The sequence below is a fragment of the Schistocerca piceifrons genome, chromosome 1 (assembly GCF_021461385.2).
Source record: "Schistocerca piceifrons isolate TAMUIC-IGC-003096 chromosome 1, iqSchPice1.1, whole genome shotgun sequence".
Lineage (NCBI taxonomy): Eukaryota > Metazoa > Arthropoda > Insecta > Orthoptera > Acrididae > Schistocerca > Schistocerca piceifrons.
Window position 1 is genome coordinate 335497140 of NC_060138.1, and position 72089 is coordinate 335569228.

The 72089-nt window shown below is 42.8% G+C and overlaps 1 pseudogene; it reads right to left on the bottom strand.

Moving 5' to 3' along the window:
- Positions 1 to 33810: 33810 nt before the first annotated feature.
- LOC124725380 lies at positions 33811 to 33928 on the bottom strand (annotated as a pseudogene).
- Positions 33929 to 72089: the final 38161 nt, after the last annotated feature.

A 72089-nucleotide genomic window follows, 5' to 3' on the forward strand; every position in this document is an offset into this window, starting at 1 on the left:
GCCATGTTAGCGGTCTAATGTTAAGAATGTAATACAGTAAAAGCTGGAAACTAGAGCGAAAATGCTTCAATCGTAGCACAAAGAACGGCGAATACGTCCTGGGCAGAGGTAGGGAACTACCTTTTCGACTGTTCTGGCAGCTTCAAAGACTTTTGAACCAAAACATCTTGACATGTTGGCGCTTTTTTACGAGTTAGCCCTGTTTTCTCAGAGCAATGACGTCTCTTAGACCTATACCATGTTAAATATGTAGTGAGGGGTGTAAGAACAAATAGATACAAATTTATGTGCTTCTGGAGAGTGGGATGAATTTCCAATAGGATGTATCCGAGACGGTGCATCTGTATCTGGAAATATCCCAGACTGGAGATGCATGCATCCTAAGCTTTAATGATACGCTACGCCATACTGCACGACATGATGAATTCCATGCTTGATGACGTAATGGCATGTATCAGGGTATGCTACATGACATCATTTATTATGTTATTTTATTTTACTTTTATTTGACACGGCTACTAATATTAAAAAATACAAAAGCGTTAATATGTCAAGATGTTTTCATTTAAATGTCTATGAAACTGACAGGTAAGTCGAATAGCTAGTTCCCTTCTTTTACATTCCTGACTCTGCCCAGGACATATTTGACCTTCTACGATTTCTTTTCCTCCTGAAAATGGGTTGCGGTAAATTTATGCGATTAATAATGTAAGAGTCGTTTATACCAAGAGTGTCATGGTTTGCAAAGTCCAGTAAAACTAACAGTGGCCGGCCAGTGTGGCCGTGCGGTTAAAGGCGTTTCAGTCTGGAACCGCGTGACCGCTACGGTCGCAGGTTCGAATCCTGCCTCGGGCATGGATGTGTGTGATGTCCTTAGGTTAGTTAGGTTTAATTAGTTCTAAGTTCTAGGCGACTGATGACCTCAGAAGTTAAGTCGCATAGTGCTCAGAGCCATTTGAACCATTTTTGAACTAACAGTGCCACGAAATACGAAGAAAATTTGGTCGTACGTAAGGACTGTTAGTGGCACCAGCGTGTGTTCAGTCACTCGCGGATGAGTGAGACGGGAACTGAAATTGAGAGTAGCAAAGCAAAAGCAGGACTGCTTGTCTGTTTTTTCAGTCGTCCTTTTACTAAGGAAACCCAGGAGCGTTGCCTCAATTTAATTTCTGTACCTCTGAGAAGATGAGCGAATAGATATGAGTGTCAGTGGCACTGAGAAACAGCTGAATCGTTGAAACTGAGTAAAGCTCCAGCGTACGATGCAATCCTTAACAGATTCTATACTGAATAATAAATAAGTTAGCACCTCTTTTGCCTATAATCTACCGTAGATCTCTCAAAAAACTGTGTCCAGCATCTGGAAGAAAGCGCACGTCACACCCGCCTACAAGTAGGGTAGCAGATGTGAGCCATCGTCTAATATCCGTTACATCCATTTACTGTAGAATTTTATAACATATTCTGAGTTCAAACTTAATGAGGTATCTCGGAAAGATTTACCTTCTACATGACAACAAATATGGACTCCAAAAACATCTGCCGCCCGCCGTGGCTGAGCGGTTCTAGGCGCTTCAGTCTGGAACCACGCGGCTTCTTCGGTCGCAAGTTCGAATCCTGCCTCGGGCATGGTTAGTTAGGTTTAAGTAGTTCTAAATCTAGGGGACTGATGACTTCAGATGTTAAGTCCCATAGTGCTTAGAGTCATTTGAATTATTTGAACTGAAAACATCGGTCACGTGAAATACAACTTCAGTTTTCTCAAAGCACATCTTCTTCTTCTCCTTCTTCTTCTTCTTTTTCTTAGCTTGCCTGTCCGCTTCGGACGTTGGCGATCATCATGGCTGTTCTGTCTTTATCAGTTGCAATGCGAAACAGTTTTTCAGAGCGAATATTAAACCAAGATGTAAGGTCGTCGAGCCAGGAAATTCTTCTTCGTCCCGGAGGTCTCTGTCCCTTGCAGGATACATTGAAGCAGCTCATATCTTTTTTGATTCCTTTTACTGGGAGTAATTACTTTTGAAAACATTATTGGAGATATCAACGATAAAAATATAATGTTTGAAAATAATTATAGCAGTTTAGTCGCAAGGCATACTTATTGAAAGGTGACCGGTTTCGATCATCAAATGGTCTTCGTCAGACCTACAGCTGTAATATAATATAGGATATAATTGAGAGAGAAATCGATGATGCGATGATCGAAATCGGTCACATTTCAACAAATGTGCCTTGCGATATAGGCTGTTCTAATTATTTTCAAACATACTGGGAGCTATGGATCACGGCAGTCAGATAGATTCAGCATTCCTTGACTTCCTAAAAGCATTAGTCTCCGTACCAGTCTACTCTCATTATCAGAAGTACCGGATGGTTATAATTAAAGTGTAGGTACTCACTGTGGTCCTATATGGGCTGTAATTATCATATGGCAGTGGAACCAGGTAGACATACTATTGCGTTAGTGCGGAACCGATTTACGCTGTCAGATACAAATTCGGTACATCTCGTCCACGTCTCCGGTGCTACTATAGAAACAAAATGAATAAGCGGTGATTAATAATAACATCAGCATTGCGTATTTTTCACTTGCTGACCTTTCATGTCCACGTCCCGTTCCTAATCCATCGTAAACAGAAACATTTTGTACGTCTTTCTTGTAGTCACAGCATCAGATTTGCATCCCGTGCAAACGTTGGAACTAATTTTTTTCCAGCGTAAATCGGTTCCTCGTTATGTAGAATTAGAATATCCACCAAGATTCACTGCCATACGGTAATTACAACCTATTGTGGACCTCCGTGAGTAACTGCACTTTAATTATAATCACCTTCGTGTTGGATATCAGGCGAAGTTATCTTTGATGGAGAGTAATCGACAGGTGTAGAGGTAATTGCCGGTGTGCAACAGGGAAGTGTGTGAGACCGTTTCTTTCCATGTTGTTTATTAATGCATTGTGGACGGTATTGACAGTAGCCTCATCCTTCTAGCAGGTGATGCAGTAAGCTATAATGAACTAGTGTATGAAAGAAGCTGCACAAATATTCAGTCAGGTCTCGATAAGATTTCATAGTAGTGTACAGTTGACAAGTTGCTTCAACTGTTAAGCAACATAAAAATGTACACCTTACAAAACCGAAAAACGTAGTATCTTATGACTACAGCAGCAATGAGTCACAGCTGGAATCGGCGAACTCATACAAATTGTAGGGATATGAAACGAAATGATTACATAGTCTCAGTTGTAGGAAAAACGGGTGACAGACTGCGGTTCATTGGTATAATACTAAGGAAAAGCAGTCAGTGTATAAAAGAGACCGCACAAAAAACACTCGAGCGATCTGTCCAAGAATAACTCTCAACACTGTGGGTCCCGTACCAAATGGGGCTAACAGGGGACTTGAACATATATAACGAAGGACACCAGGAGCAAGCATACCTTTGTTTGGCCCATGAGAGACTCTCACAAGTTCTTTGAAGAACTGAACTGGCAGACGCTTGAAGATAAATACCACATACTATCCCGTGAAAACCTACTTACAAAGCTTCAGAAACCACATTTAAAAGAATAAATTACAATTCCGTACATATAAAATCAGGCGTTCTTGCGACGCCATAGCTGGGATTTGAAATTCTACACACATGAAAAATGTTTCGCATCACCCAGTTTCCGAAAATTCCTGAAGATAGACGTTGACTGTGGATACTGTATTACAGACACAGTCCCTTTCAGTGTCCAGAGCTGTCACTAAACCCGCCCAAAGATGTTAACAACCACGCATGAGCAGCGCCTATTAGACGGAGGGGGTCCGACAGCCGATCAGTTTCAGTCATTCCGCCAGGAAGGAGGTATACGGCTCGTGTTGTCTGCAGTTAAACCATGCCTAAACGGTCAACACCGCGATTCGATCGCGGCCCCATTCCTACTTTGTGCCAGGAAGGGCTCTCAACAAGGGAAGTGTCCAGGTGTCTCGGAGTGAACCAAAGCGATGTTGTTCGGACATGGAGGAGACATAGAGAGACAGGAACTGTCGATGACAGGCCTCGCCCAGGCCGTCCAAGGGCTACTACTGCAGTAGATAACCGCTACCTACGGATTATGGCTCGGAGGAACCCTGACAGCAAGGCCACCATGTTGACTTGCACTTTTCACTAGATGTGCACTTTTCGTGCACCCACAGGACGTCGTGTTACGACTCAAACTCTGCGCAATAGGCTGCATGATACGCAACTTCACTCCAGACGTCCATGGCGAGGTCCATCTTTGTAACCACAACACCATGCAGCGCGGTACACGTGGGCCCAACAACATGCCGAATGGACCGCTTAGGATTGGCATCACGTTCTCTTCACCGATGAGTGTCGTATATGCCTTCAACCAGACAATCGTCGAAGACGTGTTTGAAGGCATCCCAGTCAGGCTGAACGCCTTAGACACACTGTCCAGTGAGTGCAGCAAGGTGGAGGTTCCCTGCTGTTTTGGGGTGGCATTATGTGGGGCCGATGTACGTAACGGCTGTACGATACGTGAATGCCATCGTCCGACCGATAGTGCAACCATATCGGCAGCATATTGGCGAGGCATTCGTCTTCATGGACGACAATTCGCGCCCCCATCGTGCACATCTTGTGAATGACTTCCTTCAGTAAACCATGAACTTTAGATTCTGGAATGCAGACTGAAAGCTGACGAGTATTGTCCAACAGTTCGTGTAACAGAGGCCTGGATTAATTTTCAAATCTCGTCGAACCGTCTTACAGAATTAGAAGATAGTATAGCGTATACGCAGTGTATGAGAAAGGAATATTAATCCTGGAGGCTTCCTTTGTGCTACTTACGAGGATTTGATGTTCAATCGTCTCGACGGTCACTGCAAACGATACATGCGCTCTAAACTCAAATACCACGCATGCTTTGGAATGAGAACACCTGGTGCGTAAGTGGCCTCTCAGTTTGGCAGAACTTTCATACTAAAACAGTTCTCTGCGCTCCAGATCCATTAGCAGCATCGAAATATGGAGTGCTCCGACTACGAAAGGGCTCTAACCGGCGCACTCCCAACGACGTCAAGCGCCGCATTTCCTCTTCACGAAGTGGAAGCCATGGAATGACTCACTTGTCGGCGGTTATTGTCGAATTCATTGAAACAAGCAGCATCTCGTAGCAAGTGAAGCAAGTAGAAACCATTGTAACTGTGACGTACTGCAATCGCAAAGAATAATGCTGGGGGACATAAGCTGCAATTTCACGTAAGGATACTCGAACAGAGAAAAATTCGTTCGAATATGCGGAGTCCTACTGAAAGTTGAGCAGTCAGAAATACTTCTTGTAGGCTCCCGCCATTCCAGTGACCTGGATGCTGAAGCGGAGAGTATGGCGATATTATTTGTAGGTCGCGTAGTTTCCTCTTCAGCAGCCGCAACACGAGGGGTCACAGCAAATACGCCACAGGAAATAAACAACAGGTACGGTTGGCGGAACGGCAGTTCGCTTTTTGTCACTGAAGTCGTCGTTAGGTCTGTTTTAGATTCGTGTTAGGTAGGGTGAAGGTAAAACTTTGTTTTCTGTGGTTTTAGGGCGCAAAACATCTAAGGTCATAAGCGCCCAGTATAGGACCATAGAATGCTGGGACCACGAGGGTAAAAAACCGTTGCAAGCTCCAATACAAAAAGGAAGGAAAAAATCTAAAACATCAAGACGTTACTGAAGAGTAACTAAAAGACGTCGACAAGACACCGGAGTCACCAGGAAGAAATCAAATATCTTTTGTCAAATTACTGCATTAAAAAAAAAACTTAAAACGCGAGCCACAGCTACGGAATCGTAACATTACAAATGTTATTAAATTATGTATGGCTCAGCTGTTGTCTAGGTGAATTCATTTTAGTCTTAGATTTCATTCGTAGTACCGGATTAATCACGAATTGTGGGAGGAATATTTTACATTTGAATTTTGTAAACATCGCGTTTAGGTCGTTTTGCAGACATATGGATTATTTGTCAGCTACTGTCCAAGCACAGAGGGGGGGGGGGGGGGTGTTGATAGTAGCGTTCAGTCTGATCATTTGCGGTAGGATCAGAAGAAACTGTATTACGCAGAAAATTCGCGGATGTGTTGGCTGATAAGGCAGGGTTAAGGAATTTCAGAATAAGATTGAGTTTACGGATACGGTTCAAGTGAGAAAGCAATCTTAGCGTTTATCCCATCCCTGTATAAAAAAAATTGAGGAGTCTCATGTTAGACCATGATGTGATCCACCTCTCCAAAACACCCTATTCAGTACCTGTCTTCGTAGTGCTGAAGGCTTCTAGCAAGTCTAGGCCAGTGGTGGACTATTGTGAGCTAAATAAAGAAGTGGTCCTTAGATCTGTTCCGTTGCCTGATCTCCACCCCTGTTTTGGTTGGTTTGCAGCTGCACAAGTTTTTTACGATCTTAGGTCTCAACGAGCTTACTACCAGATTTCTTTCTATGAGGGTATCAAACGAATTACAGCGTACGGTACTGATTGGAATCTTTTCGAATTCAATTAAGTACCCTCCGATTGCGACTGGAGCTGCCGTCCTGTCCCAATTGCTATACATGAAATTTTTGGATATCACATTTAAATATGTGTCTGAGCGAAGTGTTTGCTCGATTAAGGAGAGTAGGCTTATCAGTGATGTTTACATTTCCAGAGATGGCGTTTTGAGGCAGGTGGTGTCCGCTAGGTGGAGTTCGGGTTGACCAAAGTCAAATTCGGGCAATAAGGCAATGTCGACTGTTGTGGTATCCAAACGAAGTGCCAAGGTTTATTCGCATAATCAACTTTTTAGTAAATTCATGTCTAATTTTGCTCAGCAAGTTATTTTTCTGAACGAATTGCTAAAAAAGGGATGCAAGTTTGAATGGAGAGAGACTCAGCAGGCTGCTTTCGAAGGGATTAGGGAAGCTTTGGTATGTGTTCCAGTGTTCAAGATCCTACAACATGATTAGAAATATTTTCTAACAGTTGTCGTACTACAAGAAGTCAGGATGGTAGGTGACCTGAATCCTATGCCTCTCATGCGTTGTCACCACTCGGAAAAGGTATTCTGTGTATGATTTACAGGCACTATCTGTATTATTTGCCTTTGACCAGTTACGCTCCTTGAGTAGGATTTTAGCCAGCCTTAAAATATTGGTACGACAGCAAGATGGGCTTTTCGGATCTCAGCATTCTATTCTTTTAAGGAGCATGAACAGTAAACTTGCAGGTAGACTAAGTAAGATATTTCAGAGTGAGTCTAAAGGAGATAGAATCGAGAGAATGGGGGAGCAGCTACCCAGACCTGTTGTAGTTAATCAGATTGTAGGGGAGTTTCTGGCACTGTTTAAGAGTATGAATGGACATCCGGATGTGGATTAAACCCTGAGACAAACTGGCCAGAGGTCAAGAGGCTAAGCCATATTTGTAGAAAGGATGGGTTTTTGTATCGTAACGCCAGGAATGATCGTCTCCCTAAGATCGTATTTCTCATCAAGTTTATTCTGGTGCTTTTTGCTTACTGTCACGAGTTACGTACGGGCGGACACTTAGAAGACTATAGAACTCATGATAATATACGTGAGGAAATTATTTGGATGGATATTGATTCCGACATGAGGACCATGGTGCAAGATTGTAGAACTTGTTCTGTTAATAAACCCATCAGAATACCAAGCAGCGTATTATGGGTTTGTAGTCTGTGGAGAGACAATTATTAAAGTACTTGTACGCGTGGGTTTTATAGGACCATTTCTTAGGTCACGTCTGGGAAACAAGCACGCATTTGTTAGCGTGGATACGTTTTCGACATTTTCTTCGCTGTTTAAAACCCATGCAGCTACGGCACAGGTAGATATTAGTTGTTTGAGACGTTTGTTTGATACATACTAGATTTGGGTATCAAATAACGTTACTGCTTTCACTTCCAGAGCGTTCAAGCAGTTTCTTTTTGTGGTAGGGTTGGGGCACTCTACCGCCAGTCCGTACCATACAGAACCTTCCTTTACTGAGAAAGTCAGTCGGGTCCTTCATGCTATGTGAATTTTGCGCCACCACTAAGACCATATTTGTTGGGATGAGGCATTGGAGTGGGTAATGAATGTCTTCAACACTGCCAAATATGAGGCTTGCAAGGACATTTCGCCAAGCTTATGTGCACTTTCCGACCGAACACATTCCTATCTAATTTTGGTCCAATGACATTCAAGGACCCCATAGACAGGAAGCTAAGCTCTATAAAAAGGGAAGACATTCTAATAGACTCGGGATAGGGGGTCATGTTCACCTAAGGAAATTGGCAGGATTATTAACGGTGGCGAAAATCCGATGGGGAAGCTCTTATGACAACTTTGAGGGCGTTACGAAATAATTAAATTTGTAACTTAACTGACAGTTGTTCTAAAAGAAATTGCAACAGAAAAAGACTATCGGAGTCATATTTCCGAATTCATATCCAACATGTATTTTGGATGATGTATAGAATAGGTTCTACATTGGTAAGTGAACATTTGTCAGAGGAATTGCTGGAATCTTCCATGTTCTCCAATACAAAGATCTGACATAAGTTTGTGTTAGAGAAAAGGAAGGGATGGGAACGGAACTAGTTTCGAGGGGAAGGGGGGGAGGGGAGATTGTGCTGTGATTATCGGGATACAGCCAAGGTCCTGCCCCTCTCAACAAGTGACACCAAAGCAGTTGGTAGTTTTGTCGCTGTATGCGAACTGATTTTAGAATGTAACATGCGCCAGTCCATGTAGAAAGTTGTGTATCTTAATCCACGTACTGCAGTGCGTTCGTAGTATAGTGCTGGTTTCCTATTGACGTTATTGAAAACTTTACTTCTATTTGAAACTTCCTGGCAGATTAAAACTGTGTGCCGGACCGAGACTCGAACTCGGGACCTTTGCCTTTCGCGGGCAAGTGCTCTACCAACTGAGCTACCCAAGCACGCCTCACGCCCCGTCCTCACAGCTTTACTTCTGCCAGTACCTCGTCTCCTACCTTCCAAACTTTACAGAAGCTCTCCTGCGAACCTTGCAGAACTAGCACTCCTGAAAGAAAGGATATAGCGGAGACATGTCTTAGCCACAGTCTGGGGGATGTTTCTAGAATGAAATTTTCACTCTTAATCTGCCAGGAAGTTTCATATCAGCGCACACTCCGCTGTAGAGTGAAAATTTCACTCTAGAAACATCCCCCAGGCTGTGGCTAAGCCATGTCTCCGCTATATCCTTTCTTTCAGGAGTACTAGTTCTGCAAGGTTAGCAGGAGAGCTTCTGTAAAGTTTGGAAGGTAGGAGACGAGGTACTGACAGAAATAAGGCTGTGAGGACGGGGCGTGAGTCGTGCTTTGCTTCCATTTGTTTTTCTTTTTGAAAAAATATTTATTTTTCTGAAATTTTGCGTTAGCTTATTCTCATTATGTTTCTGTTGTTTCTGCCTCTGTAGACGAATGGTTATCATTCGTTCTCAAGGAGACGGGATCGATTCCCGGTATCACCTAAGGTGGTAAGTACTTCTGGTACATGGTGTACTCTTCCCTCGTGAGGCCAAACGAGGAGCTGTATGAATAAAGGAGGAGCCACGTGGTCAGGATTGTTCTATTGGCAATAACGGGTGAAGGGATTGGCAGCATGCTTATTACATATCCCACGATCGTAAATCGCTCTTCGTATTGCCTTGCAGGCAGCAATAGGCCAGTCGGAACAGGCCTAAGGTGTTTACTTTACTGCTGTTTCCTTATAGCATTTCCTGTGCATACCTCTCTTAGCGTATTCCATTTTTACAAAACATCACAAAATAGACACGTTTCTCGCTTTCGAACGTACATACTAAGACAATAAAAAGATACACCATAGAGAAAACATCTGAATGGAACGAAAATCGCTAGATGTGATGTGCATGTACAGACAAACAAATGATTACAGCTTCAGAAACACAGGGTGATTTATTTAAGAGAAAGATCTTCACAAATTGAGAAAGTCAATAACGCATTGGCCCATTTCTGTATTTTTAATTTTTAATAATTTTTCGTCTGTACGTGTACGTCACGACAACCAATTTCCGCCCTTTTCGGATAATTCTGTTGTGGACTGGCAAGACAGCCAATCCACTAGGAGGAAGCCGAAAGGCACGCGTTTAAGCTCACGCAGGCTGGCGTGAGGTCTGGAACAGTTAAAGGAGTTGAGTCTAGTAAAAAAAGTACGGAGCTTCTGGAATACTTAACTTTAATCCATAATTGGTGAACATCGCTCTTGACGGTACATGTTTTATAGCATCAATAGTAACTGGTAATGGCGCCTTGCTAGGTCGTAGCAAATGACGTAGCTGAAGGCTATGCTAACTATCGTCTCGGCAAATGAGAGCGTAATTTGTCAGTGAACCATCGCTAGCAAAGTCGGCTGAACAACTGGGGCGAGTGCTAGGAAGTCTCTCTAGACCTGCCGTGTGGCGGCGCTCGGTCTGCAATCACTGACAGTGGCGACACGCGGGTCCGACGTATACTAACGGACCGCGGCCGATTTAAAGGCTACCACCTAGCAAGTGTGGTGTCTGGCGGTGACACCACAAATTCATTCGTGGTGCGTAGTTTTTTCTGTCTTAGAGTGTATTTATATGAACGCGGCGCAGTTCTTAACACAAAAACGACTTTTGTTTTCTTGACTGCACGTACAATTAGTTTATGACTCAACTCGCTTACTGTGCTAGTTGTTTATGCTGTGCAGACACATCATTAGCGCAAGGCTCTCCATACTGCTGGTTCATTTACGGCAGTGTTCGGGTTGTTCCGTGCAGAGACAAGACGGATGTTGCTTTGGCTTCTCTGAGCTACGCCGTTACTCGGGAGGACATGACCATGGCTGTATGACTGATTACTCGGCCGAATAAAACGACCTGGCACCGCAGCTGCCGTCCAGAATAACGAATCACCTGTCCTAGCGCCACGTCACAATATCCATCACCAGCCGGTATGGAAGCCGGTCACTACACATTTATATGCGCATATTTCTTTTGCGTCGATTGTGGGGATTTTGGAAACGAGGTTTTAACGTAACAACCCGTTATTTTTCTTTCCCTTCATATTTTGTAATTCGGTTATGACCTATGTAAAGACATTCTGTAAGTCAAATACATAGCTTGTACTGTATATGTCATTATGTGTAATATTCGTTAGTTGTCAAACCAACATTTTTATCATTATAAAAAGGATTTTTTGAGTTTGTCGAAAGCTTGAGCATGTAAATATCAATGGTTGATTTTTACCTATGGGATTAGGATACCATTTCTGGACACATCTTCTAGCACTAAAGTAAAGGAAAGTACGAGTCTTATTTTACTCCTTTTCTTTCCTGGGAGGGAAACGTTACTGGAGAGCTCGTAGTCGGTCGTAGCCAAACGCTAATGGAAGAGAGTCGCAGGCAGATACGATTGAGGAGGAGCTGCGGCGTGCGCTGAGGAGAAAAACACGGCAAGTGCCATAACTCGATTTCCCGGAAAATTCGCTCAGCGAAGGAAGCGTCAAAATAAGCGAACACAAATATCGACTTATCTGTAGCTACGCTAGCATTTCTGACAATGCTCAAGTTTTTCTGGGTATCTTATGTACCTTTTGGTGAGCGTTTAATTCCACTGAAATGGTGGCGCAATGGCTAGCGTCGAGGCTCCACGCTATTGCACCCCGTGTTCGAACCCCGACTATTACTTTTATTTTACATTTATCTATCCATGTCGGTACAAGGTTACTACACGAATGTTTTGAAGTGTATAATGGGTTGGCGTTATACTTATTCGTCCACTAATTTAGTGGAAAAATTCTTTGAAATTGTTTTCAGTGAAATTCATGTAGTGTATCTTGATTCATAATCAACTGCAAGTGCCAGTTTGCAGAACAGTTATGCGTGAAGCATGATTTTTCACTGAATTATTGCCAATGCGTGAAGTCTCCAACAGTGTTAACGACATTTCTTTCCCGAGTGAGGTTCTTAAGAAGAAATGTAAATCTGCCTTCTCACGATGCTCGCGCTGCTAAGAATTTCTGTGTTTAGAATGTTTCGACGATCGGTATCATCCAAGGGAATGCGCAAAAGCTCCATAACGAATAAACATTAGAAATGATATAAGAATGAAGCATGAGATTATGTGAATTTAATAACATTATTATCCCTGAAAATACTGTACACATATATATTATGTAATGAAAGTATATCAGTTAGTGTGAAACCGGTCCGCAGCTCGTGGTCTAATGGCTAGTGTTGCTGCCTCTGGATCACGGGGTCCCGGGTTCGATTCTCGGCAGGGTTGGGGGTTGTTCTCTGCCCGGTGACTGGGTGCTTGTGTTGTCCCTGTGTTGTCCTCACCATTTCTTCATCCTCATCATCATTCGCGTGCCGGGATGGTGACAGGAAGTGCAACCGCCCACCCCTTAAATTAACCCTGCCAAATCTGCCACTAACCATGCCCACCAGGCGAAACTGTTGGACAAAGGCACAAGGAAAAGAAGAAGAGTTAGTGTGAAACCCAGTTGTAGCTTTACGGTTAATAAAACTTCCTTTTAACCCCTAAGTTGATAAGGAACATTCGTGTGGTAGCCTTCTACGGACGTAGTAGATAAATGAAAAAAAGAAGTTAAAATTTAAAAAATCTAGTTTCGAATACAGGACGCAAAAGTGAGAGAACGTGACGCTAGCCGCTGTGCCACCAACTGAACAGAGCTGGTCGCGCACTGAAAGGGTCTCAGTTACGTCGAAAACATTGACAGTCGTTTTCTGAGAAACGGTCGAGTATCTACCGATAATCATAGACACGTTTTCGCTTGCTTTGACCCCTCTTCCGCTGAGCGAAGTTTCTGGGAAATCCGGTTATGGCACCTGCCGTGTTCTCCTACTGAGCAGTGCTGTACAGTGTTGAGCGAAGGCTCCAAGTATCTTAAATTATAGTAATAAGTCTCCTCTCTCATATTGGCACCTCGAATGCTGGATTTTTGAGCCAATAAAAAGTTAATGTAGTTCATTCCACAATTTTCAACAAGTGCAGCAAACGTGTTGGTTACGGAAAAGCAGCATAGCGAGCTTGTTTTAAGTGACGAGGAGACAGCACTATGTGTTGGCCGATTACTTCTCGTTCAGTTATTAGAACTGCTGCAGAGGGATTACTTAAAATTGATATTTTTCCCAACTGTTTGGAGTCATGTAAAGCATTGCGTACAGATTTCTTTAACCTTTCACAGTTTCCTATGGCAATCTGTCGCTTGGAAAGTACTTTATATGTTTCCAAAGTATTTATGTTGTACAGCAATTTGCGTACGTCATTGATACTAAGAGGCTGCTCACTGCTCAACGTAGATGTGGCTCTACGAATTTTTATTCCGTATACTCAATCTCCGTCCAAACAGGCCTTGAAAACCCAACATTACCGACCGATCGCCGTGTCATCCTCAGCCCATAGGCACCACTGAATGTGGCTGTGGAGGAGCATGTGGTCAGCACACCACTCTCCCGGCCATTGTCAGTTTTCGTGACCGGAACCTCTACTTCTCAGTCAGGCAACTCCCCAATTGGCTTTCCAACGGCTGAGTCCACCACGCTTGCCCACAGCGCTCGGTAGACGGGACGGTGACTCATCCCAATGCATGCCAAGCCAGAAAGCGCTTAACTTCGGTGATCTGACAGAAACCGGTCTCACCATTGCGGCAAGGCCACTGGCTCTATTCCAGGTTGCTATTCTAATATTCCAGCAAAATAAACGTAAGAACCGCAGCTTATAACACAGTCAATACATTTACTTGATTGTGAAGAATGGTTGCTGTGGCAGTAGTTTCGTGGTCGATTAACTACGAGGGTTCAATGAAGGGTAATGCCTCGACCTTTGTTAATTAGGTTTGGATGGGAATATTTTAATAAATCAAACGCAGAAATAATCCTTAAAATGTGATCTTTAATTACCAATATTCATTTTTCGACATTATCACCAGCCAATTGTATACATTTCTGGCAACGATGAACAAGTTTTCTGAACACGTCACGGAAAATGTCTACACTCTGCTTCCGCAACCACAGTATCACGGATCTCTCGACGTCTTCATTCGAAGCATAATGATGTCTTTTCACTATCGGGAACAGATGTAAGTCAGACAGTGCTAAATCTGGACTGTATGGAGGATGCCGTATGGTGGTGAGCTTCAGTCTCTGAAGTTCTGCTGTGGTAGCACGTGAAGTGTCTAGTTTGGCATTGACATGCTGCAGGAAAACATTTCCCTTTTCCTTTCGGACCCTTGTTAGCCGTCGTTTCAGAATACACAGCGTTGTGATGTAACGCTCTGAATTTATTGTTGTTCCACGATCAAGGAAATCAACATGGATAACACCATCTGCGTTCCAGAACACTGTGGCCATGATTTTTCCAGTTGAGGGCTGCGTCATTAATTTTTTTTTCTGCAGCAAGTCTTCGTGTCGATATTCCATAGACTGACGTTTCGTCTCCAGGTCGTAAAAATGTACTCACGTTTCGTCTCCTGTCACAATTGAACGCAGAAAGGCGTCATCTTCATTCTCGTAACGCGAGAAGAGTTCCTGGCAAATTTCAAGTCTGTGCGCAATCATTTCAGGAGTCAGCATCAGCGGTACCCATCGTTCACAGATCTTCCGATAGCCAAGCAAAGCAATAATGGGACCCACACCTTCTTGTGAAATGCCAATTGTGCTTGCAATTTCTCTCCGGTGGTTGCTGCCACAGGACATCCAACTCTTTGTTTGTCACGCAGGTTAGATGTTCCCGTCTCAGCATCTTTAAACATACTCGTCCAACTACGCACAGTACTCACATCAACACAATCACCATAAACTGCTTTCATTCTCTGATCAATGTCCTTCGGGGTGACACCTTCTGCTGTCAAGAATTCTATGACTGCACGTTGCTTAAATCGCATTGACCGACCGTCTGAGCAGTGTTCCATACTTACGCTGCAACAATACAATCGTTCAATACTAAAGCTTCCCGTCAACTGGAGCTGTAGAGAAGATGCTACGGAACAAGCCAGTACCTGCCGCATACCAATGCTGTCAACTGTTGAAGAGTTACGAAGGTGGAGGCATTACTTTTCAGTCAACCCTCGTATTAACTAGCATCGCCTGCGGTCGAAATTCGACCAGTTGCATTTATAAATTAAAAATAAATTATGTGTTATACCAGCAAAGTAACTTTTCCATTATGACCTCACAATGTGAATATCATTCTATTTTGTACATTAACCACTGATGCGGAATGTTTTCCATTACAAAATCTGTAATGTAAATCGACGAATTACAATTGTAACTGTCAAAATTATGCGGATTACCTTCAGTGCACATATAAATGTGACGTTAAATAAAACAGTTGCATTGCCTTTAGGAATGTCTTCATTCCTATTATTTTCTCATCGCAAAAATTTTGCCCGTCTAGCTCTGCACCTTTCACTCCGACCCGTTAGCGTTCTCCTTTTAGGCACAGCAAAAAAAAAAAAAAAAAAAAAAAAAAAAAAAAAAAAAAAAAAAAAGTGTTCGTAGTGGAATAAAGGAAATCGGAAGTCGTAGTTATTCAAAATCAAGAAATTAAAGATTAAAGGTTTCGTTACTACGGTATTTTGATTTGCGTGGCTGACAACATTATCGGCCTAGCAGTTGTTGCATTGTAGCAGCATTGTAGCAACTTTGTCCATTTCGTGTGTCATTTCTACTATAGCATCTGATCGGTATGCAGGACAGAAGTTGGTAGTGCTTCAGTTTTCGATGTTCGTTACAGGAGGTGTTATCACAGCTATGAATGTGAAAGCATCTATTTATTTTTACTACTCTAATTATGTACGTACACTCATGGTCTTTTCTTTATGCACATCTATGGCAACGTATCTTTCCAATTACGTAAGTTTCATTGCCCTCCTCAAGTAATCAAACTTGAAAATTCGTACTTCAGTTTTCGTGTTAACGTATTAATTATTACGATACCTTGGAATGGCAACTAGAACTAGATAAATTTTCACAAATCATTATGTCAAGACTAAGTAATCTGTGTGTTGAAATTGCGCGTGCTTCCATCATCTCGGTTCTCAGTAAAGTAAACGGTGAAGTCTCATGCTAGATTCAGCCAGTGACCTTTTAGTCAAGACATGAAGACTGTTTATTTGTCTCTTCAGGACTGGCGACCATTTTCCTTATTATTTAATGTAAGGTAAGATTGTTTTGCTTCTCATAACAGTTGTGAAAACTGGAACTGATGTGTAATAGATAACGTAAAACTAACTGAACGATAAAGTAGGTAACCTGTGAAGTAATAGCGAAAAGTGCTTCGACAACGGGAACATCATTATCTGCTAGGCACTTCTAAAAATTTGATAGCCTTTTCAGTACTTTGATCGAGTTTTAGATCACGGCTACCGTTTGAAAAAAGTAAGATCGTCAATAATAGTTCTACTGAACGTGATCGTCAACTGACTTAAAGTGTCGCATTTCTGAGATATCCGTTTGCGTAGTTCACGCCTCTGTACAAGTTCGAAGGTATAATAAGGTCACGAATGTTAGCAAATGCGAACCGATCTTTTCGAAAGCTAAAGAGTAATTAAAGGTTTGAGATAGAGCTAATGAAGCCAGAAGGGGCTTTACAAGATCTGCACTATTGTTAGTGCTAAATATATTACTGATACTGATTTGTGCATTGTATCGATGTATTGGCATATATTGCTACGTAGAAAGCAAAACTAAAGATACAGTTATTAAACGTGAAAAAATTTATTATACACGTAATAATGATTCATAGTTTCGTCGGTCTCACTGTTTAATTCTAGCCTGTCCAGTTGACAACATTTCAGTGACTTGTGTGTCAAAGGCTTTAAGAATAACAGTTTACTGTAGGTGATTATGCCAAGAGAGCGCAGGCATCAAATATCATAAAGCCACACTTCATGGGACACGGTGAAGACTTTTGGAGCATATTCATCTACATTGGTGCCTAGTCTGGGGATCAAGAACTTCACGACACTAATTCTCTTCCCCTTTTCGTCCAAACACAGGAGATAAAAACTTCATCCCTCTTCAGTATTCAAACCAGTTATCTCTAGCTCGAGCGCCGATCTGTAAATGTTATTAGTAACTGAATAGATTACTGGACAAGGACGACACCGACCATAGTAACACATGCCGATAGACATCCACTGGACAAGGACAACACCGACCATAGTAACACATGCCGATAGACATCCAAACACGGCCTGTGGGGCTCACATCGGATAGTCGATATGACTTTTCCATGCGCTCGCTCCTTAACTGTTGTATGAATTCGCCTTCTATTAACAGGATGAACTCATTACATATCGCACAGGTACAGAAAGGTATGCTTCAAGTACGTCACCTCTAAAGATACGCTCTCACAGACACACTTGAAAAATTATGGGGAGCTGTGGTATCGTGTAGACTGCATTGTTTACTCCAGAGTTAGTGTCAGGCTCCCTAATCTATGATCATCAGTGCATACATGATTGTCTTAACTGCAGCGAATAGACAATATTGTCTTGTGCAGCCTGAGCCTCTATGGGCTCAGTGGCGTACTAGAATGTCTTAATAAATTGCAGGTAACAAAAACATGACAGGCAGTCTCCCGTAGAATTATAAATTCGCTGCTAGTACCAGCTTCGTTACTGATTGCGTACTTAAGAAAAGAAAAACTGTATGTTATGAAGTCAGGAATCTTGCTAACAAGCGTAAAAGCATGCGTACAAGAAATCATAACAAGGATAAATGACGGCAATAATTAGTAATGGCAGAATAACATAAACTTAGAGGCTCTTTCAACTGTTGCTCATTAGCAAGAACACTGTAAGATGTTAGTGGGATAAACAACAACTTTTCAACTTGGAGCTATGTTAAGAACTGTAAAAGTTTCACAGTCATAAAAATTATACTTCAACAGCTGTTTCTTTATCTTAAAAAGTAAAAAAAAAAAACATGATTTGTTAGTATCTCAGAAACTAAGAGGAGAAGTAGCATATTATTCTTAATACGTCGAAGGGAAGTGTCACTCCTCCAACATCTTGACCGATCAATACAAAATTCGGGTACTGAAAACCATAAGGGCCCAAAGCACAAAAACAAAATTTCGAGAAAAACAAATGTTTGTGAAAATCAATTTTTTAGACAAATCGCCATATCATAGGTCTGACTGTTTTGAACAAAATCTAAACATCCAATATTTCCCATGAAAAAATAATATACCCACTTTTTGTTATTAAATATTAATCAATATTTATTATTATATTTGTTATTAATGTTGATTCACAAAGTTTCCGTACTTTTGCTAGTGATATAGCGTCTCTAGAGAGTTGTAAAGATTGTAATTAACGTGACACTAGAATCAGAACACGAAGAATAGATACTAAATTCACCACACACAGGATTACGACCTATTCCAATACTTCATGATCCTCGCTATCATCATTTTCATTAAAAATATTCCGTGGTTTGACGTCCAGAGAAAACCGCCGATATACACCTGATTACGAAGTACTACTACTGCGTGGATGATGTAAACAATAAATTATGTTGGCAATCCCAGATAAGAATTCTGAGAAGTGCAGAGCAGCTTTGTGCTTTGGGCCCACATGGAAATAAATATCCGAGAAATCGGTGAGACAGCTTTTCATGAATGTTCATGTATATACTGTTCGCCTACGGATATAGGTAAAGCTGGTTCAGCACAAGGTCGACAGATGTCAGGAGCATGCAAACACGCTAAACTCTCAAAATCGACTTGGCCAACTCCAGGCCCTTATGGGTCTCAGCGTCTCATTTACACGGAAGAGCCAAAGAAATTGGTACACCTGCATAACACTGTGTTGGACCCCCGCGAGCACGACGTGGCATGAACTCGACTAATATCTGAGGTAGAGAAATCTGCAACAATTTGCGAAAAAGTTGCACTTCTGTGACGTTGAACTATTCTCTTCAGTCGTCGTTGGTCCCGTTCTTGCAGGATCTTTTTCCGGCAGCAGTGATGTCGGAAATTTGATGTTTTATCGTATTCCTAATATTCACGGTACACTCATGTAATGGTCGTACGGGAAACTCCCCACTTCATCTGTGTCTCGGGGATGCTGTGCCCCATCACTCGTCCGCCGACTATAACACCACGTTCAAACTCAGTTCAATCTTGATAACGTGCCATTGTAGCAGCAGTAACCGATCTAATAACTGCGCCAGACACTTCTCTTACGTAGGTGTTGCAGACCGCAGCGCCGTATTCAGCCTGTTTATATATCTCTGTATTTGAACGCCCATGCCTATACCATTTTCTTTGGCGCTTCAGTGTGCATTCCAGTGCCCATACCTGTGGGATATGTTGATCTAGATTGTATTATTGTTGTTGTTGTGATCCTCTGTCCAAAGACTGGTTTGATGCAGCTGTCCACGCTACGCTAAACTGTTCAAGCCTCTTCATTCCCGAGTGACTACTTCAACCTACAGTCTTCTGAATCTGCTTACTTTATTCATCTCTTAGTCTCTCTGTACGTTTTTTACCCCTCCCCCCATGCTTTCCTCTAGTACAAAATTGGTGATCACTTGATGCCTCAGAATGTGTCTTACCAACCTATTCCTCTTCTCCCCCAAATTCTTTTCTGTACCTCCTCATTAGTTACATGAAATAACCATCCAAACGTCAGCATTCTTCTGTAGCACCACATTTCAAGAGCTTCTATTCTCTTCTAGCCTAAACTTTTTCCGTCTATGTTTCCCTTCCAAACATGGCTACATTCCATACAAATAACATCACAAAGGACATACTAACGCTTAAATCTATACTCGATGTTAACAAATTTCTCTTCCTCAGAAACGTTTTTCTTGCCATTGGCATCTACCTTCGATATCCTTTCTACTTAGACCATCATCAGTTATTTTGCTGCCCAGATAGCAAAACCCATCTACTACTTTAAGTGTGTCATTTCCGAATCTAATTCCCTCACCATCCTCTGATTTTCATTCGACTACATTCCATTATACTCGTTTTGCTTTTGTTTACGTTCATCTTCTATCCTCCTTTCAACACACTGTCCATTCAATTCAACCGCTCTTCGAAGTACTTTGCTATGTCTAACAGAAATTCAGTGTGATCGGCAAACGTCAAAATTTTTATTTGTTGTTCCTGGACTTCAATTCTTACTCCACATTTTTCTTTTGTTTCCTTTACTGCTTGATCAGCATATAGATTGAATAACATCGATGATAGCCTACAACCGTGTCTCACTCCATTTTCAACCACTGTTTCCCTTCTGTGCGCCTCGACCCGTAACTGCCAGGTGGTTTCCGTACAAACTGGTAAGAGTCTTTCGTTCCCTGTATGTTACCCCTGCCACCTTTAGAATTTGAAAGAGGGTATTCCAGTCAACATTGTCAAAAGCTTTCTCTAAGTCAACAAATGCTACAAACATATGTTTGTCTTTCCTTAATCTGTCTACTAAGAGAAGTCGTAGGGTCAATATTGCCACGCGTGTTCATACATTTCTCTGGAATTCAAATTAATCTTCCCCGAGGTCGACTTCTACCAGTTTTTCCATTCTTCTGTAACGAATTCGTGTGAGTATTTTGCAACCGTGATTTATTAAACTGTAGTGTAAATGTCGGTAATATTCACGCCTGACAACTCCTGCTTTCTTTGGAATTGGAGTTATTATAGTCTCCTTGAAGTATGAGGGTATTTTGTCTGTCTCATATATCTTGCTCACCAGATGGAAGAGTTTTGTCGTGACTGGCTCTCCCAAGGTTATGAGTAGTTCTAACTGATTGTTGTCTACTCCCAGAGCCTTGTTTCGACTTAGGTCTTCAACTGTCAAATTATTCACGCAGTATCATATCTCGCAACTCATCTTCATCTAAGTCCTCTTCCATTTCCATAATATTGCCCTCAAGTACATTCCATTGTATAGATCCTCTATATAATCCTTCCACTTGTTTGCTTTCTCTGCTTTGCTCAGGGCTGGTTTTCATCTGAGCTCTTAATATTCATACATTTGATTCTCTTTTCTTCAAAGGTCTCTTACCCCTAAACATACTGTATATGTTTCTACTTCCTTACATTTGTCCTCTAGCCATTCCTGCTTACCTATTTTGCGCTTACTGTCGACCTCATTTTTCAGAAGTTTGTATTCCTTTTCGCCTAATTTATTTACTGCACGTTTATATTTTCTCCTTTCATCAATTAAATTCAATATCTCTTGTGTTCCCTAAGAGTTTTTACTAGCCATCGTCTTTTTAGCTACTTGATCCTCTGCCGTCTTCACTGTTTCATGTCTGAAAGCTACCCATTCTTCTACTATATTCCTTTCCCCTGTTCATTCCACAATGTTCCTTCTGAAGCTCTCTACAACCTCTGGTTCTTTCAGTGTATCCAGGTCCCATCTCCTTAAATTTCTACCTTTTTGCAGTTTCTTCAGTTTTAATCTAAATTTCATAACCAATAAACTGTGGTCGGAGTCCACATCTGCCCCTGGGAATGTCTTATAACTTAAAACTTCGTTCCGGAATCTCTGTCTTAATTCCAGTGCAAAAGAAAACCAGTCTTACAGATAAAGAATAGTGCGAGTACATGATGCCTAACGTTACCGGAAAGGTTCAGCTGGAGATAACAAGACAGCATGCACAGACAACATGCAGGAGAAACTTACCGCAATCCTTAGGAGTCTGAAAAAGATCGAATCATTGGCGTGACGGACGTGAAGCATCATGTCGACATATCGCATACACAGCTGACTACAGTGTAGTGACTTCAGAGTGAGGCGTGACGAAATGGGCTCGGGACGACAGGATGGCAGGTATGGTAGGCAACGGCTCTTCCCGAAGAACGACACTGCGAGAAGATAGTAGGATTTTTCGACCGGCTCTGACGAATAGGAAATACGTGAAAACGTTTCCGGCAGGATGTACCCACGAAACGTCGAAAAAACATTACTAGAAACTGGGTTGAAATCTCGAGTTACCATGCGTCCTTTACAGCTGAAACCATAGCATACATAACAGAGACTTGCATATGCAGAGTATACTAGAAAAGGGTCTAACGGAACCCTTTCCCGAATAGGTGAAGTTTACGATACCATTCAAATTCCAGCAAGATTTGAACTTGATTCTCTTGTTTAATTATATAAACTGTTTCTACGGATTCTTATGAAAGTACCTAGCTCCTGCACACCAAATTTTCCATAATTATCAATTTATTTTACTTTTTCATAGTTTCTACCACACTGAGACACACTCTAAAAATTAGTTTTCAGAAATTCATCTGAAAATCTAGATCAGAACAAACTTCGATTTTCAATGTTACATTTAACACCCATTCATAATATCAGTCAAAATATACGTTACGAATTATATATACAGGGTGGTCCATTGACCGTGACCGATCCAAATATCTCACGAAATAAGCCTCAAGCGAAGAAACTACAAACAACGAAACTTGTCTAGCTTGAAGGTGGAAGCCAGATGGCGCTATGGTTGGCCCGCTAGATGGCACTGCCATAGGTCAAACAGATATCAAAGGCGTTTTTTAAAATAGGAACCCAAATTTTTTATTATATATTCGTGTAGTGCGTAAAGAAATATGAATGTTTTAGCTGTACCATTTTTTTCGTTTTGCGATAGATGGCGCTGTAATAGTCCCAAACATATGGCTCACAATTTTAGACGAACAGTTGGTAACAGGTAGGTTTTTTAAATTAAAATTCAGAACGTTGGTGCGTTTGAACATTTTATTTCGGTTGTTCCAATGTGACACATGTACCTTTGTGAACTTATCATTTCTGAGAACGCATGCTGTTGCAGCGTGATTTCCATGTAAATACCACATTAATGCACTAAATGCTCAAAATGATGTCCGTCAATCTCAGTGCATTTGGCAATACGTGTAACGACATTCCTGTCAACAGCTAGTAGTTTGGCTTCCGTAATGTTCGCACATGCATTGACAATGCGCTGACGCATGTTGTCAGGCGTTGTCGGTGGATCACGATAGCAAATATCCTTCAACTTTCCCCACAAAAAGAAATCCGGGGACGTCAGATCCGGTGAACGTGTGGGCCATGGTATGGCGCTTCGACGACCAATCCACCTGTCATGAAATATGCTCAATACCGCTTCAACCGCACGCGAGCTGTGTGCCGGACATCCATCATGTTGGAAATACATCGCCATTCTGTCATGCAGTGAAACATCTTGCAGTAACATTGGTAGAACATTACGTAGGAAATCAGCATACATTGCACCATTTAGATTTCCATCGATTAAATGGGGGTCAATTATCCTTCCTCCCATAGTGCCACACCATACATTAACCCGCCAAGGTCGCTGATATTCCACACGTCGCAGCCATCGTGGATCTTCCGATGCCCAATAGTGCATATTATGCCGGTTTACGTTACCGCTGTTGGTAAATGACGCTTCGTCGCTAAATAGAACGCGTGCAAAAAATCTGTCATCGTCCCGTAATTTATCTTGGGCCCAGTGGCAGAACTGTACACGACGTTCAAAGTCATCGCGATGCAATTCCTGTTGCATAGAAATATGGTACGGGTGCATTCGATGTTTATGTAGCATTCTCAACACCGACGTTTTTGAGATTCCAGATTCTCGCGCAGTCTGTCTGCTACTGATGTGCGGATTAGCAGCGACAGCAGCTAAAACACCTACTTGGGTTCCATCATTTGTTGCAGGTCGTGGTTGACGTCTCACATGTGGCTGAACACCTCCTGTTTCCTTAAATAACGTAACTATCCGGCGAACGGTCTGGACACTTGGATGATGTCGTCCAGGATACCGAGCTGCATACATAGCACACGCCCGTTGGGCATTTTGACTACAATTACCATACATCAACACGATATCGACCTTTTCCACAATTGGTAAACGGTCCATTTTAACACGGGTAATGTATCACGAAGCAAATACCTTCCGCACTGGTGGAATGTCACGTGATACCACGTTATTATACGTTTGTGACTATTACAGCGCCATCTATCACAAAGCGAAAAAAGTATATATATATACATTTTTATTTTGCAGATCGATAGCATAATCGACACTAAATTAAATCTGAAATTTATTATCAAACAGGAAATCAGGCTAGCGTTATTTTGATAACAAAATGTTCTAGAAAGATCGATAAGTTCTATCGATCTATATTATCGTTTGGAGGACTCCAGTTGTAGCATTTGTAACATAATTTTGTGGCAACATTTGTTGCATTCTTTGGGGACCTGTAGTAACATATAATAATGATGCATAAAAAAGCCTTGAGGTTATCCGGCATTTGAAATGTACAAAAGCAAATTTACCCTAGAGATCGCCTCATAGCATGTGCTGTTGCTTCGTAGAAATGTATACAAGTCATAATCTTTGGTCATAGATGATTACCTGTTTTGGGAAAAAAGACTGGGAGATATTCTTTTTCCTAAAATCGTATGGGAGAAGAAGTTTGTCTAATTGTTTAAATGTCACGCTATCGTAATTAAAATCTACTTCGAGAACGAAAACAAAAAATCACATTGTTGTATATACAGTTTTATATTTATTTGGGAAAAACAATTTGTCTCATGGTTTAAATGCCCAGCTGTAGTAGTTAAAACCTACTGCGAGAAAGAAACATAAACCGCACATTTTCACAGTAGAGGATAGTATAGCACAGCACAGCATTTTCTTTCTCACACTCTGTTTTATCAGAAAACCTGTCCACTGTGTTTAAAAATAAAATACAAAGCCTATGTCCGTCAGTATGTTTAGTAGAACGTCGTGCATATATCTGAAGTACATCTGTCAAGAATCGACCCTTATCCAGTGAAGAAATACGGGCGCATACTGCACTTGCTGAGTCGCCAAGTACAATTGGGAAAAGTCTGCTTGCAGTACGATTAAAATCACGTGTGCCTCTTGCCAGGCTACCACTGATACCACGGCACCACCAAGAACGGCCACCCTAGTGTCGTGAAATTCTCCTGTGGAATGGAACGGCACTGTTGTTTCCAGCGATGAGGGTAGGTCCTGTCTACCTGCAAGTAATGGTCGTACACACGTGTGGCGTAGAGCTGGTGAGCGGCCTATTCCGGAGGGCATCCGCACAAGACACACAGGTTGCAGGACAGGCTTCGTGGTGTGTGCGACCTTTAGTTACAACTTCCGGTCACCTTTGGTGTTTCTGCAGGATAAAGTAACCAGTAGCCGCTACATTGCACAAACTGTTATCCTCGTGCCACTATCCTTTTTCAGCAGGGCAATGCTGCCGTTTGTGGTGTTCAACGACTCCCCTGGCTACGAGAGTACCAGATCTCTTGCCAGTTGAATACGTACGTGACATCAAGAAACGGAAACTTTCTTGTTTCCCACAGCCTGCAAGAACCATTGCCGAATTGCAACAAAAGGTACAAGACTCTTGGGACGAACCATCTTAGGATGCCGTTCGGCACCTTTATGTTTGATTGTATGCCAGAAAACATCAATGCGTTGCTGGCAGAAGGGGTATATTGTATATTGACGAGACTGTTTGTGGAACCTTTACTGTGACATGTGTGATTCATTTGCCCTGAATTTGTTGCCGTATACTCCTACAATGATAACTTATTTGTCACACCACCTGTCAATAAACTACTCTTGTCCTTGAGGGCGCTGCATTTTTATTTGCCCGCAGTTTATGTTATTTTCCTATCTTTTAGGCCAAAATAAATACTGTAGATCGACATAACGGAGTTATTAAATCTGCTGTGGGTGGACTATAGGCTATGCGTTGGATAATGGTCTGAATATGTGAAAGTGGTATAAGAGCGAAAACGCGAGAGACAACCGTGAGTGCCGCTCAGAAAAGCAATAGCCGGTGATTTTAATGGGCACCTGAAGCGCGAATGAAAGCAATGGGAGGAAATTAAGAAATATTTACATCACCATTATTGGGTTGGGCTTGGGTGCTAACGCGGCCAAATACGAGTTCCTAGTCTTAATTAATGTATTGTTTCATTCATTTCACTGGGAGCCAACAGTATAATGCTTTCTCTCTATGGTGTCATATCACACAGTGATCTATCGATGTGTGCTAAATGTCTACACATGTTACCAGTGAAACAGGACTTACGGCTGTTTTGTGGACGACAAAAAAAATGTGTTCAAATGTGTGTGAAATCTTATGGGACTTAACTGCTAAGGTCAGCAGTCCCTAAGCTTACACACTACTTAACCTAAATTATCCTAAGGACAGACACACATACCCACGTCCGAGGGAGGACTCGAACTCCGCCGGGACCAGCCGTACAGTGTAGACTACAAGAAAGATTTCGAGAAAACCAGACGTCATATTTTATTGAGTATTTCCGAAACACGAGAGTACTCCGAAAATTTAATGTAAGTTATTAAAATTCTGTATGAAGAAATTAGAATCGTAATAATACGTAAGAGCGTGCGGCAAGGTTGTAACGTACGCGCACGGTTCATAATACCTGCGCTGACGACGTTGCTAGACAGTGGAAAACTAAGGCCAACCAAGGAAGCAAAATAGGAACAGATAAGGAATAAAAACCGTGATTTTCGTTGATAACTAAATAAGTGAGCGATAACGATCTTCATACGGCAATTTATTGCGTAGATCAGATATTTAAGGACTATAGTTCCTCAGAGTAAGACTAAGGCTATAGCTTCGGAATTAAAAGAGGCTGTAAGTACAAAATAGTTTTAAATGATTATGTTCTATAACTAGTTTCTCATTTTGAGTTATAGGTTCGTGATGTAAGCTGCCACCTTGCAAATGGCATAAGAACAAATTCAATAAATGTCAGATGAGACGTGGCACAATTCACGGTATTAGGCAACAAAGTGTGGGCAGAAATAAAAATAGAAATTTTTATATTGATGGCTCAAAGTTGTGGAGTATACGAAAGCTAGACGAAATGCCTATACGGACCACTAATATGAAACTTGTGAGGCGCGTGAAACTTTGCAGTCTGAGCGATCACATAACGAGTGAAGACATCAGAGACGATTTGGGAATTTATTCAGTTGACGAACTAACAAAACTAGATAAAGGTTGCTAGAACATATCAATAGGACGACAGAGGGAAGGCTAACGAAACGAGTACTGCACTACAAATTACAAGGAAAACGTGATGCCGGGATACCATGGAAGAGATGGGCTGAACTGACATCGGAACAGGCGAGGAAGAAGAGGAATAACAAGGAGGAAAAAAGAAGAAAAGCCTTATAATAGTAAAGAGGTTTAACTATCGCATATTTTACTTGGAACCACCTACATCACAGCGCATTGCCGGATGTGGAGAGTACTTGAGAGAATCGCCTGTATCGGCACAGCCAGCAGCCTAATATCATCAAGCAGTAAGTGCTGTATCACGTTGGATCAAACGTAGCATGTGATGAAGGAAACAATATAATCCTTACAAAGGACATGAAACAATGTTTGCAAAAACACATTGACTATGGAGGCTACTTAGTGGTGAACTTGCAGACGAACCTCGGATGCGGAAGCGAATTTTGCGTTTCCAATGAAGCGCCCATGCTAGATTTGAGGGCAGCGCGCCGTGTTTTAATTTGGGCGAGATTCCAGCACACGAGCCCTGCGGGAGAAAGAGCGAGAGCCAAATTGCTACCACTCCCCAATTCGTGCGACAGGAAAGTGTGGGCCTGTTAACTTTCCCCGACGACTGCTTTCACGGATGAAACAGAGTTTCAGAAGTTTTGTGGCGACTTTCAGTGGTGGTGCTGGTCCAGTGGCAGACTTTACAAGAGAGACGTCGCGTATGACGCTGCGGTTTAGTGTTGCAATACCTGGAAGAGCCAACCACTGTATTGCTTCCTCCTATGCATACGTCGAGAAAAATCTATGAGGGTAAAATGGAAGAGTGTAAGGATAGAAGGAGGGACCTACCTATAGATTAATGTTGCCTCTCGGTAGCCGCGCCACTGGTCATTTAGCTGAAAATATTCGCGATAGGATCGTATCACTTAATAAATAAAAAGAGAAGTCCAGTAGGTCTTTTCAAATGTTCATATGAAATCACTTCGTATGTTTATTTACCGAGTTTGATTCCTACCGCTACAGACCAGGCCTCATTACAGATCAAAAATGTTTTTGCAGGTCACCTTCTACTCACATTTGACGGATAACTTTAAATTATATTCTGCCAAAAGGATGAGAATTATGAATTAATTGGTACAAAAAATAATTTTTCCTATAGTAAATTATCTACAAGACACACGGAATTATGATAATAGTTCGTTAAAGTACGGTGGCATGTTTACAGATTTTACTTGTTAAGTCTGCCGGCCGGAGTGGCCGAGCGGTTCTAGGCGCTACAGTCTGGAACCGCGCGACCGCTAAGGTCGCAGGTCCGAATCCTGCCTCGGGCATGGATGTGTGTGATGTCCTTAGGTTAGTTAGGTTTCAGTAGTTCTAAGTTCTAGGCGACTGATGACCTCAGAAATTAAGTCCCATAGTGCTCAGAGCCATTTTGAACTTGTTAAGTCTGTTACTGATACTAATAGTCACTGCTCATACCCTAAAATAATCCTGAGACTATTTCAAACATCAACACTAGAGCACACAGTCTAGACAATACTGAAATCCCGGAGCCAGTTACATACTGACCAAGACTTAACTCCAAGAAAAAGAAGAAGCGTAATAATCAAGGAATTCCTTGCGTTTCGTTCTTACACAAACGCACGCTAGAATATTATGTGGTTTTGGTATTTGATTATTCCTTGAAAATTTCATAGTTCAAATTATTCCTTCTTAAATAGATGTAATAATTATTGTCAGGCTTTATCTATCAAATTACCAACATGGCAACAGCTATTAAAATATATAGAACCAAGTTATGCTTACACTATGGAAATTCCTAACTTTTAGGTATGGCTCCGTATTGATTATTAAAATTTGGATATTAATAATTACGCAATTTTTAATTATGGAAATTACATATTTGTTACTGGCGTCGCTCGGTGCAGAAAATTTAGTCATATTCCAGAAATTTATAATGGTTTGGTCACAATATGAGCTGAAAATCTGGGCCGTTTGAAATTTTTAATTAATTATATCTCCCGAATTCATAAGCTTTGAGCTAAAATAAACATGTCTTTGAAATAAGCCAAAATTATTCTACAGTTTAGAGATAAACTACTTTTCTGAATATATTTATCAGCTCTCTACATTTTTATGGATGCCCTCTAGATCGAAAACTTTAGAATACAATAACTCTTGAAACATATCATTTCCAGCAAACTAATTAACACAAATGTTCAGAGCAGTGAATTACATAATCTGAATAATAAGGTTTCGCAGGGAAAATTAATTTACATTAGTTTGTAAATTCATTAATATGTGGTCAGGTAATGGATTCTATCATCAAAATCTTGGTGAAGAATAACAGCAAGAAAAGAAGAAAAACTTGTATAAATCCTAGTTATTGTAATTAGGAGTACAAAAGACAAAGTAGGATGGTGGGAGCCAAACCAGCTTTGTCACAAGAGTCTCGAGGTCACACGTGGACTTACAACTTAGTTCCACCATTCACAACTGCAACCGGGAACGAGGGAAGTGGTAGTGGTATACGCTATATGATGAAAAGTGTCCAGACACCTAATAGTGGACACCACTGTGAGGTGCGTCCACCTTTCGCTATTTTGACGGCTTAAACTGCGCTGAGGGCGCACTCGGTGAGGTGTCTGAATGTCTGTGAAGGAATGGCAGCACATTCTTCCTCAAGAGTCGAAAGCAGAGAAGGTAATGGTGTTGTACGCTGGGGCCTGGAGCTAAATCGACGTTTAACTCATTCCAAAGGGGTTCCTTTGAGTTCAGGTTAGAACTCTGGGCAGGCCAGTTCATTTTAGGAATGTTGTTGTCCACAAACCAGTGCGTCACACGTGCAGCTTTCGGACAGAGAGCATTGTCATGCTGAAACAATAAATCATTTTGTCCGAACTGTTCCTCTAGTTTACGCAGTAAAAAAATGCTGTAAAATGTGTTCATATTCTTCCTGATTGAAGCGACAATAAGGAAACCACACCCTAACCACGAAAACTACCCGTACACCGTAATAACGCCTGCTCCGTATATCAGTGCTGGCACTATACATGACGGCAGGTAACGTCCTCCTAACTTGCCGAGCTTTTATCCATCTCGGCGACCCAGAATGCTTCCAGTACGACTATTGAGCTTAGTTTCGACGTTAGATCCGTAAAGCCATATTTCATAACGTGTTCTGACACGTTTCAGTGGTTCTGAGTCGTTGCAGACTTCACCTAACGACTCCTGAGCAACGTGACTCCACCGCTGTTTTTCGTCGAAATTCAACAATTTTTGAACAAATTTTGCTGTCGCACGTACCACATCGTCTGCTTCTCTGACTACGATTCGACGATCGTTCATAATCATTTGTTTCACTTTTTCAACGACTTCACCAATTGATGACGTGCTGGTTGTCCAGGCCGCTACTCATCTCACGTCTTTACTGGCTACTTAGATACGCTCATACTACTCGTAGACTGTTGTTCTACTCACGTTAGACACAGCAAAAGCAATACTTAATATTTATGAAACACTACTGCTTTTTTCTGAGCTTATAGTAAAATTTAGTGGAAACTCTCTGAATTGTTTTAATAGAAAGTATGTAATCGTCGATACTACCAAAACACATTCAACAGTTGTGGCAGATTAATTTATGGACGTGAATCTAACACTTTACAGGTACTTTTCAGTCGCGTTTGCCAAAAGAACAACAAAAATATGACGCGTATCGGACTAATGAAACGCGAAATTACAAAAGCAGCCTTACTACACTACTGGCCATTAAAATTGCTGCACAAAGAAGAAATGCAGATGATAAACGGGTATTCATTGGACAAATATATTATACTAGAACACTAGAACAGACATATGATGACATTTTCACGCAGTTTTGGTGCATAGATCCTGAGAAATCAGTACCCAGAATAGCCACCTCTGGCCGTAATAACGGGCTTGATACGCCTGGGCATTGAGTCAAACAGAGCTTGGATGGCGTGTACAGGTACAGCTGCCTATGCAGCTTCAACACGATACCACAGTTCATCAAGAGTAGTGACTGGCGTATTGTGACGAGCCAGTTGCTCGGCCACCATTGACCAGACGTTTTCACTTGGTGAGAGATCTGGAGAATGTGCTGGCCAGGGCAGCAGTCGAACATTTTCTGTATCCAGAAAGGCCCGTACAGGACCTGCAACATGCGGTCGTGCATTATACTGCTGAACTGTAGGGTTTCGCAGGGATCGAATGAAGGGTAGAGCCACGGGTCGTAACACATCGGAAATGTAACGGCCACTGTTCAAAGGGCCGTCAATGCGAACAAGAGGTGACCGAGACGTGTAACCCATGGCACCCCATACCATCACGCCGAGTGATACACCAGTATGGCGATGACGAATACACACTTCCAATGTGTGTTCACCGCGATGTCGCCAAACACGGATGCGACCATCGTGATGCTGTAAACAGAACCTGGATTCATCCGAAAAAATGACGCTTTGCCATTCGTGCACCCAGGTTCGTCGTTGAGTACACCATTGAAGGCGCTCCTGCCTGTGATGTAGCGTCAAGGGTAACTGCAGCCATGGTCTCCGAGCTGACAGTCCATGCTGCTGCAAACGTCGTCGAACTGTTCGTGCAGATGGTTGTTGTCTTGGAAATGTCCCCATCTGTTGACTCAGGGATCGAGACGTGGCTGCACGATCCTTTACGGCCATGCGGATAAGATGCCTGTCACCTCGACTGCTAGTGATACGAGGCCGTTGGGATCCAGCACGGCGTTCCGTATTACCCTGCGGAACCCACTGATTCCACATCCTGCTAACAGTCATTGGATCTCGACCAACGCAAGCAGCAATGTCGCGATACGATAAACCACAATCGCTATAGGTTACAATCCGACCTTTATCAAAGTTGGAAACGTGATGGTATGCAATTCTCCTCCTTACGTTTCACCAGATAACGCCGGTCAACTGTTGTTTGTGTGTGAGAAATCTGTTGGAAACTTTCCTCATGTCAGCACGTTGTAGGTATCGCCACCGGCGCCAACCTTGTGTGAATGCTCTGAAAAATTAATCATTTGCATATCACAGCATCTTCTTCCTGTCGGTCAAATTTCGCGTCTGTAGCACGTCATCTTCGTGGTGTAGCAATTTTAATGGCATATAGTGTATTTGAACAAGCTAATAATTTTTAAAGAGTAAAATAATGTACTTGGAAACACACAGCTCCCTCTTGCCATTGTGTACTACGCGCCATTTTTACTTAATGTCTGAAATATTCAATAGATAGCGCGGTACAGTAGACTGGCCGTTTATTAAAGCATGGCAAAGTACGTGTTACGTGTTAGTACGGTAGCGAACAGTCAACAGCACGGGAACAGGTGCCCGGAACGGCTGCCCTCTGAAGTGGTGGGGTACGATCTGCAGCCGTGCGTGGGGAGATACAAGTGCGCGACATAATCGCGAGTCGCTACTCAGCGCACGAATCACCTGCCGGCTGCTCTGAAAGGCGCCCCTGACGATCCGTGAAAGCACCCGCCGAGTCTTTCACATGGAGCTCCCGCGACGCCGCAGTACTCTGCGTGTTTATTCACTACGGCCAGCGTGTACGACACGACGCATAACCTGCTGACATTCCTGTGCACATGTACCGCACGCCACGGCTAACACTCTCGAATTACGTGAACGTAGCAGATACACTTGCCCGCCACCGCTGTAGGAAGCATGTGTCCATCGTAATCGACTTGCGGGTTACGTTTCTGTGACCGTAAGCTAACCCTCGGTACACCATTAAATGAAAAAAGTGGGTGCTTTCGAAAGCTGTAGGTGATGTAGGACTGGTCCCAGGCAGTCAAGTAACTCTCCACAGCTGACGGACAAGAATTGGATAAAAATATGGAAACTGATGCTCGCGAAGGCTGCAGGTTACACTGCTACATCTGACCACGACAGTCGTCTGTGCAATGACCCCAACACGTTGCAAGTGTTAGTAGTGGTCAGAACAACGTTCTCTTTTGTTGTGAGGGCATTATGTCGAAGCTAAGTGACTTCGAAGGTGGAAGAATTGTTGGTGTTTGTATAGTGGGTGCATCCGTGACCAACGTAGCCGAAGTACTTGGTCGAGCGCTGTGGTCGAGCGGTTCTAGGCGTTTCAGTTCGGAACCACCTGTCTGCTACGGTCGCAGGTTCGAATCCTGCCTCGGGCATGGATGTGCGTGATGTTCTCAGGTTAGTTAGGTTTAAGTAGTACTAAGTCTAGGGGACTGATGACCACAGATGTTAAGTCCCATAGTGTATGAGCCATAATTTGTTTGGTGTTTCAAGAGATACCGTATCGAACATTCATACTGCGTATCGATAAAGTGGGAAAACGCCATCCGCTAAGTCACCACGCGGACGAAAGTGTGTGTTGCACGATCGTGACGGGCGGTCATTGAAGAGGAATGCGACGGCAGCTGCGAAAGTCACATCTGAACTGAGAGTCGCACTCGGGAACCCTATCAGTACGTGAACGACACGATGGGATTTCCACAGGTAAGGAATAGTAGCACTCCGTCGTCAGGCCACGAGTGGCCTACCGGGACCATCCCACCGCCGTGTCATCCTCAGCGGAGAATGCGGATAGGAGGGGCGTGGGGTCAGCACACCGCTCTCCCAGCCGTTACGATGGTATTCTTGATCGACGCCGCTACTATTCGGTCGAGTAGCTCCTCAATTGGTATCACGAGGCTGAGATCACCCCGAAAAATGGCAACAGCGCATGGCAGCCTAGATGGTCACCCATCCAAGTGCCGACCACGCCCGACAGCGCTTATCTTCGGTGATCTCACGGGAACCGGTGTATCCACTGCGGCAAGGCCGTTGCCTCAAGGAATAGTAGAGCGAAATGTAATAAATCACTCATGAGTGAAGCAAATACTCGTAAAAGGAAAACGTGGTCGTGAAGTCATAAAACCTGGAGTATAGAGCATTGGAAGGAAGGCATTTGGTCGGAGGAGTCCTGTTTTACACAATTTGTTACTTCTGGCCGAGTGCACGTCCCAGGAGTGAAACCTGGTGAGAGTTCGGTGATGATTTGGGTAGCCATATCGTGGTACTCCGTTGGCCCATGGTTACTCTGCAAAGTCGCATTTCTGCCAAGGATTATGTGGCCATTTTGGCTGATCAGATCCATCCCATGGTACAGTTTTTATAACCCAATGGTAATGCTGTGTTGCAAGACGACAAAGCCCCTGTCCACACAGCTTTCATCATCTAGGATTGGTTTTGTCAGCACGAGGATGAATTGTCGCATTTCCGCTGGCCACCAGTCGTCATTCTGTTATTATTAAGCCCTATAGATTTACTTAGGAGAGAAGGGTGTGTTAACGCTGTCCAACTCCATCACCGTTACCTGAACTTGCCACTATTTTGCAGGAATAAAGACACAAGAGCCCCTTTAAAACATGCAGGACATGTATTTATCCATTGAGAGACGACTAAAAACTGTTTTGAATGCCATTGTTTTTCCTACACTGTATTAGGCATGGTAATATGTTGTGTCTTTGGTGTTTCAAAAAATGGTTCAAAATGGCTCTGAGCACTATGGGACTTAACATCTGAGGTCATCAGTACTCTAAAACTTAGAACTACTTAAACCTCACTAACCTAAGGACATCACACACATCCATGCCCGAGGCAGGATTCGAACCTGCGACCGTAGCGGTCGCGCGTTTCCAGACTGAAGCGCCTAGAACCGCTCGGACACACCGGCCGGCTTTGGTGTTTCTATACTTTTGTACAGCCCCAGTAGATCGTGGAGGTGAAGTAGTGTGTATGTGTCAGTCAGTCACGTAGAACCAGTGAAACGTTATGAGTCGACGTGCACACGTGGCAGAGTAGCAGAAAGGAGTTATTCTGTCCGAACGGATCCATGACCATAACATAAATGAAGTTTAGAAATAAATGAAGTTTGAAAGATTTCTATCAATGCGGACTGTACTACATGTCTGCAAGGAATATTAACTCAACCGTAGCCACATGACGTGGTGGACGTACAGTGGTCCTAAAAAGATCGCAACATGTCATTCTCAATGGAGAGAAGTCTTCCGAAGTAAGAGTGATTTCAAAAGTGCCGCAGGGGGGTGTCGTAGGACCGTTGCTATTCACAATATACATAACTGACCTCGTGGATAACATCGGAAGTTCACTGAGGCTTTTTGCGGATGATGCTGTAGTATATCGAGAGGTTGTAACAATGGAAAATTGTACTGAAATGCAGGAGGATCTGCAACGAATTGATGCATGGTGCAGGGAATGGCAATTGAATCTCAATGTCGACAGGTGTAATGTGCTGCGAATACATAGAAAGAAAGATCCTTTATCATTTAGCTACAATATAGCAGATCAGCAACTGGAAGCAGTTAATTCCTAAATTATCTGGGAGTAGGCATTAGGAGTGATTTAAAATGGTTCAATGGTTCAAATGGCTCTGAGCACTATGCGACTTGACTTCGGAGGTCATCAGTCTCCTAGAACTTAGAACTAATTAAACCTAACCAACCTAAGGACTTCACACACATCCATGCCCGAGGCAGGATTCGAACCTGCGACCGTAGCGGTCGCTCGGCTCCAGACTGTATCGCCTAGAACCGCACGGCCACTCCGGCCGGCTTTAAAATGGAATGATCATATAAAGTTGATCGTCGGTAAAGCAGATGCCAGACTGAGATTCATTGGAAGAATCCTAAGGTAATGCAATCCGAAAACAAAGGAAGTAGGTTAAAGTACACTAGTTCGTCCACTGCTTGAATATTGCTCACCAGTGTGGGATCCGTACGAGATAGTGTTGATAGAAGAGATAGAGAAGATCCAACGGAGAGCAGCGCGCTCCGTTACAGGATCATTTAGTAATCGCTAAAGCGTTACGGAGATGATAGATAAACTCCAGTGGAAGACTCTGCAGGAGAGACGCTCAGTAGCTCGGTACGGGCTTTTGTTGAAGTTTCGAGAACATACCTTCACCGAGGAGTCAAGCAGTATATTGCTCCCTCCTACGTATATCTCGCGAAGAGATCATGAGGATAAAATCAGAGAGATTAGAGCCCACACAGAGGCATACCGACAATCTTTCTTTTCACGAACAATACGGGACTGGAATAGAAGGGAGAACCGATAGAGGTATTCAAAGTATCCTCCGCCACACACCGTCAGGTGGCTTTCGGAGTATGAATGTAGATGTAGATCGTAACCGATAGGGAACAGAGATGTGTGTCACAGCTTGTCATTGATAATCGGTTTCAAACCAGACAAGAAATGCTGTTGTCAGAGGAGGAAGATCCATGCCAATCGGTTTTCGAACGAACATTGCAAAGGCAACTCTATGTATATGGGGTGTTTCACAGTTCATGTTACAGACTTCTAGAGGTTTTAGAGGGGACCTAGTAGATCCAGTTTTACATGGGAAGCCATGTCCGTAAACATCATCCAACGACGCTACAGAGCGTCAATGGTATGGACGCCGGCACCTGTAAATGCATGTATATAAATGATGATTCCGTGATAATGTTACGAACTTTCAATGTATCAGTTTGAAGTAAGATCTCTGGTTCAGAAACGAATGAGTCGAAAGCTATAAGCTAAAACCATTCTGATACCTCTGACACTGGAATACATGTACCGATACTGTTGTTGCTAGGACTGTAGGTATGGAACTGTCAGAGGTGGTAGTATAGACCAAGGCAAGGAAAAACGTCCAATAAACATGGGCTCTATAATGCATACCTGAAGAGCTTCGAGCACCTCTTCAATAGAGTATGTATTTCACACTAGCGAAGATGAACAAGTGCACATCAGGTATGCAATTTAGAGCCCATGTTTACTGAACATTTTTTCTTGTCTTGGTCCACACTACCACCTCTGAAAGTGAGAACAGTACTGATGCACATATTCCACTATCAGTGATATGAGAATGATTTTCGCTTGTAACTTTTGACACGTTCGTTTCGGAATGCATACATATATCCTTCTCCATCATCCACGAAAGTTTGTAAAACCATCAAGTTATCACCGTATGTATGTACACACTTAGATGTGTCGGTACCTACAACTTTGACGGTCTGAAACCTCTATAAGTGTTTAACATGAATTGTGGAATACCCTATATAATCGACGTTTAGAGTCGGGTACTTCGCAAAAAAGTATTGTCCACAGCGGCACGTGCAGCTGCACTTCCTCAGTAAGCAAACAACACAGATAATGTACATCAGCTGACTGGAAGCGAGTAGTGTGGCCTCTTCTCAATCGAGTGAACAGATTACCCAATGAGGCATTTAACCCGCAGTGGGTGAAGGGCGTAGTTCAGATCGGCGGGTGATTTTCGTACCGGGACGTGGGCCTACTTATTCGGGTTTGATCTTGAACCAGAATATTTATTTCAACATTCTTACTGACGAAGTGTTGCCGTTTGCTCTACATATTCATGATGTAGTAGCTGTGGATACTCTCATCTTCCAAGATGACAACAGCGTGTTGACAGAACTGGACGCATACATTCCTAGTTCGACGAACGCTCGGGCACCCTACTGCACCCCGAGTGGCCTACAGAATCATCCGCTCTTAATTCCGTAGAAAGAAACCTGGGACTATTAGGAACAGCGGCTGAAACGTAGCAGTCATCATTCTCGAAATTTGGTGGACCTAATCGTCAATGAGTTCCTTCAGCGGGGTACGGCATACGTGAAAAAATTTGTGGACTCTCTTCCTCTCTGAGCTGGGACCATTATCAAGGGTAGATTCTGTCTTACACGATATTAGGCTCATGCTCCATGTGGATAACTTACTTTATGACCGATGTGCGTATTATACAGTTGGTAATTGTTGAGTGTGAGTAAGCAGAATATGGGCCACATGTTGGCGAAAAGGCCACTGATCTGGTGAGCAGGCGTGTTGTTTGCAGCATTTAGACAAATATCAAGATCCAGTTAATTACAAAAGAGATACGTTTTTGTCGATCGTATTCTGATTCCAGATATCTTTGCATTTAGATTCTGAAACTAATATTCGGCTCCAGACGAAAAAAAAATATTACCCACATGCTTTGAGACGAAACTAACGTCGGAGGTAAGGCATAAAGCGAAAATATCATTTAACAGTATACTGTGAGCAATTAATAACTGTGAAAGTCTAACTCAGGATGGTCAGACTGGGAGCTGCACGACTCTATACACTATCTTGCATGCATTTCGTAAGAGTTACGGTATTACTGTGACTCAATAAAGACCGGATATTCTAGGTTGTGATTTAAATTTTGTACATACTCAACCGTTAAACAGCATTTTACTCCCTTCATTCTCCCACACATACACTGATGAGACAAAACATTATGAGGAGTGCCTAGCACAGCAGAGGACCGCCACTTATTCCCACGCTGACACAACGACATCGTCAGTTACGACTGCAGTGGAGACAGGATCACCGAGATTGGACCATGGATCAGTGGAATCCCGCCGCCTAGTCGGATGAATCTCGCTTCCTTCTGCACCCAGTCGACAGTCGTGTCTAGATACTCTGACAACCAGGCGATCGGTTGCGCGAACCATGCACTGCGCTACATACGCAGGCCGGCTGGGGTAGTACGATGCTATGGGGGATATTCAGTTGGTCTTCCATGGGACCTGTAGTAATAATCGAAGGTGCCATGACGGCTACGGACTACGTGAACGTTAATTCATTCTCAAAAGCTTGACTTCCCCGATGGTGACGGCATCTTCCAGCAGGGTAGCTGTCCGTGTCACAAGGTACTACAGAGGTTTAAAGAGCGTAATGGTGAACTCACGTTTATGTTTTGGCCTCCAATTCGCCTGATTGGAACACGCTGGAACACGTCTGGAACGCTACCGGGTGCCAGCTCCGCGCCCAAAAACCAGCGGCTCATACTTTACGTGAATTACGCGACCTGTGCGCAGACGGCTGATGCCTCACGCCTATCAACGACTTGTCGAATCCATGCCAAGGAGCATCGCGTCTGTGTTGCGTTACAAGGGTGGGCCAACACGCTATTAAACACGTTGGTCATATTATTGTGACTCATCGGTGCAAATATTCTATGCATCTGAGGGAGTAACAGGCTCCTTCGCCTGTGTGTGTTATGTGATTTAGTTTCATGATTCGTGCTGAAACGCCAGAAGCACCATTCTGAGGTCTATGGTAAACATCTACAGTCAGTAACATTAATATTCGGTCACTGTGACATTTTTACTTTCTAGCATCGTATTTTTATTCTTAACAAAACAAAAATACAAAAATAATCAAGTATTATATTCAAGTATATGTCCAGTAAATAATAGTATGAATATTTTAGACAATTTATTACAGTTGTTAATTAAGAAGATTTAAATAAAACTCTTTTCTATTTGCGCGTTGCTTAAATACTTGGACAGTTGCAGTATAGCACTTTTTTGATCATTCAGCCAAGTTACATACTGTGAGTCAGAAAGCAGTGTTTGTTTACTAGCGCAATCCAATGTCCAGACGGTATAACGCCACGCAAAAGTAATACAGGTTTTGGTAGGCGACAAATTGTGATTTTTCATAACGCGGAAGGTAAATATTATAGACAAACTGCTGCCATGCACAACATGAATAACAGTACTGGGGCAGATATCGTCAGACGATTCAAAGACGAAGATCGTATAGACTCTATACCTCAAAAGGGCCAACCAAAAAAGTTGGATGCACGTGACAAGAGGGACCTAATACGAAAAATAAAAAAGTATCCTACACTCAGTGCACCCAAATCGACAAGTGAGCTGCTAAACGAGACTAGAAAGAAGATGCATCCTCAAACGATTCGCAAAGCATTGAAAGATAGAGGCTACAATGGAGGAGTCGCTAGGAAGGAACCGTATGTGAATGAACAAGAGATTTGACTTTTATTACGATGAAAGAGACATGGTGGAACGACATCATTTTTATCGACCAAAGTAAATTTTACATTTTACGGTGTGGCGGAGGAAGGGTGAAGAATCTTAAGTCACAAATGTCAGGCCGACTGTAAAGTAAGGAGGTGGCACTGTTCTTGTCTGGGGTTGCATATCCATATTTGGACCGGGCATTAGTGTTCGTCGATAGTGTTATGGACAAAAATGTCTATCTGAACAATTTACGCAAAAGTGCTAACAAATGGGGATATCAAACACGTTGAAGTTTTGCTGGGACAATGGCCCGGAATGTAAGGCTCGCGTTGTACAGGAAAACTCGTTTCACAATTACCCGAAAGTCTTACAACCACAATCTCTGTCATCAGACCTCAATCTCATTGAGAATGTTTGGGGAGAAGTGGATTGATGTATTAGATAAATGCCAATATCTTTCAAAGAAACTTTGAAGCGTCGATGAAAATAAGAATGGGATAGTTTGTGTACTGACCATTTAAAAAAAGTCATTAGCAGTATGCCGCAGCATTAAAAAGAAGTGATACAACATAATGGGTATCCGACAAAATTTGGAACATATATTACTGTAAAAAAATCTGTCTTGAAATAAGTAGCTCTGAAAAGTGTCCGTATATTAAAGTAACGTGAAAATAGGACCGTGTATGATTTAAGACGTATTTTTAAAGAACGTTTGTAGCATATGTTAATAAAGTTGATGCTATTATTTGCAAGGACTATAACTTAATATAATACTTGGCTATGTTATTTGTTTGTTTTGTTAAGAATAATGTTATGGTTCAATGGTACAAATGGCTCTGAGCACTACGGAACTTAACATCTATGGTCATCAGTCCCCTAGAACTTAGAACTACTTAAACCTAATTAACCTAAGGACATCACACAACACCCAGCCATCACGAGGCAGAGAAAATCCCTGACCCCGCCGGGAATCGAACCCGGGCGTGGGAATCGAGAACGCTACCGCACGACCACGAGATGCGGGCAATAATGTTATGATGGTACAAAGTAAAACTCTCATAGAGTTCGAATACAAACTCTACTCACTGCACTTGTCTGATCAACAGCGCCCAGAGTTATTTTTAGGAGAAATAGTGATGCCTCAATGACACTGTCGGAGTTCTCGGAGCCGGCTGGAGTGGCCGTGCGGTTTCAGGCGCTACAGTCTGGAACCGAGCGACCGGTACGGTCGCAGGTTCGAATCCTGCCTCGGGCATGGATGTGTGTGATGTCCTTAGGTTAGTTAGGTTTAAGTAGTTCTAAGTTCTAGGCGACTGATGACCTCAGAAGTCGCATAATGCTCAAAGCCATTTTGAGTTCTCGGAGAGGATCCAGTTGAGCAACAGGCTTAGTCACGAATGGTGTCGAGAGGGAACTGAAGAGTATTAAACCCGGAATTCTTCAGTGTACTGCCAACCGCCGTAACGTTGTGGATAGTCAGCGTCGTTAAGAGAGAGAGAGCGCTGTAGTAAGTAGTAGCCAGAAATATTCCGTGGGAAATAGTGAACCCGGTACGTATAAATCAACAGGAAAATAACGAAGAGTGAGTCAATCGCCACACAATTTCACAGCGTACTTTATCGGAAAGTCAAGTATCCAGTGCCATCTTTTTTTTTTTGATTTCTTCTACCAAACCTATTTTAACAGTAATCATAGATATAAAATCCCTTTGTAGCAACGACACCTTGTATTTATTTGGTTGCTCGGTGTTTCGAAACTTAGGATCGCCTTACACCTCTGACACCGTTTCGTAAATCACTGCCGTCAGCGAACCGCAACCCGTACGTAAATAAGAAGCTGTGTAATTCTTGCGGTCCGGTCGGAACTGCACGCAAGCTTCGAAACTGGGCGACCAACGCTGTAAACAAAACAGGGCTGTCGCGAAGCTGGTGCAGAGCGCCGTACTTCTGCTGCCGCGAGGGAGACCACAGGCGGACGACGTGGGGGTCCGGAACCGCAAGAGGTGCCCGGTGATCGCTCACGTCGCCCGTCGCCCGCCGGCCTTGTCACTGAAACGCGATACGGGCGACCGCTCTCCTTCCTCCGCTCGGTCTCCTTGAAGTCAGAACACGATCGCTTCTGCGCGAGTTCCAAGTAAATGTATCAACAGATGGCAGAAAGCTGAAACGATCTTACACCGAATAGGGCAGAACAATTCTGAATGCTTGAAAGATTCAATTGAAGAAAACAGCCCTCGGTCACAATTTTTAACGAATTAACCGGGTTTCAACACTGCTAGGAGTGTCTTCCTCAGAATTTAAATCAAAGAATGGTCTATAATATGGTCACAGAACTATGACTAAAGCCGTATGACACAGAGAAAAAGTACAAAATCATCGTGAAAAACTGGCAGTACTTATATGTCATTTATAAAACAATACATATGCCAGAAGGGCATTTGTCACAAAGATATTTAAGATAAAAAATTGTGATGGCGAGCCACTAAGGGCTGCTCGTTACGCACGCGGTTACAGCTTGCAAATGGAAGTCAGTCCATTTGCAACCTGTGCTAGCAGTTTATTATTTTGGCAAAAGTAGCCGAACCTAAACGTTTTAGTACATCCTCTGTATGGTTCTTGCATTTTAAGTTTTCATCAAGATGCACACCTAAGAAATTAGAATTTTCTACCCTGTTTATTATTTCTTGTTTGTGTTCTAAGTTGATAGTAGACGGCATATTTTTCATTGTACAAAACCGAATGAGCCCGTGTGTTTTCATTGTTGAAAGCTAGCCCATTTGTGCAAAACCAGTCAGTAACTTTCACAAAACATCGTTTATTATTTTCTGTTTTGATACTTCTTTTCTCATCTGCATTCTGATTAAAATGAAATGACAGATCATTAAAATAAAAAAGAACAGCAGTGGCCCAATGATCGAAGAACATGCAGATGATGTGGGGTCCCTCATTGCTTTACTGCAAAACCTAGGGTATCTATCTGCATTCTGTTTCTTAAATAAGAACCAAACCATGCATGTACTGAACAATGTGTTTCAGTAAAAGCTTAACTTCTCTAATAGAATGTTATGACTGACACAGTCAGACGCCTTCCATAAGTCACAGAAGATCACAACTTGTGTTATTTTATTATTTAAAGATATTATCATGTTTTCAGTAAATGTGTGCGCACAGTTTTAACACACTGTGCCATTTAGATATCGGTCCTTCCACCTAAATGTTTAGAAGCATATTTTTAAAGCCGGAAATATGTAGTAGGCGCCAGAACCGGCTGGCATTGGTAGCTGGAACACATTAAATTTATTCCGTTCTCTTGACAGCGCAGGCCCATTCTGAAGATGTCCCATCCCACAATGTGTGTACTTCCGGAATATTGCGGCGGCGGCTGGCTGTTTCGGAAGATTGCGCTCGCCTCGTCGTCTCCGCGACTCTGGCCTCCTATTACTGCATCTCCCGTCACCCCGTCCCCCTTACCCCTCTCCAACAGCCACCGCCACTCTCCAAGAATAACAGTGCAATACGCTCAAGTGCTCAGATGCAGCAGCTAGCTAGGCAGGAGACACCCCGCACTGAGAAAGAACTGCTCTTTTCTGAGACACATATCCTTGTGCGCCTAGGAAGCTATGTTGGCTACTATGCAGGACTGTCTGCATCCCCATGACAAACAGTGGACTTCTGTTTCCTGAAACTCACGTTCATAGCATGCAGCTCACGCGATTACATTCAGAGTAAAGAACGTTGGAAACATATATAATTCCGAAACGATCTTTCTCTTCTTGAGTTTCCGCAGCGTCTGGCGAAGTCCCATTCGCGGATGAGGCCAGAATCCATGCACTCTTTAATTGATCGACTCACGGACTGTGCATTCGTACGTCAAGCGTAGAGCATGCCAGGTTTATGACGTAATAGCGTGGAAAAAGCTTATTGGGGAGATTTTCTATATGCGAAGGGTGTTTGAACGTAAACCAGTGAGATGGAGAAAAGCCACGTACGGCACATGACGCTCTCTCGCTCTCTCTCTCTCTCTCTCTCTCTCTCTCTCTCTCTCTCTCTCTCTCTTCATACCAGAGTCACGAGACGCCATTTTGGCTTTCAATTGAAGCCCACATGTATATATGCCATTTCTAAGCAGCAGGAAACTGCGGATCTGTCGAATACCCGTCGTTTTTTATAAGAATTATTGTAACTTGCGTAGTATGAAAGTAGGCCGTTTCAAGGCAACGGAATGTTTAGTACCCTTCAAAAACGCATTGTTCTGGATACAATTTGTTATAGTTAAATGGCAGTTAATAACATATCTACGATTCAAGATTTCACAACATGGTAAAATGCAAAGTATGGCCGTAAATCAATTAAGGCAGGTGTCACGTAATGAGTCGGGACGCAGATCAGTAATGTAGCACAGGATATGTTGCTGGTTCGATTCCCACTGGATCCGAATACCTTGTTACAAAACTTTTCGTTTTCAAATACGATGAGATTCTGATACTTTCTTATTAGTTTAATAGAAGAGTACTCGATTGTATGTATCGGCAGATCAAAAAGTCAGTATAAACTTGAAAATTTAATAAACCACGGAATAATGTAGATAGAGAGGTAAAAATTGACACACATGCTTGGAATGACATAGGGTTTTATTAGAAGCGCAAAAGAACAAAGTTCACAAAATGTCCGACAGATGGCGCTGAACAGCAAAACGTCAGTGACTGCGCATGACAATCGTGTATAAAAGGAGCTGCAATGAGAGAGAGAATCTCACCATCTATGGCCGTCCTATCGCCCTCACTCCCACCCTTAAGTACCTTGGCGTCACCCTCGACCGTCGCCTCTCCTGGACTCCCCATTTCTGGACAATCCAAGCCAAGGCACGCTCCGTCTCCTCAAGCTCCTTTCCGGCCGTACGTGGGGTCTGGACCCCTCCACCATCCTCCACACCTATAAATCCCTCATCCGCCCTATCCTTTGTTACGCCCATCTGGCCTGGATCTCTGCCCACCCCCCCCCCCCTACCTTTTATAAATCCCTACAAATCCTTGAACTCCATGCTCTCCACCTCACCTATCGCATCCGTCTCCCCTCCCCCACGCGGATCCTGTATGACCTCATCCCCTTTCCCCACCTCCTCCTTTTCCTTGAAAGGATACGGATCCTGTACACCTCCCGCAAACTCGATCCTCCTCATCCGCTTGTCTCACCTGTCCTCTCTCACCCCCACCCGCTGCCGCGCCTGTATTCCCACGTCCCACCCGGTCTCCATCTCTCCACCCTCCTTACCCTCTCCCAAGGTGGCTTCTGCCAGCTACCCCTCCCTGATGATGTCCTCCTCCCCTCCATCTACCCCTCCTACCAACTTTGATCCTCCTTCCCTCTTCCTGTGTCTGTTCCTTTGGGCACCCTCCGTCCCTCCTCCCCTTCTCCCCACTGCTCCCCTGGGCCTCTCCTCCCCTCCCCTGCCACTCTACTCCTCCTCCCATCTCCTCAGCCATTGGCATCTTTGTTCTCCCCTCTCCACACTCTCCACCCCTCCTCACCCTTCTTCCCCTCTTGGCAGGTCCCCGGACTCGCACACACTACGTGAACTTTCGCGCGCCGGAGATCATTGCCATCAGTGTCTCGTGTGTGTGACGTCGCTTTGTGTTTTTAGTGTCCGCCGTCACGCTTCTACGTTAACTTGTGCCGTCGGATTCATCAGTGTTACGTGTGCCGTGTCAACGTGTTTTCAGTGTCGTTATCGTCGAGTGTGAACCACTCCGTGTTTGTTGTGTATCTGTGATCACTATATTTTTTGCCCGTCACTATGTTCATTTTAATTCTCCATTATTGTACTGTTATTGTCAACACTATGGCTGAAGAGCGGCGTAGCATGCCGCTGCCAGCCTACCTGATTGTTCAGGTGTTTAAAAAAAAAAAAAAACAGGTGTAAAAAAAAAGAGAGAGAGAGAGAGAATCAGATGCGCCAGTAGTCGCAGCATGTTGATGTTATCTGAAAAGGCGCTTTTAGTGAAGCTGTATTATCAGAATGGGGAATGCGCTAGTTCAGCCTTACGATCCTATCGCCATAGGAAGGGATTCGAACGGGTAAAGGTCCGTTGACAAATGCAGCTGTGGCGAGAATGATTTCGAAGTTCGAAGCCACGGGTTGTTTAGACGATAGACCACGTAGTGACCGACCGAGCACAAGGCGTAATGCTGCTGAGACAGTTCAGGAAGAAATGGAGACTGTAGCGGGTTCGTCTATGCACGGGGAAGTCAGCGCTCGTGCAGTCGCACGTCGCACCGGCATTCCTTACACTACTGTTTGGTTGGCACTGAGGGGTACCCTCCGATGCTATCCGTACAACCTGGCGGTTTAATGAAACAGAGGGCATTTGCGGTGTGGGCGTTTCAAAATATGACGGAAGATGACGATTGGTTGAGTAACGTGTTGTGGACCGACGAAGCTCATTTTACGCTCCGAGGGTCTGTCAACGCCCACAACTGCAGAATTTGGGCTACCGAAAATCCTAGAACTGTCGTGGAAACTCCATTGCACGACAAGAAAGTCACGGCATGGGTTGGGTTTACCACATCTACCGTTATCGGGCCTTTTTTCTTCGAGGAAATGCGTGATTCTGGTTTTGTAACTGCTACCGTGACGGGTGAGAGGTACGCCGATATCTTATAGAATCGCATCATTCCCAGCCTGGCTGATAAACACCTGCTGGAACGTACGATGTTTACGCAGGATGGCGCTCCACCCCCTATTGCTAGACGCGTGAAAGATCTCTTGCGTGCGTCGTTTGGTGATGATCGTGTGCTCAGCCGCCACTTTCGACATGCTTGGCCTCCCAGGTCCCCAGACCTCTGTCCGTGCGATTTTTGGCTTTGGCGTTACTTGAAGTCGCAAGTGTATCGTGATCGACCGACATCTCTAGGGATGCTGGAAGACAACATCCGACGCCAATGCCTCACCATAACTCCGGACATGCTTTACAGTGCTGTTCACATTATTCCTCGACTACAGCTATTGTTGAGGAATGATGGTGGACATATTGAGCATTTCCTGTAAGGACATCATCTTTGCTTTGTCTTACTTTGTTATGCTAATTATTGCTATTCTGATCAGATGAAGCGCCATCTGCGGGACATTTTTTGAACTTTTGTATTTTTTTGGTCCTAATAAATCCTCATGTCAATCCAAGCATGTCTGTCAATTTGTACCTCTCTATCTACATTATACCGTGATTTATTCAGTTTTCAAATTTATACTGACTTTTTGATCACCCCGTAGATGCAAGTGCGCTCTTTCTGTGGAGAGGGTTTGTTCGATTGCCTTTATCTACAAGACAGCTTGTAAAAAGATATTTTGCACTTTCTTGTTTCAAGTTTTGTAATTGTCATGTTGTAAAGATTCTGCCACTGGAAAGTGACAGGGATCAAGGAAGGATTACATTAGGATTTTACTGAAAAGTGAGAAAGATGTAATGATTTTTATCGTATGAGGAGAACTATTGTAAATTTGCATCGCATTGCCGGCCGAAGTGGCCGTGCGGTTAAAGGCGCTGCAGTCTGGAACCGCAAGACCGCTACGGTCGCAGGTTCGAATCCTGCCTCGGCCCTGGATGTTTGTGATGTCCTTAGGTTAGTTAGGTTTAACTAGCTCTAAGTTCTAGGGGACTAATGACCTCAGCTGTTGAGTCCCATAGTGCTCAGAGCCATTTTTGCATCGCATTATTTGCAATGAAACTTATTGATTGGACATGGTACTGGACATGGACTTTTTGCCTTGTAACATCTTCAAGGACTCTGCTTTTATTTACGTATTCTACAGACGGAACAACATGACCAGTGAATGGGCAATGGAGGAAATGTGCGTAGAGCTGACATAGGAATTTTACGCCCGTCCATTTCGTAAACAACGTGATTTTTCCGCCAGTTACAGCTGACAACTGCCACTAGAGCGCGCTGCGATCTTGTATACAACGTTGAGGCACACGTATGCATAAGTCGCATCGCTCCTGAGCGTCCAACAACACGTTGAAATCGGCACGCTCGACGTTGACTTTCGAAAGCGCGGTTCGTGTGCCGACGGCGCCGAGCGGTGCGCGAGACAAATAACGCGACGTGATCCTCCGTAGATTTGGGCGGAAACACTTGTTGGCAGCCCAGATTACTTCTATGCGCTGCTACACGTATTCTAAGTAAGGATCGCCAGCTTCGCTTTGATCCACGAGACAGGTTAAAACAGTCACTTTGAAACAGCGCACAGTAGCAGTCCAACTACTTTCTGAAAACTGTCGGATCTGACCATTGGATTAGAAAAGAAAACCTTTACCAGCTACACAGCTTCCAACCGCTTTATAGTATCATCACTCCACACAAAAGCAGGATAATGATCTGAAGTTAAAAGGGATGAAAACACACGCAAAATCATTGCAAGTTTCCTCCGAGACAGAAGGAATTTATTGTCTTCTCTAAGATCTCGACATTTCCAACTCGTTGTTATTAAACACCACCTACAAACAGAAAATGTTGTGTACATAGTTCCGCGTAGTCAGCGCGTACACAACTTTCCCAATAGAGCGCGCCCCGCTAGGCACAACAGCGCTCGTCCGTCTCCGCACTACGAGATGGCGCTGTCTTAGAGATGGACCAAATTCTGCTTCCGCCGATCCGCGTATTAATATGTAATGCAGCCAATGAGATTGCTGCTAACGTAGAACCTTTTCTCCTCGCGGATCACACCTGAACACTCGAAGTATTATAACGAGTGTACAGACCTCCGATTAGTCAGTCTGCATTTATCTGCATTAGTCTGTACCAGTCTGCATTAGTCTGTACCAGTTTGCATTAGTCTGTAGTCAAGTTTCAGTCTGCGCCTAATAAGATTATCATATTCCTGTACATAGCCATGAAGAGAAAGGTATAGGCACTTTGTCAAGTATCAGAGATATGTGAGAATAAGATTAACGTACCATGACCAAAGGAACTTCAGATTGTCAATTGTAAACAGCATCCAGAATCAAGTTACATAATGTCTATATTTTTTATTATTTTAATAAATGTGTGTGAAAATTAATCAAGTTCTGTTTAAAGTTGGTCACCGTCAATCTGCTACTCTAAGCGTGCAAGTGGCATTTCTATCGTCTGACCTAACGGCAGAAGATAAACACGCCACGATAAGACCACGAGACATATTGCTGACACTCGCCTACTTCGTTAGAGCGACAAGTCAAATAATCTGATGGTGTGTGTACCGAAGGTCTTATAGTACGCACACCACAGAAAAAAGTGCATGCAGAATAACGTGGCAGGTAAATGGGCATTCGGCTGGGCATGCAAGGGGACAACGATAGTGGTGGGGGTTTGCGAGCGGACCGTCAACGCTTCTTTTATTCTCGCCTAACGATTTGTAACTTTCAGACATGCATCATGAGTGCGGATTTTGAGTAAAATCTAATTTCTCTAGTCACCATGTTAAAAATTGCTTCTTTTACCAAAATATAGTGGAGTTTATGCAACGTCAACTCACTAAGATGTTATGCAGGCACACCTGCGACAGAATCCTGAAACAGTAGTATATTAAGTTTATTAAGTGAGAAACTGAGTACAAGTAAGGTCAACAACTAAAGAAGAAGCACAGGCTCAGTACAAAAATAAGCGTGTAATGAAGGCCTTCACTTACATTGTTCCAAAACCCACAGCAATTTCGTTTCACCAGCAACCAAGGGCCCATGAAAACTACACAGTTTCATCGAAACAGTCTGTAGTTATTGAAATGACATGGTGGATAATGAAGTTTCACATATCAACAATAAGGCAGAATACTCTCCTTTTTGTGTGCTCTCATTTTCCTAAATCTCGTTTTGATATCTCAAACCATTTGTGAGATATGAGCAATCTCTCTCTTTCCAAGCATTAATCCCGACTTGCGGAGTCTGCTGTTATAGTTAAACGGACGTGGCATGTTAATCGTAATGGGTGGGCAAATGCCGTTCCTATTGCCTCCCTGTATACCCCTGGGACGGAATCAGTGTACCCCAACTGTCACTGTCTAGTGTAAGCCATGGAGTAGTGCGAACGTTTTTCGAATGCCTGCGAGGAGTGTGACTGAGGCGGAACGTGGGGACCAGTCCGGTATTCACCTAGTGGGATGTGGAAAACCGCCTAAAAACCACATCCAGGCTGGCCGGCACACTGGCCCTCGTCGTTAGTCCGCCGGGCAGATTCAATCCGGGGCCGGCGCGCCTACCCGAGTCCAGGAAACAGCGAGTTAACGCTTTTGGCTAACCTGGCGGGTATATGAGATATGAGCAATATTATGGATATTTCATTCTGGCGCCAGCAACCGCTAATGAGTGTGCTACGTAAAATCAACTGTTTTGAGATCGGTGACAGATACCTCCACCGAAATCTAAAGAAAAGTTCAATACCTTAGCTAAATTTCATATGCAGTAACAAGTTATGTAATATGCACCAAACGCAAAATCATAGCAATTTCTTTCGAATTTCACACAGTGCCTTACTTAAGTGAAAATATCACGATAACTACGACCATTTACGAAATCATGGGCACTTCATCACATAGCTGACACATAAAGCTATAAGTAACACAAAAATCAAATTTTTTACCGAACTGTCTCTGTAAAATGATCTGAGAAAGAATAAAGGCCATGTGCCTCGAGTCTGTGAGCGCAGTGCATCGACAACCAGCCGAAAGCGGGGCAAACAATGTCAGCCTCCATTTCCGCACAAATAAACGAGCTCGCCTACCGATTCGGACGAAAATTCTTCACTGCGCACCGACAAACATACACTGTGCGGACTATCAAATGACGCCACGTTCTATATGAGGCCTCTGTGCACCAAGCAAATGCTCAGTCATTAAATCATTCCGTTTGTCCCAAAAAACTGTAAAGCAACTTTCCTGATCACTAAGGATCTCACTCTCCTACTTCATAAGCACAACACTTTCAAAACGTCAGCTCCGCCCCCACAGGAGCCATTCTGCCCTCGCGAGGGCTGCCACATGAGTCTCGATTTCACAAAATCATTCCAACCCGGAGGCCTTTCAACCCCCAGAACAGTGTGAAGTTACTTCAGTTGGCCGTAACCTAGCCGAGCGGCCTAGGGCGCTGCAGTTATGGACCGTGCGGCTGGTCCCGGCGGAGGTTCGAGTCCTCTTTTGGCATGGGTGTGTGTGTTTGTCCTTAGGATAATTTAGGTTAAGTAGTGTGTAAGCTTAGGGACTGATGACCTTAGCAGTTAAGTCTCATAAGATTTCACACACATCTGAACTTTTTTTTTTTGGGCAGTAACCCGCTAACGCTCATGATAGCTACGAGGCTGTGCATACATTTTGCATTCTGCACTTAACTTCTGCCTTTAGCAGGAATGTTAGTTCGTGTAAGATATAACTGCAGTGAGTATAAACATATTTCATAACTGTAATCAGCAGAATAAACCTTTTTCTGCTCTCTGCAAATTGAGTGATGATGTGGTGATTTCGAGACTGCTTGTTGTTCGTCGTACCATGTTCGACGTGAATGCTTTGGATATTTATGTTTCAGGTTTTGTACAGGAAGGCGTTATTAGGTAATGAGACGGGGCCATGCAAGTCACTGCACGCGATTCACCTATACGATGGAACAAATATCTGTTCTCCAAATCAGATTGTAAATTGGTAGAAGTATCTGAGGTCATAACATTCATTCAAATACCCATTTAAGGGTACAATTCTTTCCATCTTGCAAAGTAAGCATAAACTACTCTTGAATATGTTTTCTAAATATGGTCAGACAGTGCTATGAACCAATTCTTCATCAAAACCTTATGCAGAAAGTACACTCAGCACAGGGAACGTTTTTCTGAAGACATGCTTTCAGGTACTAAGAGAATAAGGAAAAGACCAGTTCGCTTGCAGTGAGAAACAGCACAAGTGTTTGCAATACTTAATGGATTATACAAAGACATTTCTCAAAAAAAAAAAAAAAAAAAAAAAAAAAAAAAAAAAAAAAAAAAAAAAAAGCGTAGTACATCAAATATCCACGAGATATTCAGAAACATCTGCTTCTCAACCCTCTTCGTTCTCCTGCCCCCCCCCCCCCCCTCTCTCTCTCTCTCTGCCTCATACACACATAAACACACACACACAAATCAAATAAGTGTCTCCCCTGCAGATAGACCACAAAACTCGCACCATACATTCAAAACTACCACCACACAGGGTAAAACGAAAACATAAGTTTACTTCCACATATTGTTTTTTCGCTTGAAAACATTTGATATCAGCTCAGGATGAAATGTAAAAGGTGTGCAAAGCAGTATGTACTCAGAATAAAAAAAACACCAAAAATGGTACTGGACATACGCCATTACTGCTCCAGGAAAAGTATTTCAAAACTAATAACATTTTAAGCATATGTCATACTGTCAAACCATAATATGGCGCAAATGCAAGTCGCCCTGAACGAATTCACTTCTACAATTTCTGAATTACTTTCACAATTTCAGGTGAGCAATCAAAACGAAATAAAAAACGCACATGTTATTAGAGGTTTTAGACTTAAAATAGAAAAATGATCATGCGAGTTGTATAATATTTTTAAAGAAATATACCGAGGCCCACAGAAGGTGGCACATAGGTATAGAAACATTTTTGGGCGAAAGAAAAGAAACACATACTTGAAGCTGTTTAAAACGGCTTTTGCATGCTGCACATTATGGTTTTTTTTATATAACTTGTGCACCCAGACGCGTTTCACCTTATTTACATGTCATCTTCAGTGAGTGTGGATCAGCGTGTAATTATAAGCCAAACAGCTTTCTCTTATGTGGCAAACTTTTTGAAAGCTTGCACTTTTTCCTGAGGTCACTGTTTCCGACCGAAATATGGCACTGTAAGTCATTTTCTGAGAACACAGTTGCAGTGCTATATTTCGAAACAGTGGCCACAGAAAATCTTAAGGCTTCCAACCAGTTTGCCACTTGAGAGAAAGCTGTTTGGCTTATAAAAATGAATTAGATGCTGATCCCACAACCGCTGGAGATACCTTGTAAATATCGCGTTACCCGTCTCGGTGGATGTTAAATAAAAAACTTAATGTGCAGTGTGCAAAAGGCGTTTTTCTTTTCAATTACTACAATTTATATGCAGCTGCTGCGAAAATGGCCACCACAAGAAGCTTGAAATACATTCTTTTTTGCGGAAGACGAAGTTCAAAACATCGAAATTTGATATGAATTTACGCTCAGTTCACCGCCCGGGTACAGTGAAGTTTGTCTGCTCTGCGTAATTATCGCCGCAGCCACATGGGACATTGCACACACCACAAACTGCTAGTGCCACCAAATCAGTCTTCTACTGAACGTAGAGTTTCTTTAATTTTCACTTATGGACGGAACGCTACGATATTTAACTAATGTGTAACCGATTTTGCTTGAGATTGCTCCACAGAATGGGAAAGTAAACAAATGCCACCGCGAAAAACTCTGAAGCACTCCTTTTCCTCTTTTTGGTCATTCTATTTCGTTACTGAATATTGTCCTCCGTACAGAGCCGCGTCATTAGAAACAGATACTCGCTATTACATTGAGCGGTGGCGCCCAAAAGCGTTAGGCGTAGAAGACAGAAACAAACATAGGAGAAACGGGATACGGCGACTGTCGTAAAACAGGCGTTTCGTCATACATTGACTTCGTCGGTGAAACTGGGCTGCGCTATTGAGAGCAGGTGGAGACAGACCCGACGCGGGCCACCGCTCCTCTGCGGGATCGGACACTTTCGCTGTAACCGGAGCTCCGGCCGGAGGCCTGGATCAACTTCCTGCGGACAAATTGAGCTCTTGCCCAACCTATATCCGAATCACCGCTTCAACTAAGGGGAGCCATGTCATTTCTCTTCTGATACACAGAACCATCTATGGGCAGAATTATGAAGCAACGGCAAATTTTTTTTTAATGCTACATTTGTTTTACTTATATACTGATAAAATACATTAGGTCCTGTTTATACGTATATTTTGTAGCGTTACGTATTAGTTACGTTAGGTATTTAAGGATACAGATAAATTAAATTATGGCATGTGAATAATGACTAATATGCTTCTCTGAGATATGAAAGGATTTAACACTTCCAAATTTAGGAATGTCATAGGTGATAAACTTTATGAATGTTCAGAAAACAAATCAACATTTCGCGCCTCTCAGATAACTGATCGATTTCCTTTGCAGTCTGGCATCTTGTATCAACCTCTCTTCGTAGACACGATCGGCCAGTACCCAACATTGTCCTGACGAACAAGGAGTTTGGGAACTGGATTTGATACGTGCCCTATTTTCTATTTGTTTGCATATTCAGTATCTAAAATTGAAGAAGATCTTTCTCTATTCCTCTTACTTACGTCCTTGTTCGTTTTGCACTGGGCATCAACTACTTTAGCTATGAACTGGCAAATGGCATCTGCTTGTTTTACGGTACACCAAAAGAGTCACAACCCGCAACCCTTCCTGCGCGACAACCATGGATTTACTACGAGTGTCATATGAAGGGAGTGAAGTAATAGCCGATGGTACTACTTCTTTGATCTGATGTTGATTCTGTATAATTCAGTTAGTGATTCTAAAACATTCACTCAGCCTATAAGCTCATTCTAGAGAAGAATAACGGATGGCCAGTCACCTTCAAGCCTTTCTTTGGCCTTCTTACGCAATCTGTAGACACTGATGCAACAGTCAACTCTCTCCACCAGCCTCGCGAGCGACAACACTCTGCTTCTTTCCGTAATATGCTGCTGAATTCGTTATCTGGAACAAGAACAGTTTGCTGCGAGTCCCACAGTTGACAAATTTGTAAAGTTTAAAAAAATTTCTCAGATATTCTAGAAATAACGTCTACCATAATCATTTTTTTGTCCAGATGTACCCCGAAATTACCTCCATCATATGATATTTAAGAAGTTGATAAGATACGTTTTTCAGTGTAAACAAATATCAACAGCTAAAATACACGTGTCCTAGCTTCACGGAACTCCGAAGATGCAACTGTTCAATTAGTTGAAGAAATTCTCACTGTTCCGCGGAACATCCCATCTTTTAGCCTGAACCGTCACGAATCTGCTACGCATGGCGACTGCGAGAAAATGCTTCTCGCTGTCCAGAAATAGCGATGTATTGTGTTACAAATTTGTTAAGCTCTTCCATAGAGCGTTAACATTAATATTTTACATATAGAGTTAATATTCAGTCAGAGAAATATTGTTGTGTGTGGTTAAGCCGTCCCTGTCCAGTAGAGCTAGGTAACGGGACACCACGTGAGCGTCATGTGCATGATTTCCTCACATGGCGGACTAGCGCGTAGCTTGCATTTGATTTACGCGATTCGCGAATGCATACAACGGCTAATATTATATAATAATTATACAGTTCACCAATAGATGAGGGAAGCTGCTTTTCGCTGTTATGCAGAAGTGAGGCAGCGGAAGCTATCGGGTAACTGCATTAGTTTTATACAATGACTTAACTCATAAAGGATAAGGAGGAAGTCTTCACTTCAACATAGTTAAGGATTTTTTTTTTTTTTTTTTTTTTGAAGGGGGGAGAGGAAAGGAAACCGTTATTGCACAGCGGCAATACAGCATAGACATAATTACACTGTACTTTTCAGGAGTTTCACGGACAAATACTAACACAAAAAGTGTAATCACAGATTCGCAAATTGTGTTGCCAAACGTTCCTCGTAAATATAATATACTGCTGAGCGTTCTCATTATTCAGAAGAATTTATTGCCTCCGTCGTACGCGTTAGATTTGCGCTTCAACTAAAACTAGTTTCTCTTGTTTTCGGGACTTGTTTCTAAATAGGACAGCAGTAACTGTCACCATATATATATACAGGGTGGTCCATTCCATTGATCGTGACCGGGCCAAAAGTCCCACGAAATAAACGTCAAACGAAAAAACTACAAAGAACGAAACTTGTCTAGCTTGAAGGGGGAAACCAGATGGCGCTATGGTTGGCACACTAGAGGGCGTTACCATAGGTCAAACGGATATCAACTGCGTTTTTTTAAGTAGGAACCCCCATTTTTATTACATATTCGTGTAGTACGTAAAGAAATATGAATGTTTTAGTTGGACCACCTTCTTCGCCTTGTGATAGATGGCGCTGTAATAGTAACAAACATATGGCTCACAGTTTTAGACGAACAGTTGGTAACAGGTAGGTTTTTTAAATTACAATACTGAACGTAGGTGCGTTTGAACTTTTTGTTTCGGTTGTTCCAATGTGATACATGTACCTTTGTGAACTTATCATTTCTGAGAACACATGCTGTTACAGCATGATTACATGTATATACCACATTAATGCAAAAAATGCTCAAAATGATGTCCGTCAACCTCAATGCATTTGTCAATACATGTAAAGACATTCCTCACAACAGCGGGTAGTTCGCCTTCCGTAATGTTCGCACATGCATTGACAATGCGCTGACGCATGTTGTCAGGCGTTGTCGGTGGATCACGATAGCAAATATCCTTCAACTTTCCCCACAGAAAGAAATCCGGTGACGTCAGATCCGGTGAACGTGCGGGCCATGGCATGGTGCTTCGACGATCAATCCACCTGTCATGAAACATGCTATTCAATACCGCTTCAACCGCACGCGATCTATGTGCCGCACATCTATCATGTTGGAAGTACATCGCCATTCTGTCGTACAGTGAAACATCTTGTAGTAACATCGGTAGGACATTACGTAGGAAATCAAAACACATTGCACCATTTAGATTGCCATCGATAAAATGGGGGCCAATTATCCTTCCTCCCATAATGCCGCACCATACATTAACCCGCCAAAGTCGCTGATGTTCCACTTGTCGCAGCCATCGTTGCCCAATAGTGCATATTATGCCGGTTTACGTTACCGCTGGTGGTGAATGACGCTTCGCCGCTGAATAGAACGCATGCAAAAATCTGTCATCGTCCCGTAATTCCTCTTGTGCCCAGTAGCAGAACTGTACACGACGTTCAAAGTCGTCGCCATGCAATTCCTGATCCATAGAAGTTTGGTACGGGTGCAATCGATGTTGATGTAGCATTCTCAACACCGGCGTTTTTGAGAGTCTCGATTCTCGCGCAATTTGTCTGCTACTGATGTGCGGATTAGCCGTGACAGCAGCTAAAACACCTACTTGGGCATCATCATTTGTTGCAGGTCGTGGTTGACGTTTCACATGTGGCTGAACACTTCCTGTTTCCTTAAATAACGTAACCATCCGGCGAACGGTCCCGACACTTGGATGGTGTCGTCCAGGATACCGAACAGCATACATGGCACACGCCCGTTGAGCATTTTGATGACAATAGCCACAATTCAACACCATATCGACCTTTTCCGCAATTGGTAAACGGTCCATTTTAACCACGGGTAATGTATCACGAAGCAAATACCGTCAGCACTGGCGGAATGTTACGTGTTACCACGTACTTATACGTATGTGACTATTACATCGCCATCTATCACAAAGCGAAAAAAGTGGTCCAAGTAAAACATTCATATTTCTTTACGTACTCCACGAATATGTAATGAAAATGGGGGTTTCTATTGAAAAAAAAAAACGCAGTTGATATCCGTTTGACCTATGGCCGCGCCACCTAGCGGGCCAACCATAGCGCCATCTGGTTTCCCCCTTCAAGCTAGACGAGTTTCGTTCTTTGTAGTTTTTTCGTTTGATGCTTATTTCGTAAGATATTTGCCCCGGTCACTATCAATGGACCACACTGTATATAGAAAAAAATATTTGTGAAGAGAATATGCTTTCAAAATCATCTCGGCTCTTTATTGTCAAATGTTCGTACTGATCACAAGTTGCTTACTGAAACGTGAAATTTTTCGCAGTGCACTTAGCGTAATCCCAATTGAAAGTATCACTTGTCAGTAAACATGCAACGTGGCACTCAGCGTGCGTCCTACTCACGGCAGAAACCAACTACAATAAATCTAAACAACAACACTTTCGTTGAATGAGAAGTACAATGACGTGACAAAAGATAAATGGCTCAAATGGCTCTAAGCACTATAGGACTTAAACATCTGAGGTCATCAGTCCCCTAGACTTAGAACTACGTAAACCTAACTAACCTAAGGACATCACACACACCCATGCCCGAGGCAGGATTCGAACCTGCGACCGTAGCGGTCGCGCGATTCCGGACTGAAGCGCCTAGAACCGCTCGGCCACTCCTGCCGGCGGGCTCGGTCAGCGGCCAATGTTAATATACGTCCGTATGGATTAATTTATAAGTTCTGAAGAAGACACCATTATTGGAATCGACCTAGGTAAACCAAAAAAAATTTAACTTGCAACTGAAGGCTGACTTTCTTATTGTCTGAACAATTCACGGTCGCTGAAGCGCTGCATTGCGTTAAAGATTTGTATTCTGGAAACTATTTTACAATAACTATGGTGGTCTTCATTAAGACAAACGGTCATCTCACCTTTTTACAGTACTGCCAATTAGTGATGATTTCAAATGTCAGTAAAAATTCCGAAAAAATATTAGACATCTCCAGCTTTAGAATCAGAATGTGATGAAGTTTTTTTCCAAAAGAAAATTCTTTTCAGTCGTTACGAAAAAGCTAAAAACTACTGTTATAAGAAATTTTCAAGAAAAATATTTTTTTAGTTCAACATGTGGAAAAAAGTTCGCTTGTGCTTCTGCAGTACCTCTCCACTCCATTAAAAATTTTCGTCATTACACTTCCTGAATCGAAAACCAAATGAGCGGAGCAGACCAGAACGGAGACCTCCGAGCCGGAATAATTAATTTTTTTCATGGTTTCCACACTGCATTTTTCTAGCCGTCGGATACTCTCTTCTGACTTAGTAACGAAGTACAGTTCTACGCATGATGCATACTCTCTTCTGACATAGTAAAGAAGTACAGTTCTACGCATTGACCTTTCGTTAAAATCGTCAAATTCCGTTGCTTTCCGTTTTCGTGCACACTCAGGACACACTGCCGATATTAATGCACTGTTGATGCAAAATACAGTGGATTGGCAAATACCTCAAGTGTTTGCTGTCAGTTATGAATTTGCGCAAAAGTCATATTATTCCTGACGTCTTCACTGTTGGAAACAACAGTAAACAAAACTTTAGTATGTTCGGTAAGACAGTTTGCCTCGTCGCTCTCTACGTACGCCGACCGGTATGAGCCTTTGCTCCTGCATTGTGCTCACTACAAAACAGTCCATGATATTTCTGTGGGAGGCTGTAACCACGAGTGAAACATGACGTCACGAGGGAAAACTGAACATACAGTTGGCGTTAGCCTCCGTCGGTGCTGCAGTGTGTATGTGGCAACAAAGCTCTGAAGCGGACAAATCACAGCGCTTCGCGCATGACAACGTCAGCAGCATGTTTGTCCTTTTGGTGACTGCCGTTACAGTTTATCGGAAACAGGACAGCGTTATAATGAAGCATATACAGCTCTTTTGTGATTCCGTAGATGATAAGGATTTGATTTTTGTAGATACCTAATCTTTTGTGTGATATACTGATGGCAGAAAATTCAAGGTTGGAGGTTCTTTTAAAACTTAAAAGAGAAAGAAAAACTGCAAATGTTGTAAATGTGATACACTCATTAAATGTATAAATTTGTTGAAACAAAAAACGAGGATATTGACCGACTTCCATATCTCGACAGCCTTATCTGTAATAACGGGGACGTACACGCAGACAACAGCAGCAGAATGGGAAATCTTCTGCAGTCTTCCAACTAACGCGATTGGAAATTATACTCTGTAAGTATGTCGACAAAACTTCGATTGTACTCTTCTACCATCCTGACTATGGCCGTATACGCATGGGAGACCTGGAAAAGTCAATAAAATTTGCACGCACTCTCAAAGCTCTTCACTGGTGATGCTCGATGTGAATTTTCAAGTTTAGTTATAGCGATCACGTTTCAAATTATGAAGTGCTGAGAAGACGTGGTCTATACAGCCTATATAAAATTGTTGCTGTAAGAAAATTGAAGCTTGCGGAGAATGTTCTGCGTCTGGAAGATGGAAGAATGCACGAATCAGCACTGTTGTGGGAACCGACGGATGGATACACAACCTCGTAACAATAGGTTTAGAGAACCTATTGTTGCAAACGATCTTGAAGGAATGGTCATGAACTGGGAGGAAGTTGAAAACCTGTCAGCTGATCGAGTTCGCTGTTACCCGATATGCTTCTTTGCACTGAAGGAACAAAATGTAAGGAAGGAAGGAAACAGGTGTTATAAATTTTGTAATGTCTTAACCAATCGAGGAACTGAAACTGTCTCAGCAATGAGCCAGTGAACGTATAGGCCAAAAGAGAAACGTTACACAGTATAAGCTGGAGACGGAGTTTAGGAGTGGTGAGTCGGCAATTATAGGCTCCAGGTAATGATATGAGTATGACAAAAATGTAGTAAAAATTTTGGAGTCTTCGGAAATAATATATCACGATGAAATTCCAGATTCTTGAGTGGGGTTGGAAGATGGAAAGGCAAGCGATCCACACACAGTTGAGTCAACAGGCTATTTATAGTTACGGTACGTTATCACAATAGGATGATTAGACCTAGCTGCCAATTATACAATGAAATACTAAAACAACCTAAGTTTTTTTCGATCTTATACCTTCGCCGTATAGACACATGACGTGGAATTTACGCCTCAGCGCTTTGGAAAAGGGTGCAGCATAATGAAACGTGCTCAGGTTGATCTCGACTAAACTGAATTTATGGAACGTGTTGTATCGAGTCGAACCGTCTGCGTTTCAATCCCGCGTCCGGCCATCCTGATTTAGGATTTCCGTGATTTCCCTAAATCGCTACAGGCAAATGGCGGGATGGTTCCTTTGAAAGGGCACGGCCGACTTCCTTCCCCATCCTTCCCTAATCCTATGAGACCGATAACCTCGCTGTTTGGTCTCTTCCCCCAAACAACCAACCAATCGAACCGTCTGCTGAGTGAAATAAAATAAGATCAGAGACTTATGAAGCAATGTGTAGCCTCAAAAGGCAAAACATTCCATAAATTAAGGCACACATACAGAGATCAACGGCCGCTGCACATGCCGTTAACTAGGATACGTAAAGAAATTGGAATATGCGTCGCGGAGAAACGATTTAGAGTATATAACAACTTCTACCAAAGACTGTGATGTGTACACAACTTGTGCGTTAAGAAGCGGATGACTCTATAATTCATTCATGTTACACATTGCAGCTATTTTGTTTGGTTACTGTAGCGGAAGTCTTTAATTCGATTCCCAGAGAACGTCATAGATTTTCCTCCATTGGAACGATCTGGGGCGCGCTATAGTCAGCATCATCAGGTGGAATGGATAAAGAAGCACGGACACAGAATACAAACTGGCTAAACGACATCAAGTGAAAAGGTTTCCTATAGGTAGGGAGTAATACGACTTATTCTTCAGTGCGTCTGTTAGTTTGGAAACCCTCTCCAGTAAATAACGTTCCATTTACGACAGTACTGTTATATGATCACAATGACTAGGAATCTTGATGAGTTGTTCAGTAAACTGATATCTGTTGAGTAGGAAATGACAGAGAGCGTAATACTCTCGACATTGATAGCAGCAGATAGTGGGACCTCAAAAACAGCTTATCTCGGGTCCTCTTACAGTGGCAATATCGCGTGTACGGATGGAATGCGGCGTATGAGAAGGCGGAGGAAAATCCGTTCTACCTACATGACATGTACGACGCGGTATGGCGCACTGGGGTAGCCCGATGTCGCCTTATTCCCGAGATTTCACTTCCAGTGTAGTAACAATACGATATTATGAACAAACTAAAAGAACCCACTTGTGCTTTTCTGGAGATGTGTTATAGTAATGGAGAAATTATACTCTGCAAACCCATTAAACATGATACGAGTGATACAATCCCAGTTGTTCTATATTTCTGGCATTTTCTGGTGAGTCCTGTCGTATCATATGCGATTGCAGGCTTTCTCGACATATTTTAGCTATGAAGTCTTCACGAGTTATCAGCCGAGTAGCGTCGTCTTCTAGTCGCAACGTTTCAGCGGATTGGATATCCATCATCTTCAGGCGAAAATGATGGATACGCAATCCACTGAAACGTTGCGACTAGAAGACGACGCCACTCGGCTGATAACCCATGAAGATTTCATTCATGTCACATTATTTAGCAATAAGCTACAGGTTAGTTTCCGAAAATAGTTTTATTTCCATCCCATTATCGGCTACTTCGATTGCTGCGCAGGCCTATGGGACATATCGTGTATCTTCGGGGTCTACTCCCGCTGTAGAGGCTCGTAAAATGTTCGATGGAGATTACTGGATGCTCGGCAGATCATCATCGAAACAGTACACATCTTAACATAACCACAAAAAAGTAAGAGCAGCTGTTGGTTTCAGGAAGTACCCTACGAACTGCTAGAGAGCAGTATCTTTCATTGCTGGGTGATTCGTGCATAACGAATACTCACAAAGCCGCTAGCTGCCTCAAAACAACTAAGTTCTCACAAAGAAGACAGTAAAATACAGTACGGCGCAACGCCTCTGTGTGCTGACAAAGTACTCGTGCAGCTCACCATCGACTCCTCAATACTAACATTAACTTTCAGTTGGGTTAAGTTTCTAATCTGCTTGACGCACCTATTCTCATAAGATAAAAAGAAGTCATCGTTTACATGCTAGACACTTGTGCACATGTTTGTTGGATTCCCAGTTAGATAAAACTGAAGGTCGTCAGTGTATCAATGATGTTTTGCAGTGGGAGAGATCAGTCAGCAAGTCATTAACATACAATGAGAAAAGTAATGAACCCAATATTGATCCTTGTGGGATCACTCATTCTACGTACTTCCATTGGGACTTCCTTTTACCAATCGTTATACACTGTTGGCGGGACGTAAGTTGTGAGTGGAACCATTGTACAACGCAGGAAAAAAAATTAGGAAACAGCTCATCTACATTTCCAACAGATATCGTTTCTGTCATAGTCACATTACGATTAAAGTCTACAAGTATGCAGTATAACAGTGATATTAATTGTCACATCTGCTAGCTTGTACATCTGCATCCATATTTCAGTCATCACTGTGATATGTCTATAGCTCTGCTAGATGTCTGTGATGAGGAACGGAGTTGCCGGCTAGTACACAGCATGCCACGTACTCGAGCGATTGGCAGGTGCGCTCACACGAGGACTGGCCCCTTCCACCCACTGTCTGCTGCTTCGTCTAGCAGTCCTCCGCCTGCAGAACAGCCAATACAGCGACCACATGGAGCCCACGAAACAGCTGCTATTGGCTGTTGCCCTGTGCTTGCCACTCAACTCTCTGCAACGTCAGTCACAAAAGATATTTTAATCGAAGTTAATCCAGTATTGAGGACCGAGTCTTAGAACTATCAGGGATAACGGACGCATGCCACCTACGATGGCCATATGCAGCAGTGCGACCACTGTACGTCACCCAGGCTGTGTAGCGGAAGAGGTAACTGGAGTGCACGAAGGGTAACAACTCACGTATGTGTTAAGTGCCTTATCAGTGCCATACACTCAGCGTGCACCCCGTAACATCCTGGACTAAGACAATAGAAATTTCAAGCTCAGAAACCCATTGTTTTTGTTTTATTTAGAACAGGATTCATTTGACTCGATGCATTGCTTAGTAGGTGTTTTGAATCTCCTCATGAAAAAAAAAAAAATTGTAATGAGAAATGCTCTTGAATATTTTGTCAATAGTGTCTCGGATGTTTACCGTTACTGATCACACGTTACTTTCCGAACCGTGACATTTTTGCACTGTATGTTAACGTAAGTCTGTATGTCTCTGCCACTTGTCTGAAATCGTGGGACGTGACAAAAAGTGTGCGACCAACTGTGGTTAAAAATCAAATTACAGTACCTCTCCAGGCATAAACCGGCATATAGATTTATCTTTGTATAAATATACAGTTGACAAACCAGAATAACTCGAAAAATAAGCTTCACACGAAAAAATTTGTAGAATCCAAAGTTGATTATTTTCGATGGGGACATCTGCTGATGTTAAAATTAGCCCGCCACCACAGCCCCCTGGGGGTGGGGCGGGAGGCAACTTTAAAATTTCAGATTGTAATCCCCTTTTTTATTGCTGAATCAGGTTCTGCATAAAAAACTACGTACATCTTGTCTTAAACATTTGTTTTGATCCTTGGTAGTTGGCGCTGTAATACAAGAAAATCCATGTGCCCATTTTTGCGTGGAATATTTGGGTCAACATTTTTAGAACTCTAATCCCTCTCTCTCAAATCCTACCCTATGGGGAAAGAGCGAGAATTTTAGTTTTAGCGAATCAAAATTTACGAAGTAAATAAGTATTTTTTATTTGTCCGTAACCATTTTCCACGCAAAAATGAGAAAATGGATTTTCTTGAATCACAGCGCCAATTACCGAGAAGGAAAACAAATGTTTAAGACAAAATGTACGTAGTTTTTTATGTAGAATCTGATTCTGCAATAAAAAAGGGGGTTCCCATATCAAATTTTGAAGTTGCCTCCAGCCCCACCCCCAGGGGGCTGGGGAGGCGCGCTAATTTTAGTACCAGCTGATGTCCCTGTAGAAAATAATCAACTTTGGAGTCTACACATTTTTTCGTATGAGGCTTATTTTTTGATATATTCTGGTTTGTTAACTTAAAATTTACACCCTGTAGAACGTCCATTGAAAGCCAAGACTGCGAAACCGCTCGAATCGCCCCTACCTCAATTCCTTCCTTCCTTCCATCGGATTATGTAAGGTACAGTCAAATGAAAATAATACAAATGGAGCAAAAGTGAGTAAACCGTTTGTAGTTTCACTAGTAATCGCCATAACCGTTAAGACATTTATATCATTGTGAGACAAGACGGTCAGTGCCTTTATGGATAAATGTCTGCGTCTACCCGCGTAACCGTCATTGTGGCCAAACGTGCATCTTTTCGTCCGAAGGTAAAATGAAATGATCGTGTGGCATTGTTGACCGGGAGGCCCCCTCCGAGCAAGTTGGGCCGAAGAGTGCAAGTCTTATTTCAGTCGACGCCACAGTGGGCGACTTGCGTGCCGGTGATGAGGATGAAATGATGATGACAACACGATACTCAGTCCACGAGGGGAGAAAATCTCGAACCCGGCTGGGAATCGAACGCGGGTTCGCTGCATGGGAAGCAAGCATGCTACCACACAGCTAAGCAGGCAGGTCGTTCGAAACAACTCGACAGTAACGGAAGTCCGTCTTCAGTGCTCTAAAAATATGGAAAACGCATGGAGAGAGATCGGGACGATATGGAAGATGTGTAAGGACTTCCCACCGAAACTTCTGAAGTGTAGTTGAAAAGCAAGGGCTTACTGTTCATTGACTTTCTGGAACACGGTGCCACAGTTAACGCGCAGTGGTACGTGGATTTTTTGCAAAAACTGAGTCGCGGCTTCGAGTCCATATGTTCAGGATTGTTGACGGTCTGCATCATTCTGTTGCTGGTTAATGTTCGCCCACAGAAGATGAAGTGTTGAAATTCTCTGGGTGTATAAAAAGAAACAAATAGTGTTTGCATAAGGCGAATTATCAAAAACCAATACATGTATGTAGTATCTGTACACAAAAGATTTGCGATATTCACATCTGTTTTGATTTAGGAAATATCGAATTATAAAAGGAACATAGCCTACGTAATGACGATGCTTCCATAGCGGTGCTGCAGTCGTGACAAACGGTAACTAACGCGATCAGAAGGTTTTCAGGTCCGTTTCCAAGGTAATGAAATGAATCTCGTGGCGAAGTTAGTTGCGATAGCCAGGAAATTAAGAAGCAGGAAAAGTTTGTTCTGCAGTTGCGGAAGCGAAAGGCGAGAGGCGGCGGGAAGTTCCCGTGGGCGGCGGTCGTGCCTCGACCGTGATCGATGCGATGCGTCACCGTGGCGGCAGCGGCGGCGGGGGTGGGGGCGATGGTGTTGACAGGAAGCTGCGCCCATACAAGGCGTCGCCGAAGCCCCGCCGCCTGTGTAGGTCACGGCCCCCAGCAGCGGGGAAGCGGCGCTGGCCCTGCGAGGGCTACATACAACGCCTGGGCTGGCTCGAACTCAGCCACTCTTAATAACCACAAGGAGTGTAATGGGAAAGGGAACACTCGGATTCAGCAACTCTTCTCTAGCGCTACGTGTGAACTCCACAGCTTCTACCTGTTCGTGGCCAACCAACTGCACAAAACCGGCAAACTCTTCCATATCTGAACGGAGCAAGTGTACAGCTCTGAGCACTATGGGACTTAACAGCTGTGGTCATCAGTCCCCTAGAACTTAGAACTACTTAAACCTAACTAACCTAAGGACATCACACACATCCATGCCCGAGGCAGGATTCGAACCGGCGACCGTAGCAGTCGCGCGGTTCCGGACTGCGCGCCTAGAACCGCGAGACCACCGCGGCCGGCACAAGTGTACGACCTCCGCCACTATCTACAAGTTTCTTAAATAATATTCTAAGTACTGGACGAATGAAGCAGACGTAACGGAAAACAAATTACGCATAAACACAAATACATTGTTTAAGAGCGTTGTAAATAGCTGGGGAAGACGTGCATTTTATCAGTTCAGATTTGGAGGAGTTTAGCGAGTGCGTGCAGTTTTTCTGCCGCAAGATGCAGTAATTCCAGAACGACAAACGCTTGTGGATGCTATCATAACCGTTTCAGTGCTCCGTGTGAATCTTCTCATCCAAATACCTTCAAAGCCTGCGAAAAGCCTCACGCGTGAGCGAACTAATATCGACATAAGAATTAAGTCTCCAAAAACTTGTCACAACATCAACACTGACTCAAAAATCAGGAAGAGGCACGCTTCTCTACAACAGAAATTAGTTTATGCTTATTCATTACGGATATTGTAGAACTGTGACTGTATATTGAATGTAAATAACTTATACATAACTGCAACCACTCACTTTTTTGAATACTTATGTTTTATTCCATGAACCGGTTTTCGAACCTTTTCAGGTTCATCTTCAAATGGTTTCAGAAAGTTACATCATTATTGCTAGCATAATTCTGGGTGCTGGCTCTATGACAAAAAGATGGAACACACTTTAATGTTTCGCCATGATTATAGCTTATCTGTCGATATGGATGTAAATTTAGTTTTTTTATTTACTGCGACAGTATAGGCGGATTTTTTCGGTTAGTGTCCATCTGTCTGCCTCCATTTTGATATCCAGTTGTTATATGACTACACACACTTTCACACAAACTATATTGACACTGGACTCGCATTCGGGAGGACGACGGTTCAATCACGTCGCCGGCCATCCTGATTTAGGTTTTCCGTGATTTCCCTAAATCGCTCCAGGCAAATGCCGGGATGGTTCCTCTGAAAGGGCACGGCCGACTTCCTTCCCAATCCTTCCCTAATCCGATGAGACCGATGACCACGCTGTCTGGTCTCCTTCCCCAAACCAACCAACCAACCAACAAACTATATTAATTTACACTCTGACAGCGAGACTTTTCCAGCATCCAGTATGCGCTTTATAACTGTTGCTTGTAACAAAGATCTTGACAGAAAGATATGGCATAGGCCTACTTTGCACAGAGATGTAATTTGTTCCTCTTTTTGTCATATAGCCAGCACCCAGCATTATGCTAGCAATAGTGATGTAACTTCCTGAAACCATCTGAAGATGAACCTGAAAAGGTTCGAAAACCAGTTCATGGAATAAAACATTATTATTCAAAAAAGTGACTGGTTGCAGTTTTGTATAACTTATTTACAAGAAATTAGTTTGTCTCAGAAATGGTGAAATTAGCAAATTAGAAATTTTAAAGTGTGTTTCATCCAAAGAAATCGTGAGCACGGCATAAGATATTCTTTAAGAACATTGTAAATGGTGGCGGAATTCGTACACTTGCTCCGTTCATGTTTGGAAGAGATTGCCGATTTTGAGCATTTGGGCTGCCACGAGCAGGTAAAGGCTGCCGAGTATGGCCGAGCCGCAGCGTCAGTTTACTACTCGCAAATGGCTCTATTTATATAACAAAACAAGTTGTTCGCTTGTAGAACAAGCAAGACAGCGATGAAACAATTCAAAGCTTGCGCTTACAAGGAAAGGGCGTGACCTCGAATGCCGAGGAACGCTCGTAACTCACTTAGAATATACAATGAAGCGCCAAAGAAACTGGTATAGGCATGCGTATTAAAATACAGAGATATGTAAACAGGTAGAATACGGCGCTGCGATCGGCAACGCCTATGTAAGACAACAAATAACTGGTGCTGCTACTACACTGGCAGATTATAAAGATTTAAGTGAGTTTGAACGTGGTGTTATAGTCGGCGCGCGTGCAATGGGAGATAGTATCTCCGAGGTAGCGATGACCTGGGGATTTTCCCGTACGACCATTTCACGAGTGTACCGCTGAATTTCAGGAATCTGGCAAAACATCAAATCTCCGACATCGATGCGGCCGGCAAAAGATCCTGCAAGAACGGCACCAGCGACGACTGAAGTCAAATGTTCAGCGTGACAGTAGTGCAACCTTTCTGCAAATTCCTGCTAGGGCTTTCGGAGCCGAAGGCCATCTCGTGTATCCTTAATGACTGCACGACACAAAGCTTTACGCGTCGCCTGGGCCGGTAAATACCGCCATTGGACTGTTGATGACTGGTAACATGTTCCCTGGTCGGAAGAGTCTCGTTTAAAGTTGTATTGAGTGTATGGACGTGTACGGGTATGGAGACAACCTCATGAATCCATGGACCCTGCATGTCAGCAGGGGACTGACTGTTCATGCTGGTGGAAGCTCTGTAATGGTGTGGGCGCGTGCAGTTGGAGTGATATGAGACCCTGATACGTCTGAAAGTGAAACGTACTTAAGCATCCTGCCTGATCTCGTGCATCCATTCATGTCCATTGTGCTTTCCGGCGGACTTGATCAATTCCAGCATGGCAATGCGACACCCCACACGTTCAGAATTGCTACAGAGTGCCTCCAGGAACACTCTTCTCAGTTTAACCACTTCCCCTGGCCACCAAACTCCCCAGACATGAACATTACTGAGCATATCTGGGATGCCTTGCAACGTGCTCTTCAGAAGAGATCTCCACCCCTTCGTACTCTTACGGATTTATGGACAGCTCTGCAGATTTCATGGTGTTAGTTCCCTCCAGTACTACTTCAGACGTTACTCGAGTCCATTCCACGTCGTGTTGCGGAACATTTGCGTGCTCGCTGGGCCTTATACGATATTAGGCGGATGTACCAGTTTCTTTGGCTACTCAGTGTAAATAGCCCATCCCAAAAACAGTGGGCTGAACCTTTGTCGTGCAAGACTGCGCGTCTTATGAATGACCATCTGTTTGACAAAGTATCAATACAATATGACCAAAAACGCACCGAAGGCAACAAAATATCGCCATCGTATTTATGTGTATTTCTATACCTAGCATGCATGAGAAGGATAGTTGATTTGGTCAGAGAACAATGTTAAAAACTACACGTAAATTTTTACTATCGATATGTTACCATCAGATTTTAGCGTGTGCTACGTAATCAACTTCTTGCACCGAAGTATAAGCCTATGTCACAAAATTCTTGCAAAAGGCAGGTTAAGTCACTGACGTACAAATATCATCACGTAATGTAGCGTTTGATAGTGTACTCCTTGAATGCAGATATGCTGTTCAATGTGAAAAGTGGCTTTAGTTATATGTGCATTTAGATCTGCTCCATTGCTTTCACCACTTCTTTGGAACCCCACACCCTCACTCTGAAGACTGAACAGCTGTCCGACATTATCGTCCCAGTAGAAATAGTTTGTTGCTTCCGGGTTTAAACACTTCCGCTGGCCACCAAACTCCCCAGACATGATCATTATTGAGCTTTTCTGGGATGGCTGGGATGCTATTCAGAAGATATCTCCACCCCCTCGTCCTCTTACGGATTTATGGAGAACCCTGCAGGATTCATGGTGTCCAGCTTTAGTGCGTTTTTGGCTGTTATATCGATATTTTCTTTTTTCGCATTACCAAAGTTCCTCTCCTACGCCTTGAATAGGTGATCATCCATATGTATCTCGTGGTAAGACGCGCAGTTCTGCATGCTAATAACTCATACCACTGTTTTGGGATGACCGATTTATATTGTTATCTCATTTTAATGCTACTTTGAGTGTTCGAGGTAACGCACTTCTCTCGTTAGTACTAGAAAGAAAGATTGGGAGTGAAGGAGGATCTCCATGCCATTTGTTAGCTTACGTAAAGCTATAAATAGTACACTGCGATAAAATGTACAAAATTCTTAGAATAACGGCAATGAAGTGCAGCCACACACTAGAGATGTAGATTACAAATAAAGTGTGCAAATTAAAACGGGGAGAAATTAAATACTGCAGTTCAGCCGAATCCACAACCGAAATAAATTATTTGAAAAGCGTGTGAGACACAGTAGCAGATCTTGAATTCGGCGGATCTTGAACCCAGACGTGGAATTCAAGATTTTCCTACGCTAGGTAAACTTAAAACTACACAGCAGTAGCACAAGATCGCCACTGTAGTTAAAACTATATGTCAGACAAGAGACGAAGAAAGTTAAAGAAAATTTTACATGACGAATAAATGGGCAAAGGCGATAAATTCCAGTGCTATAATATACAGACCTATATATCATCTACTCGAAAATATGAAGACTTACTGTAACTGTGGAAAGAATGGACAGCGAAAATAAATAACCTCAATTAACTATCAATACAGCTACCATTAAAGTGTTGAAGAGTAGTAGAAAGGAGAGTAGACACTTGTTACAAATCAAAATGAGTCCTCAGAAACAGACAGGCCAACGCAAAGAACAATTTCTTGGGCAATAAATCATATTCTACAACTGTCAAATAACTGATACAGTGTATTCTAAAAGTGTGTTTGAGGAGTAGCACTGTGTGCAAGTGAAACACTGACAGTAGTGAATCCGGAGAAAAAACGAGACGTAATTTTTAAAATTTTATGCATCGGAAATATGTTACCAATTAAATACACAGGTACAGCACAAAATCGAGAGAACGAACAAGCTGGGAGGAATATTCCTGAAGCATCTTGGTATTGAAAAGAGAAACAAAGAGGGAAAGAGATAAAGTTTATGTAATGGATATTGTGGAGATGAAAGCATTGGCACAACGTAGGAATTCATGCATCGAACAAATTGAAAGATAAACTAATAAAAGTTCGGTGGTGATACGTTCACACAGCAGCGGCGTCAGCGTAAATTCTTACACCGAATCTCACTCTACATGATAGGATTTTTCCGCATACAGTTTTGAAAATATGAGTATTGCTGTCTCTCTTGAATGGGGTACGATTTATATTATGAGGGCTATTTTCATTTTCAACCTACGATCGTTAAGGAAATGAGAACCACAGAGAAGATCGAAAACGTTTTATTTGTAACGTTTAGCTAGACCTTCGAGATACATACGTGCATGTCCATAGGAACCTTGCATCGTAATCAGAATAACAAAGGCACTGCAATATCGTATTTCTCTGCCGACACCGGGCAAGTGACTTTAAAGCACAAAGTCTGACTTGTACGGGAATATACATAATGGATGCTCGAGTCCAGGTAGCAGACGCATGGTTGACGACATATGGAAGTTTGGGCCTGGCCATGTGTCGTGTACGGATTTATTTATTTATTTATTTATTGTTCCGTGGGACCAAATTAAGGAGAAGTCTCCATGGTCATGGAACGAGTCAATACGTGGAATTATAACACGATAGTAGAAACAGATAAAATGAAATATAAAAAACATATTCAGGTGATAAGCCATAAGTTTAAATAAAGAAAATCAACAATGTAACACTGGAATTTGATTAATTTTTTAGCTCTTCCAGGAGCTCCTCGACAGAATAGAAGGAGTGAGCCATGAGGAAACTCTTCAGTTTAGACTTAAAAGTGGGCTACTGCTAAGATTTTTGAGTTCTTGTGGTAGCTTAATAAAAATGGATGCAGCAGAATACTGCACTCCTTTCTGCACAAGAGTCAAGGAAGTGCATTCCACATGCAGATTTGATTTCTGCCTACTATTAACTGAGTGAAAGCTGCTAACTCTCGGGAATAGGCTA